This window comes from Liolophura sinensis, chromosome 12 (assembly GCF_032854445.1).
Source record: "Liolophura sinensis isolate JHLJ2023 chromosome 12, CUHK_Ljap_v2, whole genome shotgun sequence".
NCBI classification, from domain to species: domain Eukaryota; kingdom Metazoa; phylum Mollusca; class Polyplacophora; order Chitonida; family Chitonidae; genus Liolophura; species Liolophura sinensis.
In genome coordinates, this window is record NC_088306.1 from 219411 (window position 1) to 291499 (window position 72089).

Consider the following 72089-nt stretch of genomic DNA (forward strand, 5'->3'; position numbering starts at 1 on the left):
TATGCCGATCAGCTCCGGGTAGACTTTGTTTCGTACCTGTGAAAAAAAAACCAAAAAAAAACACACATCTCCGCTCAATGCCAGCTTTGTGCACTTGTAAAGCATGCAAATTTCAGTTTGCATCTTCACGAGGACTGCCAGCATCTGCAGGACATCTGGAAACCGGAATGGCTAAAAACTTCACAATGCATGATGTTTCCTAGAATGCTTACCGCTTTACACCTCGATACAGCAAGACTCTTCAACAACCAGACGAACTAAATTCATGACTTTCTGAACAACCTGTGAACTCAGCGCGTGTATGTGTGTACACACAAACCGATGACGTCACTGCGAGGCCCACTGGGAGGGCGGGGTCCACAAATAGGTTTATTAGATTATTGATTTGATTGGTGATTTACGCCTTTTGGGATACACGCCTGTATGTGTACAAATGTAAGATCCCCGTATACATGTGAAGGATGAAATATTTTCTAAACCAAAAACTAAATAAGTAAGTGCGGAGATGGCAGACATATAAGTCCTGCTTAGGCCTATGACAATAAATCATACAGGACTTTGGTTTTGGCTCTACTCGACCCCGTTTTCATCTATGGAGTATAGGTATAGTTTAGTTCAGACCACACTAGCAACTGCTAGTTAACCATGATCAGCTTATTAGACATTCTGACATTAACGTGTTTATTAAAGAGATTAGTAAATTAAGCTCATTTCCTAATATCGAATAATTAAGATGATTATCGTTGTTTCGTGGTCGTACATGTTCTAAACATGCAGGCCCATTTTCAAACCGGCTAGGGGCTTCTGCGCATGGTGGCACAATTGTAGGGCTGGCTCTATAACAGTCTAACCCAAGAAATCCAACGTTAAACAGTTAAAAAAACAAAACAAAAGAAAAAAAAAACAACTCCGCGGTTTAACGTTTTCCTCAAGGCACTGCCCTGTTTCGTGTTATGTTGCCCACAGGATTAAAATGCATGAATGATTCATATAAAAAAGAAAACACGGGAGCCTCATTTTTATTGGCACGATCATAACCTCTTCCGTAATACCAGTACATGTAAAGTTATCGTAAATCTCGAAGTTATACATTTATTTATTACCTCCCCAAATAATGTTTTATTTGCGGGGGTGGTGGTGATGGGGGCTTTGGGGCGTTTCTGGCTCCGGGGACGAGGCGGTTAGCCTGCCCAGCGCAACGCAATGACCCAGGATCGAGCCTCTCGCCAATGGGCTGCTGTGAGTCCAGGTCCAGCTCATACTTGCTTCCTCTCTGACGGTACGCGGGGAATTCTGGAAGCAAGCTATGGATGGTCGTGGGTTTCACCTGGTTCTATCCAGGTTCCTTCCACCCGACCGTGGTGTAAATGAAATATTTTTGAGTACGGCGTAAAACAACGATGGAATAAATAAATAAATTTGTCTGACTAAGAGCAAATCCTGTAAAGATTGGACAGAACTCGTTGGCTTAGTTGGTAGAACGTCCACTTCGGGGCCGATAGATCCAGTGTAAGTCCAGGGTCGGGTCACACATGAAACCATAAAGGAGGAAGTTGTAACTTTCTTGCTTGGCGTTCAGCATTAAGGGGCATTAAGGGGATAAAGCAACGACTGGGTGACCCTTTTCAGTATAATGGTTCGGGTGTGGACGGCTTACTTGCCTTCGGTAAGTCGTCTTAGAGAGGCAGCACTAGATCAGAGAGCAGTGGAAACCCATCCTGCAGGAAGGCGGTACATATTACATGCACTCTAAGGAGTCATTCGTCGTCATATGACTTAAAAATTGTTCAGTACGACCTTAAACCTTGAAGTAGATAGATATGTAAAGTATCAGTACCGTCCCTTTTTAAGTAGTGATCGAGGAATTTGTACATATTGGTGGTAGGAAAGTTTGCCCTTCGCGAAGTTGCTGTTTGTGTTGGTGGAATATTATCAAAGTCGGCGTTTAAAGCGTGGTGTATACTGGAGCTGAAGAGGTGACTCAACTCGACGGCAGCGTCGTGTTGTAAGGGCACTTTCATCAGAAATAACGACGTATGAAGTTTGGCATTGATCCTGGTAAACTGAACTTAACTGAGCTCAACTCAACTCAACATGTCGTACGGAGTTAGTCTTAGTCGCTGATGACAACACTACTTGGATTCTACCGGCACGCATGTTACCAATGAAATAACACTCAGCTGAGTACGGACGTTATTTCGCATTCATGATCGCTTAGGGCTCGACGCAACGTAGAGAGCCTAATTTATTCAGTGCACCTTAGACAGTGTAATTATCATACATTCCATATGCACGTGTATTTTAGACCTAAATACCATACTGCACGTGAGTCACAAAAGCACAAGTGGCGATCACGCGCGCGCGTGAGGGGGGCGTGGCTCTAGTGACCTTTAATAGTTTAGCCCTGACTTACCTGACAGCCACCCTTCTTACACGATATAAGCCTTCATATGCATATATTTTAAAGTTGACAAAGCAGTGGTACTTATAACCTCTACGCATCTTTAACATATCACCATGTTCGTCCACAGTATATTCTTACTGCTTGCTGTTGTCATTTATGGCTCTCTAGCGGACAAAAGTGACATTGCTAATTGTCGATACACCAGTTCTGCAGGTAAAACCATCGATCTGTCCCCTTTAATCGCCAGGTAAGTCGTCAGTTACTTAAAGTAGAGCTAGAAGAAGCTGCATGCATGGTGCGTATGAAAGCATATGTATAAGTATTCATGTTGGAGACGAAATACCCGGCCAGACACCCAGGCAACCCGCCGTTGTAGGGTTTAGATTATGGGGCCACACATCCAGGGAACCCGCCGCTGTAGGGTTTAGACTATGGGGCTAGACACCCAGGCAACCCGCTGGTGTAGGATTTAGCCTATGGCGCCAGACACCCAGGCAACCCGCCTGTGTATGGTTTAGACTATGAGGCCACACACCCAGGCAACACGCCGGTCTAGGATTTATCACAAAGCGAAACATTAAAGACATCTTTCTTTGAATTAATACTGGTACTTGAACCCACACACGCAGTGTTTTTACGGACGTTTTAGCGCTGTGAGTTCAAAACCGACATTTACAGCTGACATGATTGCAGATAACCCTATATACTGCCTGTAAACATGAAAATTACTCTTTTGTAAACACGTTATAGTCCCGAATAAAGAAATAAATAAAATCTCCGTTTAAAATGCACAGTCACGCGCAAAGAAATAAAAAATCTAATTTTGAACGAGTTCAGACATGATTAAATAAACTTAAATAAATAAATTCTCCCGGTAATCTTTAAATGCACGGTATAAATACAATGAAAAAAATTTCAATATATGTTCAAGGATAATGACATTTCTTTTTACATTGTATAAATGTATGGTCCAACATAAGAAAATTCTTTGTCACACTGAATAGGTGTATAGTCCAAAACAATGAAATTTCACTTAACAATGATTAGGTGTATAGTTAAAAAAAAATGAAATTCCTCTGAACAGTGTAAAGGTGTACAGTCCAAAATAATGAAATTTCACTTAACAATGATTAGGTGTATAGTTAAAAAAAAATGAAATTCCTCTGAACAGTGTAAAGGTGTACAGTCCAAAATAATGAAATTTCACTTAACAATGATTAGGTGTATAGTTCAAAAAACTGAAATTCCTCTGAATAGTGTAAAGGTGTACAGTCCAAAATAATGAAATTCCTCTGAACAGTGTAAAGGTGTACAGTCCAAAATAATGAAATTCCTCTGAATAGTGTAAAGGTGTACAGTCCAAAATAATGAAATTCCTCTGAACAGTGTAAAGGTGTACAGTCCAAAATAATGAAATTAATCTTTTAATGTACTTGGCCCAAAATAAATTCCCATCAAACAACATAGCGTACGTTACAAATGTATATAAATGGCTATAGAAACAGACACACTGTGACTTTATAACGTGAGTATATATTGTGACTAAATCACGAATGAATAAATTCTCATTTAAAAGCCACTCCAGGTTCAGAGAGTCTTAGACAAGCACTCGATATTGTCGATCAGGTCACGTGTCTTTTATCGTGTCAACACCTACTTCAGATGTTGTGACATTCAGATATCGCCAGATAAAAGCGATACTATATTTGACATCATTTATTCATACCAAGAGGCGGGTCTCGGTTGCTACGGCTGAGGTGAAAACGCTCCAACACATGGTCAACACATGCATTCTTGATAAATACTCTCCACAACATGGACATAGATGCTTGATAAACACTCTCCACCACATGGACATGGATGCTTGATAAACACTCTCCACCACATGGACATGGATGCTTGATAAACACTCTCCACCACATGGACATGGATGCTTGATAAACACTCTCCACCACATGGACATGGGTGCTTGATAAACACTCTCCACAACATGGACATAGATGCTTGATAAACACTCTCCACCACATGGACATGGATGCTTGATAAACACTCTCCACCACATGGACATGGATGCTTGATAAACACTCTCCAACACATGGACATGGGTGCTTGATAAACACTCTCCACCACATGGACATGGATGCTTGATAAACACTCTCCACCACATGGACATGGATGCTTGATAAACACTCTCCACCACATGGACATAGATGCTTGATAAACACTCTCCACCACATGGACATGGATGCTTGATAAACACTCTCCACCAAATGGACATGGATGCTTGATAAACACTCTACACCACATGGACATGGATGCTTGATGAACACTCTCCACCACATTGACATAGATGCTTGATAAACACTCTCCACCACATGGACATAGATGCTTGATAAACACTCTCCAGCACATGGACATAGATGCTTTATAAACAATCTCCACCACATGGACATAGATGCTTGATAAACAATCTCCACCACATGGACATGGATGCTTGATAAACACTCTCCACCAAATGGACATGGATGCTTGATAAACACTCTACACCACATGGACATGGATGCTTGATGAACACTCTCCACCACATTGACATAGATGCTTGATAAACACTCTCCACCACATGGACATAGATGCTTGATAAACACTCTCCAGCACATGGACATAGATGCTTTATAAACAATCTCCACCACATGGACATAGATGCTTGATAAACAATCTCCACCACATGGACATGGATGCTTTATAAACAATCTCCACCACATGGACATGGATACTTGATTAACAGTCTCCACCACATGGACATGGATGCTTGATAAACACTCTCCACCACATCGACATGGATGCTTGATAAACACTCTCCACCACATCGACATGGATGCTTGATGAACACTCTCCAGCACATTGACATAGATGCTTGATAAACACTCTCCACCACATGGACATAGATGCTTAATTAACACTCTCCACCAGATGGACATGGATGCTTGATGAACACTCTCCAGCACATTGACATAGATGCTTGATAAACACTCTCCACAACATGGACATAGAAGCTTGATAAACAGTCTCCACCACATGGACATGGATGCTTGATGAACACTGTCCAACACATGGACATAGATGCTTGATAAACACTCTCCACCACATGGACATGGATGCTTGATAAACACTCTCCACCACATGGACATGGATGCTTGATAAACACTCTCCACCACATTGACATAGATGCTTGATAAACACTCTCCAACACATGGACATGGATGCTTGATAAACACTCTCCACCTCATGGACATAGATGCTTGATGAACACTCTCCAACACATTGACATAGATGCTTGATAAACACTCTCCAACACATTGACATAGATGCTTGATAAACACTCTCCACCACATGGACATGGATGACCGATAAACAATCTCCACCAAAGGGGCATGGATTCTTTTTAAACACACACACATTCCTCGAAATTCCCCCGCTTGCACAATGTTTTTTTTATTTTAAATTATATACAATGGCGGTCAATTTTGAAGAGTTTGAGAAAGAAAAATTGTAAATATATCAGTAGACATGTAATTCGATCTTGCAGTTTATATATATATAAGAGAAAGGGCTGTAGAAAGTTGATTGTTCTGTTGTTGAGAGAATTTAGAAGAAAAAACAAAGCATAATTCCTCAAATTTCTGAATCGTTGTATTCCAAATGCAGCTTCGAAATTTCCTTTTTATCATCCCTGCTGATTGTTGCCCTTCCTTTTGAAAATCCATCATCTGAAAAAACATGCATTTCTCGGGACGATTGGACAGTAGAAAATACGGAAAATGACATTAAGACATTTAGAATTTCTCTTTTACTTTCTTTTACATTTTTCAGTAATGGTTCGTATGAATGGCAGGAGAAGGCATACACCATAAACGGCTATAGCCTGGATTCTTTAATCTCGGACGACCTGAACACGTACTTCTTTGCGTTGCAGGTCTGTAAGAACATACAGACCAAACCTCATCCCAGCTGTAACGAGACCGGATCCATATTTATGGTACGTGTATAGTCACAAGGAGTATGTATGTGAGTAGATTTGGTGTTTTACGTTCTACTTGACAATTTTCTCAGTCCCATGACGACGAGCAGTCAGATGTATATACATTCACGAGGAGTATGTATGTATGTGAATAGATTTGATTTATATATATATATATATATATATATATATATATATATATATATATATATATATATATATATATATATATATATATATATGTGTGTGTGTGTGTGTGTGTGTGTGTGTGTGTGTGTGTGTGTGTGTGTGTGTGTGATACCAGTACATAATACAAGTATATACTGTTTGTTTTAGAAGAAGAGACATAAGTATTGATGCCTCAAAACTTATGGCCCTTATGTCAGTCTGGAAACAGATATAAGTATTGATACGTCAGTACTTATCTGAGTTTGGAAACCATTTCGTCTCATGAAACGTCTATGAGCGTAGAAAGCGGGGTGATATGCTATCTTCCCGACCAAAACCGGAGTTGACCCACACCTCCTGTGTCCTACAGCGTTTGACGACAGGCAATTTACGATCCACAACCCTGGGACTGAGATGTTAACGTTAATGTAACTGCAATTTGTCACTTTCAGTGTCCCGAATGCTCTGTTTTTTGTGTGTGCGCATGTTGGTGTGGGTGTGGGTGATATTGTTGGTTGGTATTGCGTCAGTCAATCATCCAATGCCTGCAGAGCAATGAACATAACTACAACCAAGTTACCTTGCAAGACGAACGAGAATTGTCCTTGATATAACAGGCGTATAGCCAGCGAATTTAGATATACATCATGCTCCGTTGTCATGCACGGAGAGGGCGAAACGCTTGCCTCTTGTGACCTTGGAAAGCTCTGCATGCGAAAGGGATGTGTCTAAATGTATATCTATAAAGGTGATGCAATCATGTTCTGTTTTTAACGTAATACCTCTTTCTCTACGCTCGCTTTAGTATAATCACTGTTTAATACAAACAGTACGGAAAACGATTTAAAAAGAGAAAACCTCTGCGTCTCAACAGCCATTTTTTTATCTTTCGAAGTTCTCATTTGTCCTTGTAGGTACAATTTGACTGCAATGGACACCTGAACCATTTTTACTAAGGAATCATCAATATTGGCAAACAAGGATGGCGGGAATTCCTGGGTTATCTCGTCAGCGATATATTCTAGTTACTATATGGCTCACGACAAGCGTCAGTCCATGAAATCCATCGGTATGGCTCTGTCAGAATTCATGGTAAATAAACCTTGGAAATCTACCAATCCTTGGATTACCTGAGTACTTCGTTGCCACTTTGCCAACATCACACACGGGAATAATTTGAGGCGTGAAAGGGTTCCTATACATGCGTCTAGGCTGTATAGGATGGCAAACCCGTTGAGGGGTGCCTATGTTTTGAAGCTGCAGTGCTGTTACACAGTAAAACACATCTGAGAGCTCACTCTGTGCCTCTCCCGTTCACTGCACTGTAGGTATATATTGGTTGTTTTGTTCAGCAATTACGTTGCCTTAATACGTTTCCTTGATTCTAGGATTTGTCCGACGTTTGTTTCTTACAGATGACCAAGACATCCTGCACTTCCATGGGGAATGCGGAAGTAGCCATGTTCCAGTCTAACCCATTTGGGGACGGTAAGTTCCGGAAAAGAGCCTATGTGCGCTTGGTGAAGCTGTGCCTTGCGGAACACAGCCAGCCAAGCAATGATTACACGCCACTGAATGTCTGAGAACCTTGCGCGACACTATACATTGACACGCTACTATGTGGCATGGCGCGGTACTATGTGACAGTCGCAGGGTACTATGTGTCAGTCGCACGGTATTATGTGGCAGTGTTTATTTATTTATTTGATTGGCGTTTTACGCTGTGCTCAAGAATATTTCACTTATACGACGGTGCCCAGCATTATGGTGGGTGAATGTATCAAAGTTATATCAAAATTCAAAAGTTTTCATAGCGTCATAAAGGGCGAGCTTCGAAAGCTTTTAACACATTTTAATGGCTTCTAGAAACTTAATGTAACTAGTATTGCTGTACATGCAAAACTGAGAAAGATTTTTTCATTGGTTTTTGAGAATAAGAAGTTTTTGCTAAAAGTACTATCTGGCTGCCAAACGAAGTGACCTTGAAGAAGAATCTTCAAAGTATAAACGGAGAGAGAATTTGCTGTCAAATTTTTAAAAACTTGTGAGTAGCACAAAATTCACTCTCCAAAAAGAGTTTTTAAGTCTTAAGAGCCAAAAGGTGAAAGGCTCAATTTGGAAGCGTTATAATTTTATAATCTGTCCACCGAAAAACACTGAAGATATTTTGTGTACATCTGATGTTCATGTATGATATAGCAAGTGCTTCTAGATTATATCTCGCTAACAGTTTGATCTTGAATATTTTTTACAAACTGAATTTGGGGATGTAGCATTATAGCTCTGGACAAGTCATTTTGCGGTTATATTTCCTTTGTCTCCATGGCACGAAGGGGTCGTAAGTCTAAGTCAGTTGTTAAGATCACGATGATATCATTACCTTACAATCGACACCCTCTTGCATAAAGAGCTATGGTAGTCAAAACTTGCAATAGTAAATCACAGCCCGGTCGACCCCGTTTTAAATACAATCGTGCCAAAAGCAACATTATGTACAAATACTTGATTTAGGTAGACTCTTAGTTAGCAATTTGGGTAATTTTAGTGTGTTAAAAAGATATTACGAGAAATTCTTTACAAGTCGTTGTTGTTAGCTGCTGAATCCTTACGGTGTAGAATTCAGTACCTGAACCTTTGTCACTTTCCCTGTTCTGAAAACATATGCCCCAGTACTGATTACCCTGACTGCTCTACTTGCCCCTGTTTCACTGGCTCAGATATTCTGGAAATTTTAAACTGTTCAGGGGAGCTCAATCGCTTGAGAATTCTCCTGTTAGAAGCATTACTGTGCTATGGTACCACCTCTGATAGGAGAGTGCATGTGTCTCATTTTGCGGAGTGTGGGAATACCTTTTATATAGGTTTGACACATGTGACGGATATGTTTCATTTTCCTGTTTTCCAAATTGACTACCGAAATATCCACACCCCACGGAGGAAATGCGATGTTATGTATAAGTGGTTAACTCCCGCAGAAAAATTACAATTTGTTAAAAAATTTCACCAACAAAGCTTGACTAACCTCTCAGAAATAGTGGCTGTAAGTAACGCTATAGACTTATTGTTAAATCATATATATATAATGAATGTCTCCCCCTTATTAAAATAGCAATGAAAAAAGCTAAAATTACCAAGCCTTGGATAAGTTATGCTGTTCTCACATTTATACGAAAACAAAACTGACTAAAGAAATTACATATATCTAATAAAAACATCCATATAACTGCTCAGTTTAAAAAGTACAGAAACAAATTAAATCATAACCTACATGTAGCAAAGGAAAAATACAAATAAGAACAAATTATTAAGGCCAATAATAATATAAAAGATACTAGGAAAATAGTTAACGAACTCATGAACAAAACCAAATCAAGGAAGTTATCTAATACTTTTAAAAGTACCAATCGTATAACGTCAGATTCTCAAACAATAGCTGATGGCTTAAATGATTACTTCTCAAATACAGCTCTAACACTCGATCATAGTTTACCACAGCCCAGTGAAAGGTTCCAGGACTATCTCGCAGAACCATTCAGTTCATACTTTGTTTTAGAGCCATGCACGCGAACAGAAAAAATAAATATTGTTTCTAATCTGAAAAGTGGAGCAAGTGGTAAAGATGGCACAAAATCACCCTTTGTTAAGCTCGTCAAAGGTCATATCTCGGCGATTTTCTGCCAACTAGTGAACTTATAGTTTACTTCAGGCACATTTCCGACAGCATAAAAAGTGCCAATGTTTGCCAAATATATAATACTAAGCAAAATCACTCATTGAAAACTACTGCCTTATCTCTGTTCTGCCATATTTTAGCCAAATAATTGAAAAAGCTATAGTCACTCGCGTGACTGACCCTGTAGAAAGTAACACACTATTATACCGTAACCGGTCCGGATTTCGATCAAACCACTCGAGATCCTTAGCGATAATAAATCTTCTAGGGAAAAACATTAAAGACTAGGAATCAAAACAATACAGCATTGCAACATTTCTGGGTTTAACTAAAGTTTTTTATACTGTCAATCATGGAATTCTTTTAACAAAATTACATTACTACGGATTTCGCAACAATAGCGAAAACTGGATAAACGCCATCTTAAAATCTTAGGCCGCTTTAAATGCACCGAATATATTAATTGTTTGCCTGCTCCATCCACAATCACACACGGTGTGCCCCAAGGATCTATATTGAGTCCGCGGCTTTTTATTGTATATATAAACGATATCGAAAAATCCATAACTTAAATAAACATTCCGTCATTTGCTGACGATACTTCTGCACATATTCCCGGTAACAACTTAACACAACTATCCAATAGTATAGAAATGAGCTACAAAAGTTGAATGACTCTTTCGTCAGCAATAGACTAACACAAAATGTTAGTAAAACAAAATTTATGCTGACAAAGCCCTTTTACTGTCGAAAAGATTATTCAGATACAGCTCTTTATATTTCAGAACAATCGTTGGAAAGAGTTAGCGAATATAAATTTCTTAACGTATTTGTTAATGACAAATTAATTAGGACTACATACATTGAAGAAATATCAAAAATAATTTCGAGAAACTTTCAACTTATTAGATCATATTTGTGAATGTCTGAATGTGTAAAATCGCGCATGCCTTGTGTTATTCCTTGGTATATCCTTACCTGTCCTACTGTAATCTTGTCTGGGGAAATGCGTCTCCGTCTCATTTATGTTTCTGTATGTTTTCAGGCGTTTACTTAGCCCAGTACCATGGACAGTCTCTCAACCACATCGCACGATACTCCTCTCATCTCTATTTCGTGTGTAATCCAAACGTCACCATGGAAACCCCAATTTTCGAACACATTCATGACGATTTAAAACAAGCTCACTTTAAAATATTTACCAAATACGCTTGTTAATGGTATGAACTATTTAATACAGAACATAACTGTTTAAATCTGTTTTAAAATTATAATTAAGACCAAATAAAATAGAGAAACCGAAAAATGTAACAAAATTATTCATTTGTTCGACACGCTACCACCAGCCTTTTCTCTTTATTTCCCTGTACAATGTCTTGATTGTTACTTCATTTGTGTGTTGCTGACACCTTACTCAAAAATGGATTCATCCATTTGTGTGTTGCTGACACCTTACTCAAGGATGGATTCATTCATTTGTGTGTTGCTAACACCTTACTCAAAGATGGATTCATCTATTTGTGTGTTGCTGACACCTTACTCCAGAATGGATTCATTCATTTATGTGTTGCTGACACCTTACTGAAAAATGGATTCATTCATTTGTGTGTTGCTAATACCTTACTGAAAAATGGATTCATCCTTTTGTGTGCCGCTGGCACCTTTCTCAAGGATGGATTCATCCATTTGTCTGTTGCTAACAACTTACTCAAAAATGGATTCGTTCATTTGTGTGTTGCTAATACCTTACTCAAGGATGGATTCATTCATTTGTGTGTTGCTGACACCTTACTCAAAAATGCATTCATCCATTTCATTGTTGTTTTACGGTATGCTCAAGAATTTTTAACTGTGACAATGGCGGTCAGTTTTATGGTTGAATGGAATAGGGTTGTTTAGAGTAAACCTTGTCACGAGTGACGTACAGGTATGCCCACCATACTATTGAGTGGTAGTAAAGAAAAGGCTGGGTCTGGAAGACCTCGGGCTGGGAGACCCCCCCCGCCGTCCCCCCTGTTCACTATAAACGGACTGGAAAGCTCTCCGTCCCCTTGAATGCCCCCAGCCCACATAGCCCACATAGCTTCGAGCTACATAAGATTAGCCCAAAAACTTCTGTAGGCAAACAACGTCCCGCGTACATAAACATTGGTCATCCACGTTCATCCCCGCGCATCAAGAGGCGCCATCTATGATGTTACACATGACACACAAGATAGACGGTTACATTCGGAAACCAGCGTCATCTATGTTGTTAAATACCATGTACGTGATAGATATGTACATAGGGATAACAGCGCCGTCTATGTGCTTGATCACAATGCAGATCGTCAGAGATTCTGAACGCTCTGTCCATACCTGCCAACGAAAGTGTTATACTCATTGTAAAATTTGAGAACCTTAGAATAAAGGCGTTTGATGGAGTATTCTTGACAAACTAGTTTTTGAACTAGCAACTTGTGACGCACATTAAAGTCATCACAATTAACGCAAGATCTGACAAATGCTACAAGGCGAGATATGTATACGCCATATGCAGGACCCTTTGGTATATTGCTATCTAAATAAGGATAATTTACAATATCAAAATTGAAATTATCCCTTTTGTCGTAAAGGCGGCGTGAAAGGAGACCTTGTCCGTCTTTGTACAGATATAGATCCAAATAAGATGTACCATCAGGACTATCTGTTGTCTCCTTTAAATCCAATGAAGGCGGATAGATTTCCTTCACCGCTTCAGCAATATTGGGATTATTTAACGCCAGTAGATTTTCAATATACCGCTTGGTAAATGAAAAGGATCCAGCTTTAAAGATATTACTTTTAAGTAGTTTCTGCATATAGTCGTATTCAAATGAAAACAGGTATAGGTCTGCCAAAAGAGGCGCACAATTGGTACCCATTGGAATACCTATGCACTGTTGGTGAATGGTATCTCCGAATTTCACATAAATGTTATTAATGAGAAATTCAAGTAATTCAATAAATAATGTAACATCCCATTAGTGGTAACCTTTATAAAGAGTAGAACTAAAGAAAGCCTTATTGCTTCTGACGTTAATGTAACGGTGACTTGTTTTAGTAAATACCGAGACAATTAACGACGATATTCTTTCAATAAGATCTTTGTGAGGAATCGTAGTATAGAGAGTAGAGAAATCCCATGTGGATACGTCTTTGTACGGTATATGCATATGAGCATCGAGTTCTTCTGTAAGACGTTTGGAGTTGTTAAGAATCCACATGCAGTTGACACCTGAATTTTTGTTATGGCACAACAATACTTATTAAAAAATGACTTTACTTCTTGTAACGCTCTCGTAAGTAGGGTTGACAAGAGTTTGGTGGTACAACTTCTTGAACCTGCAATAAATCGAGCCTTGTATGGGGATTTATGCATTTTAGGAATCCAGTAAAGTTGTGGTATTTCTGTGTGACGGGTAGGTATATTTATGCCCCTTTTTTTAAGAAAGGTTTTGTGTTTGTTAAATAGATCCTCCAGAGTACATGTAGTAGCAGAATACGTGGATGTCGTTGTAGATGCATATAGCTCTTGAACAAGAATTTAATAATAATAATTCTTGCAAATAAAGATGACATTATTAGGAGCCTTATCTGCTACAGTGATGACAAATTTACTATGAAGGTCAGCAAGTGTTTCTTGCACAATGGGATCCTTCAGAGCCTGTTTAACTTGAGGTAGAGCATCAATGTCTAGACGGTGTATAGTTAAACTAACTTTCTTTTTGACAATCTCAAGCCAATCGTTAAGTACCGAAGAATCCACTTTCTCCCGTTTTTGACCATTTTTTTAACATACTCCTCAAGTGCCGAGATGATATTTTTTTGTTTAATCGAATGTTGACATTACTCTTTTCTCTATACTTAGGACCCCTCACAAAGAGATTCCTTAGATCATGATTCTTAATAATATTAAGGTCACCAGTCAGGACATGTTTACATTTGTCGTAGGTAAAAACTGAGGATTCACAATCACAGTTATAGCCGCCAGAAGTATACGTCGCCAAATCGAACTCCTTGATGGCCTGGGAATAATTGAAAATTTTGGAAGCGATAGGCTTTGTATACTCATATGATATGCAAGGTGGCTCTTGGATATTAAAATAATTAGGCACAGCACTATGAACATCAGGTTCATTAAAGATGCGTTCAAGGTTAATTAAATCAAGGCCACTGTCTAAATGCTTTATCTTCAGAAAGAATCGATCGTGTTGAGTTTCATTTGTAGTTACAGGGCGATACAATCGAAAATGCGATGTCTTGACACAGGCGTACAAGGTGAGGTGGAACATTAAAATTGTGTATGTTATTGGATACGTCTTGAACTACCTGTCTTAGCAAGTTCAATGGCAGTGCATGTAATACTGTGCGTAGAGCATAAATGCTATTGGTGTCATACGACAATCCTACTAGATAACTAACTGTAACATGTTTGTGAACCATGTTTCTGTTGAACTTCCTCCTACCATGACTGCGAGGTCTACGTTTATGGTATTTGAATAAATTTGTTACGATGGAGTCATATGGTTGGCTAGATGTTACACTGCCGATTCCCATAACGTTATCATTCAACCCATATAGGAAGACTGAACCAACCTCTAGCATCCAGAAAAGATCACGGTCACGGATTTTACGTTCAAATTCGACTTCTGTCTCATTTGTTGATGGATAAACCGATTCTATTATCTGAATGCTGAAATGGCCCCAGTCATGGTCGGAGGCAGAGAAATGCTTGCCTATTAGCAATTGTTTCTTGCGCACGGACTTACGGTGCCCGTACGTTTGAGCTGGATCAATACAGCGCACCTTTGAACCTGCCATCTTCGGTGAGGAACTGGGCGTTCATGATCACATACAGATAAACGTTCAATGCGCCCTCCGCCTCTGCCTCTTTTGTGACCTTTATGGTCATCCCTTCGCTGGCGTTCTCCACACGCCTTCCACTGCCGTGGAGCTGGTCCTCGTGTATGGTCCTTAAATATAAGCGTCATGTCGGACATTCGTATACTATTCGTAGTCCGTAAAGGGCGTTCTAAGTCGATAATCGCAAGATCCATTTCCAAAACAACGTTTAACACTAGCTCCCAAAGATAAAGGTATGTAAGAAATTATACAAATAGGAAATAAAGCCGGTAACACACAAGAGAGAAGCGGTCATCAGTTTTTCATTGATGCTGGGCAGACAGTAGATATTCCAGGCATGAATTCCATATCAAAATTCGTAGTCCATGAATGCGTTCCAGGTCAAATAACAATTAAACAAGGTATCTCAGTCGCGCTTTGATTCCACCTGTTCAACCATGCACACCATAATGAGCATGGCTACCTTTACGACCCCTAGCCCCAGGTTAAGCGGTATTAGATACAGTTTGAAAATGACGAGCGTTCCAGACCTTAACCGAACAGATTGTGATTCACGGACGATTACGTCTTTCCCGTTAATATGTAAGGATCTCATATTACAAGAGGCGCCATCTATAATGTTACACATGACATGCTGGTCTGTATAAAAGCTAGACGGTTACATTCGGCAACCAGCGCCATCTGTGTTGTTAAATACCATGTACGAGATAGATATGTGTGGATAGATATCAGGATAACAGCGCCGTCTATGTGCTTGATCACAATGCAGATCGTCAGAGATTCTGAACGATCTGTTCATACCTGCCATACCTGAGACAGTTAGAATGAAGGCGCTTGATGGATTATCCTTGACAACTACTTTGAGCTAACAATCACTGACGCAAATTATAGTCATCACAATTTACACAAGACACAAGACAAATGCTGCAAGGCGAGATATGTATACGCCAAATGCAGGACCCTTTGGTATATTGCTATCCAAATAAGGATAATTTCCAAAATCAAAATTGTAAGTGCAGGTACTTAAACCTGAGTAAGTCTTCCAACTGCACATCCGTTGGGCTCACCGCTGCCTGGGGTGGGATTACACAAAATTTGAAATGGCCCTCAATATCGTCAGCAGACGGACTGGTAAGCCTTTGGTACTATCCACACTAGCTAACCGGCGCGGTGGGCCTAACGCTATCAGGTATGATCTGGGCTTTGTCGACTGGACGCGGCTCCCTAAGGGAAAGTCAGCCTTGCCGAAGGCGGCCGCCACAGCTCTGCAGACGACCGCCAATGAACTGGGTGCCACGGCCGCCAGGGTAGACACCCTTGAGCTGAAGGATTTTGGCCAGACGGCGAAAGAAGCCTCTGATGCTATCCAGAAAATGGAAGCAAGTCTGACCGATAGCGACATCGAGCGGGACCTTGTAACGATGTACGACTCACCGATCAAATTTCAAGAGATACCGGGGTTGAACAAGGCGCTATCCGGGGTGAGCTCACGAATAACCTCGCCAAGCTGTCTAGACTCGAAGAAGATATAGCGTGGCAAAAACGGAAGATAGGGGAGGCTGAGGATGAGTTCGCCCGACGCCGCGTCGCGGAGCGGCTACGTGATCTGCAGGATGAGAGGGCGTCCCGCCTCGAGGCGGCCTCTTCGACGCGCGAAGCTCTGTGGTCCCAAATAAATCGCATTAGGGAGACCATCCAACGCATCCTACACGAAGATACCGCTCTGGCCGAACGCATCCGCACACTCTTGCGGGAGCAAGGGATCACCACCTTCTCAATCCTCACGGCGTTTGGCATGGCGATCTCGACACTGGTGTTAGCATTGACTGGTGGTGGGGGCTCTGCGCCTTCTCCGCTGCCTCTTCCTAAACCAACCGACAGAGGCGGTCTTAAACAGTGGGTTAAACGGCACTTACAGACCTGGGGCGAGCCCTTGGCAATTTGGCTGGGAAGGCGGCTGAAGCGTTGCCTGGGATTATTGGCAGCGTTGTGTCCTGGTTGTTGAGTCTCCACGGAAAAACAGCTGGATGGCTCGCCGAGAATCTCTGGGCTCTGATCATCGCAGTAGGCAGCCTGATGCTCGTGGCCTTGCGAAGCTGGCTAATGTAAGTACCACAACAGCAGTATGCCGGTACCGACCCCGGCGATCACGAGAGCGGCCGTGGTTCTTTTCTTTCGGAACCATTGGGACAGAGCCGCCCTGCGGCCCTTGCGCTGGCTCGCGCTTGGATGGCGGTTTCACAGCTCTTTTTTCTCCGCTCCCGTGGAGCTGCAGGGTTGGCGGCAACTTGCTGTTGACCCCATCGTTGGCGCCTAGCTTCTGGGCCTCTGTAGCCACGACGAACTTGTTGTTGTAGTTGGCTATCTACCCGATCTGCAGTAACATGTCGCTTGGCGCCAAGTACAGGCCTATGCCGAACACAAAGTCGACGGCGCTGCCAGCGTACTGCAGCACATTTTGGTAGCGTTTGATGGCCGAGGGCAAGTCGACTGGGGAGGAGATGGCGTCTTCGATCTTGGGAAAAAAACTGCCTCTGCGCGTCGAACGCCGTCTCTGTCCCCAGGATCCGTGTTCGTGTCTGCACTTGGGCGCCTAATACTGCCCAGACGTACGTCCGGATGGAGTCGTTTAGGCGCTCTACGCCCGGTTCTGTGAAGCCTTGGGATTTCTCCACAATGAACGATGCCCAGCCGTCCACATCGTCCTGTTCGCCATATTTTCTAGGGTAGGACATCCTGCTGGGATCATAGGATCCGTTGCCAACAGATCCGTAACCGATCCTTGTCATGTAGTAGTATGATTTTCCGAGACCGTGATTTACACCACTCTGCCTCCAGTCTGTATGTGGAGAGACGGAGAACTCACGGCAAATCCTTTCATAAGTCCTTTTGCCCTAGGGGTTGTCCAACGCCTCCGAAGCTCTGTCTTGGGGTAAGGGGGCTTTGAACTCTTCCAAAATCCGCCGGTAGTGGTAGGTGTGGAATGCGACTAAGGTATTCGAGGGTGGGGTGGGGGTGGGTTGGTTGTATGGGGGGGGGGTGGAGTAGGTGGTCTTTAACGGACACGCCGCAACCCGTAGTCGCGCACCAAAGCGCAAAGTTCAGTTGGTTCTGCCAGAACTGCATTGGGTCGGTATTCCAAGTTGGACTGTGGAGAATCTGGTTACTGATGGTAGGTGGTAGCCCGAGAACACATCTGTGCAAGGCCTTACCCTCGCTAACAGATGTTAGAACGTGCGAGATGATCTGCATGGGTTTGGACGATATATAATGGGCCGGCCTTGTAAGTGGCCTCTCTATTGAAGCTGAGGGCGGTTCTCTTCATGGTGATACATACACACTGAAGATGTTTATAGCCTTGAGCGAAGTTCAACAAGGTCGCAGTGCACTCCTCCAATCATGTAAATATTTGTAACCTTGAGCGATGTTCAACAAGGGCGCAGAGCCCTCCTCCCATCATGTCTAGACAATCAAGAAGGCCAGTACGAGGTCGCCCTACTCGAAATAACATTGTACCCACACTTGAGTGAATATCAACGCTGGATCATAAGCGTAAGAACGTGCTCCAATCTTGTGATTCCCGTTGTTTAGGTCAATAAGTGGGGTTTCAGAAGGAGACAAACTACCCCAACTGGCGCCTCAGAAAGAGATATTCGTCCACCTAGACGAAGTGATCGCGTCCAAAAACATCGCCGCAGTGTCTACTGGTAATGCAAGTGGCTCTACTTTTCTGAGGGCAATCCCGGTATCCCGTGGAGGCATGAACTGCGGAAAGACGGCGGCATTTGCCAACCCACAATACAAAACACTATTGGCTGACTTCTTGTCGCAGCTTACTATTAGGCTATTAGACAATGGCGGCCATCCTACAGATACATTATATTTAAGCGTGACCTTACACGTTAGTCGGCGCGAGGGACACGGTGGGCCCTAATTGCACTGCCATAGAAAGAAAGCGCCATTGGGGAGATCCGATGAAGAACCACTGAAGTTGAATGAGATTGCCGATAATAGATGTCCGGTCCCCGGATTTACACCAAAAACTGCCTGGTTTGATCTACTCACCATTTCCATCACCTCCCCAGTTACCCGCGCGGTCCTTAATCATTCTGGATATTGTATTGGGTCATAAAGCAGTTCCCGATACCTTCCATGTCCTTCCTGGCTTGAGGATTGGATGGTTGGAAGAGCATGTCACTAAGGACGTGACCATCATCGCAAAACTGCTTAAGGGAGGATCTATTCAAGTCGAGACGACGGTAGACAATGTCCAGGCCGCTGCGGCTCACCCGGTGCAGATGAGCCGAATAAATCTAGAGCATGGCATTCAGTTGAAACGGGTGAAAATAAGAACTAGCCTCAGGTCAGAACTTGAATTAAACACTGCACTTGCGTCCACACAGAGATACAGAGAAGCTGTATCCAACTCTACCCTCCTCTGCCCCCCCCCCCCCCCCACACACACACTGACGGTCCGCACGAGTATAGATTTCATCTATACTAGGTGGAGTGCAGTTGTGTTTGGTTTACTCAAACTGTAGTGCGCTATTGATGGCCAGTCAGATCATCTGTACTTTGCCTCGACAACTTCTTCCACTGGGCGATATTCGCAACCGTTTTCTCATATAAGCATACTATTTATGTATTTGATTGTGGTTTACGCCATACTCAAGTATTTCACTTATACAACGTCGTCCAACATTATCGTAGGATGAATCTGGACAGAGCCAGGAGTATACCAAAGACCATACCAACGACCGGAACTTCCCACTTACGTATACGTTTCTGATAACGACATTGGATAGTATTGGCAAATACCTGATGCGTTAATCATACCATAAATTCCGTTAAGTGCCATACGCATGCATCAATCTAGATGACAAACAAATCATTCACTCAATAAACAAATTAACCATACAGCCAACCAGCCAACCAAACAACCAGTAATCCAACCAACCACCCATACAACCAACCGAACAGCCAGTAATCCAACCAATCAACCACCCATACAGCCAACCAAACATCCTGTAATCGAACCCGCCAACCATCCATTCATTCAACCAAACAACCAGTAATGAAACCAACCAACCACCCATACAACCAACCAAACATCCTGTAATCGAACCCGCCAACCATCCATTCATTCAACCAAACAAACAGTAATGCAACCAGCCGACCACACATACAGCCAACCAAACACCCTGTAATCCCACCCGCCAACCACCTATACAGTCAACCAAACAACCAGTTATCCAACCAACCAACCACCCATACAGCCAACCAAACATCATGTAATCGAACCCGCCAACCATCCATTCATTCAACCAAACAACCAGTAATGCAATCAGCCAACCACCCATACAGCCAATCAAACAACCTGTCATCCCACCCGCCAACCACCCATACAGCCAACCAAACAACCAGTAATCCAACCAACCAACCACCCATACAGCCAACTAAACAACCTGTATTCGCACCCGCCAACCATCTATACATTCAACCAAACAATCAGTAATCACACCCTCCTACCACCCATACAGCTAACCAAACAACCTGTAATCCCACCCGCCAACCACCCATACAGCCAACAAACAACCAGTAATCCAACCAACCAACCACCCATACAGCCAACTAAACAACCTGTAATCGCACCCGCCAACCATCTATACATTCAACCAAACAACCAGTAATCACACCCACCTACCACCCATACAGCCAACCAAACAACCAGCAATCCAACCAGCCAAGCACCCATACAGCCAACTAAACAACCAATAATCCCACCCGCCAACCACCATACAGTCAACCAAACAACCAGTAACCCACCCGCAAACAACCCCTACAGCCAACCAAACAACCTGTGATCGAATCCGCCAATCATCCATATAGCCAACCAAATAACCAGTGATTCAACCAACCAACCACCCATACAACACACCAAACAACCTGTAATGCAACCCTGCAACAACCCATACAGCCAACAAACAAACCAGTAATCCAACAAGCCAAACACACATCCAGACAGCCAAGAAAACAAACCCACAGACAGCCAACAACTTCCTTGGCAGCCAACCATACAATCCTTCAGGCAACCAACAACTTCCTGGTCAGTCAACCATTCAATCTCTCAGACAACCAACAGTATTCCTGGCAGCCAACCATATAATCCCTCAGAAAACCATCAATTTTCCAGGCAGCCATCCATACAATCCCTCAGACAACCAACAATTTTCCAGGAAGCCAACTAGACAATCCCTCAGACAGCCAATAACTTCCTGAGCGGCCAACCATACAATCCTTCAGACAACAAACAACTTCCTGAGCGGCCAACCATACAATCCATAAAAAACCTAACAACTTCCCGAGCAGCCAACCATGCAATCCCTCAGACAACCAACAACTTCCTGAGCAGCCAACCATACAACCCATCAACAACTTTCTGAGCAGCCAATAATACGATCCCTCAGACGACCTACAACTTCCCGTGAAGCCAAACATACAATTCCTCAGAGAGCCAGCAACTTCCCGTGAAGCCAATCATACAATCCCGCAGGCAGCCAGCAACTTCCCGGACCGCCAACCATACAATGTCTCAGACAGCCAACAACTTCCCGTGAAGCCAACCACACAATCCCTCTGACAGCCAACAACTTCCCAGACAAGCAACCATCCATACAATCCCTCAGCCAGCAAACAACTTCCTGACCTGCCAACCATAAAATCCCTCAGCCAGTCAACAACCTCCCGTGAAGTCAACCATACAATCCCTCATCCAGCCAAGAACTTTCCAGACAAGCAGCCAGACAATCCCTCAGACAGCCAACAACTTCTCGGACAAGCAAACCAACCATACAATCCCTCAGATAGCCAGCAACTTCCCGTGAAGCCAACCATACAATGCTGCAGGCAGCCAGCAACTTCTCGGAGATCCAACCATACAATCCCTCAGACAACCAACAACTTCCCAGGCAAGCAGCCACCCATGCAATCCCTTAGACAGCCAGCAACTTCCCGTGAAGCCAACCACACAATCCTGCAGGCAGCCAACCATGCAATCCCTCAGACAACCAACAACTTCCCAGACAAGCAAACCAACCATACAATCCCTCAGACAGCCAGCAACTTCCCGTGAAGCAAAACCATACAATCCCGCAAGCAGCCAGCAACTTCCCGGACCGCCAAACATACAATCCTGCGGGCAGCCAGCAACTCCCCTGGCAGCCAACCATGCAATCCCTCAGACAACCAGCAACTTCCCAGACAAGCAACCAACCATACAATCCCTCAGACAGCCAACTACTTCCTGACCGGCCAACCCTACAATCCCTCAGCCAGCCAACAACTTCCCGGACAGCCAAACATAAAATCCCTCAGCCAGCCAACAACTTCCCGGACAGCGAACCGTACAATCCCTCAGCCAGCCAACAACTTCCCATGCAGCCAACCATACACACCCTCAGCCAGCCAACAACTTCCCGGACAGCCAATCGTACAGTCCCTCAGACAGCCAACAACTTCCCGTGCAGCCAACCATACACTCCCTCAGCCGGCCAACAACTTCCTGGACAGCCAACCGTACAATCCCTCAGCCAGCCAACAACTTCCCGGACAGCCAACCATACAATCCCTCAGCCAGCCAACAACTTCCAAGACAAGCAACCATAAAATCCGAACCAGTAATTCAACCAACCAACCAACCAATCAACTAACCACCCATACAGCCAACTAAACAACCAGTAAACCAACCAGCCAAACACCCGTCCAGACAACCATCAAAACAAACCCACGGGCAGCCAAAAACTTTGTTGGCAGCCAACCATACAAGCCACCAAGCAAACCTTCTTTCAAAATTCATGTAAAGAATCACTGTCACCTTTTTCATGCATTGCGTTCTCTGTGATGTTAAAATCGATGTAAATCTATGCGTCGAAACAGACATTTCGTATACCAGCCGTCAACCAAAAAGAATGTTCCGGGTCAATAGTGGCAAGTTCAATTCCCCAAAATAAAGTGCAACACAAACCACCAAAAAATTAGCAAAGTATATAAAGCACGAAAACAGGACGGAATCTTGCACAGAGAAGCAGTCAATAGTTTTCATTGATGTTGGAAAGACACAAGGTATGTTCCCGGCAACTGAGTGAAATCAGTATTCGAACTGTGTACTATGCTAGAATATCACTTGTCCATAACAAAATATATCTCTCAGGTACACTTAGATTGAAACTATTCGTGTATCCAACGTGGCGATCTAATTCAACACGATGAATATACCGCCCTAGCCCCGGGTTAAGCGGAATTAGATACAGTCATGAAGCATGGTGCTAGAGTTTCTCGTCGCTCTGTCCATATTTACTTACAAGAGCGATATATTCATTGTAAAATTGAAAAAACTTGAAGTGAAGGCATTTGATAACCTTGACACACTAGTTTTTGTAATAATAACTTGGGACGTTGAATGAAATCGTCACACAATACGTAGGATCTAACAAATGCAACAAAGCGAAATATGTACACGCCATACGCGGGACCCCTCGGTTTATTGCTAAGTAAGGATAATGTAGAGTGTCATAATTGAAACTATCCCTTTTGTCGTAAAGTCTCTGGGAGAGGAAATCATTTTGATCTTTGTACAAATATTGGTCCAGACAAGATGTACCATCTGGAGAGTCTGTGGTCTCCTTTAAATTCAGTGAAGGTGGCTAAATATTTTCACAGCCTTTACTATATATGGATTGTTTAAAGCCAGCAGATCATCAATATACCGTTCAGTGAAAGAGAAAGATCGGGCCTGGTGAGGATTACTCCTTAATAGTTTCTGCAGATATTCGTATTTATATGAGAACAGGTATAGGTCGGAAAAAAGGGGGCACAATTTGTACCCATCAGAATACCTATACACTGTTGTCATATGATTTCCCCGAGTTGCACACAGATGTTATTAATGAGTAATTCAAGCAACTCAATAAACATGCCAAAACATCCATTGAATGGTAACCCTTGTATGTAGAGGAACTGAGCAAGGCTTTATTGCCTCTGACGTTAATATAGCGCTGACCGATTTTACTTAATACCGTAACAATTATTGATGAAATTCTATCTATTAAATCCCTATGAGGAATAGTAGCATAGAATCCCAAGTAGATATGTTCATAAACGGTATGTGTACTAGAGCGTCTAGTTCTTCAAAGAGACGTTTAGAGTTTTTAAGTACCTACATACAGTCGACCCCTGAATTTTTTTTGCAATTGCACAACAGTTCTTGTTCCAAAATGACAGTACTTCTTGTAGTGCTTTCGTTAAGGGACGACCGACTAACTATAATCACGTCAACTAAGGATCTAAACAAAACTGCATCGGATGGATAGAGCTGTTATATTTAAATGACCTATTTTTAACAGGTATATGTGCATGACATGTCCTAACTTGCGTATTCGGGTGTTTTTCACAAATACATTGCGAGACAAATGAAAAACGCCTCGTCAACTCCGTAAGGTAGTCAAAACGTGTTGTGAGCTGGGATTTTTATGCGTGCAGTTTTGTTACTTTACATAGTGGCAATGTTGTTTTTGGAGCTTATTTGCAGGGTGAGTGTAGCACAGTTGGAAGTTCGACGTATTCTAACACACATGCGCCGCCAGGTTTCCTTATTCTCTCCAGGCCACGTGGGCCACGAAACTCTGAATCATACCATATATAGACGTATAGACAGGTGTTGATTTCATAAAACACTGTTTTCTGCATTTGTATTGGATTTTATGTTTACTTTTTGTTTAATAAGAATATGCCTTTATTTCTTAGTCATCGCAAGTTTTTTTGCAGTTTCATTAATGTTTTAAATGCTATTTATATTAACCCTGTTTCCTTGTTATATTAACAACTACTTACATTGATTTGGTATTTTTCATATCGTATAGTGTATAGAACTGGTTACTGAAATGTGAGATGTTTTTGTTTTGTAAGGCGTTAAAGCTAGTTGAGAGCATTGGTTAAGAGAACATTTAATACTTCATCATGACAAATTACATTAAAGTAACAACAACAGCCATTTCACATGCGTTCCTGTATGACTACAAGAATTTTTTCATTGTTTTCTATTTCTCACTGTCACTTAATTTAAATATGAGGAATAACGCTTTTTGACATTACTTTAAAATTGGCCATCAGATAAGATCTTTGTATTTTTAAAACAACTTAAAAAAACCCACCAAAATTAATATTATTCCTATGTTTTCTGTGTGAAGTGAGATCATTTTTTTGTTTTCAGGAAACCCGGGTCCATCTGCTCCAGCAGCTTATGTGGGAATATGATATGTGTTGCTTATTAAAAAAAACCTGGAGTAGGCCTATAGGCCTACAGAATTCCCGAGAGTCTTTAAAAGACTCTTTAAAGCTTTTTAAAATGAATAAAATGACAGTATCTCAAAATTTCCTCAAAATGGCTTGTCAAAAATTGAGCTCACAACCTCACCCCCGCTACCTAAACAGAACTGTCTTAGTGATTCCTTTTTCATTCCAACCTTATATGCTCATATGTGTTTTTGTTAATCTGACTGTGTACGACTCTGCAGGCCTACCTTATACCTGGGATTAAGGTAGACAGACAATGCAATTTCCATAGAATAGTACTTGGAATTAGAAATTTCAGTGTGTACTCATCTGTATCACATGGACGGTGGATAAATATCTGGCTGCATGGCATACACCTAAGGCTTAGCTTCCACACAGACCTGTATGTATGGCTGCATATGGCATAGACCTAAGGCTTAGCTTCTACATAGACCTGTGTGTATGGCTACAAGTGGCATAGACCTAAGGCTTAGCTTCCACACAGACCTGTATGTATGGCTGAATGGCATAGACCTAAGGCTTAGCTTCTACATAGACCTATATGTATGGCTACATATGGCATAGACCTAAGGCTTAGCTTCTACATAGACGTATGTATGGCTGCATATGGTATAGACCTAAGGCTTAGCTTCTACATAGACGTATGTATGGCTACATATGGTATAGACCTAAGGCTTAGCTTCTACACAGACCTGTATGTATGGCTGCATGGCATAGACCTAAGGCTTAGCTTCCACACAGACCTGTATGTATGGCTGCATGGCATAGACCTAAGGCTTAGCTTCTACATAGACCTATATGTATGGCTACATATGGCATAGACCTAAGGCTTAGCTTCTACATAGACGTATGTGTGGCTGCATATGGTATAGACCTAAGGCTTAGCTTCTACATAGACGTATGTATGGCTACATATGGTATAGACCTAAGGCTTAGCTTCTACACAGACCTGTATGTATGGCTGCACATCGTATAGACCTAAGGCTTAGCTTCTACATAGACCTGTATGTATGGCTGCATATGGCATAGACCTAAGGCTTAGCTTCTACATAGACCTGTATGTATGGCTGCATATGGCATAGACCTAAGGCTTAGCTTCTACACAGATCTGTATGTATGGCTGCATGGCATAGCCCTAAGGCTTACCTTCTACACAAATCTGTATGTATGGCATAGATCTAAGGCTTAGCTTCCACACAGACCTGTATGTATGGCTGCATATGGCATAGACCTAAGGCTTAGCTTCTACAGACCTGTATGTATGGCTACATATGGAATAGACGTAAGGCTTAGCTTCTACACAGACCTATATGTTTGGCTGCATGGCATAGACCTAAGGCTTAGCTTCTACACAGACCTGTATGTATGGCTACATATGGCATAGACCTAAGGCTTAGCTTCTATACAGACCTGTATGTATGGCTACATATGGCATAGACCTAAGGCTTACTTTCCACATAGACCTGTATGTATGGCTACATATGGCATAGACCTAAGGCTTAGCTTCTACACAGACCTATATGTATGGCTACATATGGCATAGACCTAAGGCTTAGCTTCTACACAGACCTGTATGTATGGCTGCATGGCATAGACCTAAGGCTTAGCTTCTACACAGACCTGTATGTATGGCTACATATGGCATAGACCTAAGGCCTAACTTCTACACAGACCTGTATGTATAGCTACATATGGCATAGACCTAAGGCTTAGCTTCTACACAGACCTGTATGTATGGCTACATATGGCATAGACCTAAGGCTTACCTTCCACACAGACCTGTATGTATGGCTACATATGGCATAGACCTAAGGCTTAGCTTCTACACAGACCTGTATGTATAGCTACATATGGCATAGACCTAAGGCTTACCTTCCACACAGACCTGTATGTATGGCTGCGTGTGGCATAGACCTAAGGCTTAGCTTCTATATACACCTGTATGTATGGCTGCATATGGCATAGATCTAAGGCTTAGCTTCTACACAGACCTGTATGTATGGCTACATATGGCATAGACCTAAGGCTTACCTTCCACACAGACCTGTATGTATGTATGGCTGCATGGGATAGACCTAAGGCTTAGCTTCTACACAGACCTGTATGTATGGCTGCATGGCATAGACCTAAGGCTTAGCTTCTACACAGACCTGTATGTATGGCTACATATGACATAGACCTAAGGCTTACCTTCCACACAGACCTGTATGTATGGCTGCATGGCATAGACCTAAGGCTTACCTTCTACACAGACCTGTATGTTTGGCTACATATGGCATAGACCTAAGGTTTATCTTCTACATAGACCTGTATGTATGGCTACATATGGCATAGACCTAAGGCTTACTTTCCACATAGACCTGTATGTATGGCTGCATGACATAGACCTAAGGCTTAGCTTCTACACAGACCTGTTTGTATGGCTGTATGGCATAGAGCTAAGGCTTTGTTGCATGCATGCACACACACACACACACACACACACACACACACATGCACGCACGCACACACACTCTTACCACGGCGGCCAGCATTATGGTGGGAGGAAATCGGGGAAGACCCCGGGGGAAACCCACGACCACACACGTGTGTGTGAGGTTGCTGGATTACCAGCCCACGTACGGCCGGAGAGGAAGCCAGCATGTGTTGGACTTGAACTCACAGCGACCGCATTGGTGAAAGGCTTCTGTGTCATTACGCTGCGCTAGCGCGCTAACCAACTGAGCCACGGAGGTTCCCTAATTGACATGATGAAGGGAGAGCTTAAATTATAATGGCGCAGAGGTAATGTCACCCAGGTGCCAACAAATCCATTCTTATTAGTTATATCTCGGCTGCAAATGGTATGATTTTTTCGCAGCTTCATGAATCCGCAATGCGCACTATAATTAAGGTTTTGCTTCTACATAGATCTGTATGTTTGGTTGTATGGTATAGACCTTAGACTTAGCTTCTACATAGATCTGTATGTGTGGCTGCATGGTATAGACCTTAGGCTTAGCTTCTACACAGCCCTGTATGTTTGGTTGTATGGTATAGACCTAAGGCTTAGCTTCTACAAAGACCTGTATGTTTGGCTGCATGGTAAAGACCTAAGGCTTAGCTTCTACATAGAAATGTATGTATGGCTGAATGGCATAGATCTAAGGCTTACTGGTACATAGACTTGTAGGCCTATGTACTCGGCCGAGGATAGATAAAGCCTGTGTTTGTGCTGATCAAGCCAGACGGCAATATTCGCCCATGTGCAAGGTGCTCGCTATAATCATTTCGAATCGCGCTACGATACTTGTCCATCGCTACATGGTCGCGTTCTAAAAATAGCTTATTGACACTCAGTTAGCTTGATCTGTTCCCCCTCAACCTTCTCGCCCGCATCCAAAAATGGCCCCAGCTTAGCCCGTCACTGAGGGGTTCAATAAAGCGGGTGGAATTGACAACGTTCCCAGTCATCGACCGAACACTGAATCGAAGCACACTGTATTTCTTTCATCAGTTTCTGTAGCTTCATCTCTACGAGCCGGCAGACCTAGCTAATCGACAAACGATAATTCCGCGATTTCTGAAAAACCACAGTTCTGCGTGGCATCTTATCACAGATAACAGGTAGATTACAGATTTACCTGTGTCTGTAATGTACACGCCTGTATGGAGGATTAAATGTTTGGGGACAAACTTAATCGTTTGTCGTCGGTACAACAGATCTATTCTGCACCAAAAATAAGTAGGCTACCGGTATATGCATGGTTCATGGGTTCGAATCAGCAAGTTACGGATCTGTCTTGTTAAGAAGCACTATTATAGTACCACCTGAGTGAATATATCATCCATGCAGGGACTGTTACGTGTTGGAATCGGACTAAAACTGGTTCGTTCAGAATTTTACGTAATAATGATATTTGTTTAGTACCTGGATGACAAATACCAATGTGCATTTTTCTCCGTGGAAGCAAATCTCTGATGTAGAATAAATAAAACATTTAAAAAAACCCTACTTGATAAACAACGTATCTTAAAAGAAAAGATCTCTAAAAATCGAGGTAGGAGTCACTAAATAGACAACTTAAAACTATACTTAAATATACTTTCATTTATTTTTTTATAGGCGTTCAAACATTTATATTCTGAGAAGGGCTTTATGGACCATACTATCAGAGCTGAGGAACTCATAGGGAGTTTTTTCAACTCTAATCAAGACACTGAATGTTGGAATAACTCTTTTACCCACGAGTTGGGTAGGCGATAGGTAGGGGATGTGTTCTAATAGATTTTATAGGCTAAATTTTTTCGAATGTTTAATCAGTCGTGATGCTTTTGCATATGCATCTACGCACGCATCACAATTAAGCAAGATGGCCGGAGAGATATGTGTAGGTCCCTATATTTTAAAAGGATTAATTAATTTGTTGCAAGCATTCATACACACACACACGTACATACACACGCGCGCGCACACACTCTTACGACGGCCGCCAGCATTATGGTGGGAAGGAAACCGGGAAGACCCACGACCATCCGCAGGTTGCTGGATTACCAGCCCACGTACGGCCGGAGAGGAAGCCATCATGAGTTGGACTTGAACTCACAGCGACCGCATTGGTGAGAGGCTCCTGTGTCATTACGCTGCGCTAGCGCGCTCACCAACTGAGCCACGGAGGCCCCCTAATTGACATGATTAAGGGAGAGCTTAAATTATAATGGCGCAGAGGTAATGTCATCCAGGTGCCAACAAATCCATTCTACAAGTTTGCCTCGCATACATTTCGCTTATTAATTATATCTCGGCTGCAAATGGTATGAATTTTTCACATCTTCATGAATCCGCAATGCGCACTATAATTAGCGGTGGAACAAATCCGCCAAAGGCAACTTGGCAGCCAGGGACGGAAATAATTTATGGATTAGTTTAGACTGGACAGTCGCGTGCTGTCTTCTGCAGAGAAGCATCCTTACGGAAGAGGACGACAAGACAGGAACACGGTGATCGTGCTGTCAGTTTGTGGTACTTTGCGCGGAATTCTCCCAGCGCATTTCTCCCAGAAACAGCTCTGAAAGACAGCGCAAGAATACCTCACGGAAAGGTGCGTATGAGAAGGGTTTTGAATCGTGGGGAGTTTCGAAGTGGTGTTGTGCCAAACCACGGTGCTTTGTGGCTGTCAAAAGCAGTAAATGGTCTCCAGAAATAATAATGGTGGAACGATTTTCTCTATCATTCTTTGTGCCGCGGCACAAAATTTCCCATCAATCGATACTCAGGCAAATTTGGCAAAGATCATCAAAATTGACGTGGAATGTAATGTTTGCTCTACGCAGCAATCATTGTTTATAAAGCATGTATCTTAATGAGAACTGTAAAACCGCACATGGTGTAGGACTTCAGTGGATGTAGGCAGTGTACGTGTAAATTTCCCCAACATTGATTTACATATATATGTTTTCACGTAGTGAAGTTAGAAGATTCATTGATATTACCGCGGTTCTGATTTTTTTTTACTTTATGTGTTATTGGCATTGTGAGCAGCATACCCAAATGATTTTTAAAATGAATAGAAACCACAACAAACTATATGTTTGGAAAACCCAACATATGTGTATTTGAAATACACATTCTTCATAATTCAGCAAGGAGACTAATTTGTGCACGACCAACTGGAATGTATGCACCTCATTAAAAACGTAATTTTCAGAAAATAGCCAAAAATTACCTCTCTTTTTGAGGCTCTAACCAAGTCCAAAAATAATTCATTGGTGTTTCTCTACGAAATATATAGACATTATTTTATAATACTAATATAATAATTATATCATTTAAGAATTAATGGCCAATTTCGGCGGTATAAGTTGCAAAATTAAATGTAAAAAATGCAAAAGTTCAGCTATTTGGGTACCTCATTTTGATTTTCCAGAAACCGGTTCCACAAAAATATTTCTGCTTTGATTAATATGTAACAAAGAAAAAGTGTTTGGAAGTTTTCATTTGTAACTCAGAATTACGTCAGATATTCTTTGCTGAAGTCCACCCTGTAAATATTTGCCCTAGAAGAAATTAATGTTTGTGTCATATTTATCAATTATTTTACCTAAATATTAACAATTTTTTATTTTCTACTGTCGCATTACATTGCCCAAGCAAGTGCTGTAATCTCTTCACAAATAATCAGCTGTGAACTATTTCTTGAATTGCTTCTTGAGGCATATAAATTCCATCTTTTCCATTCAAAGTTATTTTGTTGGTTTAATCACAGGCATTTACTTATATCCCATAAGTTTGTTTTGAAATAAGCTGATGGTATGATCTGCTCATACACAGTTAGTATGGCCTTTGTTAATTTAGAACCAGAGTACTTTAGAAACTAAGCACTATAGGGGCACTGAGCAATGCTCTGTGTGCTTCAGCGTAAACAAATGTCAGCACACGTGCACTAGGCATTTTCTTACTTCCTACTGTCAAACCCCAACTATCAGAAACTATCCTTGTTTAAAATCCGTGAAAAGTGGGTCATTATTGGCCAGTAAGTTTGTTTTTTGTTTTAAACTATTGTCAGCTGTGTAATACACATAAAATCAACATTTGTATTTATCGGAAGTCTTTACTGCTGTCTGGTGGCTATAACGTGATGACTGGACTACCTTAAAGACACATGTTGACGAGCACACCAATTTGAGTCGAGCCTTTATTACTCAATGCTTCCGTAAAGCAACATGTCCGATGTCGTAATTGACATGCAGTGTATCATTACATGTTACAGTGGCTTCGTCTTCACTGTTTCCAGCCGAAAAAATGACTTGAACACAACCCCTAACACCTTGTTCTTCGAGCCCCCCTACATGTATATATCGGGTGCTATTGGGGTGTAATAATACAGAAAAACGCAGTGCAAGCAGGGGTCCTATCTTGGGGTCAACTTATAGGCTGCCATTTACTTGAATTTTATTCAGGTGTTTTTGAGACCTTGAAAAAATTCAAATTTAAAATTATGGTTGAAATGGACTGATAAATGAATTACCCAAATAGCATCCATTGATCTCTACATAAAGGTTTGTACTTAAATGAATGATCCTTGAATGTGGAGGAAAATCAGGTACATTAGATCCTTGAGTCCTTGATAAACATTGTCTGTATTATGGATGGGAACTCTGATTCTTGTTGACTGCACCCTACCCTAGTCTGAAGTGTTTAATTGTGATTTTGATAGATTTATTTGTCTTATCTGATTGTTATTAAACTGCACAGTGAAGAATTTTTCACTTGGGCCTTCATAATGACGGTCAGCTTATGTTTAACTCTCATAAGAGCTCATAAGTATACTGAAGTGAATGGTAACCTGGAATTTCCTTTAAATGTTAACGGTAGTGTTTTTTGTTTGGTCGGTTTCTTTAGGCCTGCACTTACACTGTGTAATAAGTTTTGTGAAGAGGAGGTAAAGCCATACATGTATGTGCATGTTGCTGGAGTAAGGTGGAAATATCACAGATGTCAGTAATTTGTCAAGTTGTCAGTCGCTGATTGGGGGCTTATGTAATCATTTCTTGTGTGTAATTAGGCTTAACTGATAACAAAGGAATCCCCACCACTACCACCACCCCCTGCTTCTCTCCACCCCAACCCCCACCCCTAAAAGCACAAAAAAGTCTCCTCCAAGCCCTCAATTTCTTTTCATACCTAACCATGATTCCAGCTGAATAATCAATGCTGTATCAATAGGTGTGCTTGTTACCATGGCAATGGCATGAACTGATGAATTTATATTAGAATTTTCATATGATGAATAACAAAGAGCTGTGAATAAGTGTAATGGTAGTACTGAGAACTACAGAGCATGATGCATGCAGCAGGGATGGCACTGGATCCATATGCATGGTAAGGGTGTGTTATGTGATCTCTGCTTTAATATTAAGGTATAACATGCACCTTGATCAGTGATTGCTTCAGAGTATGGTTTTGAAAGATGATAATTTCTGACATGTATACTTTTGTGTATACTCTGTGCAGGTATGTGTATAGATTCATACAATGCACCAGATGTGAGGAGCACCCACATCTTAATCTACCAGGAATCATGCCATAATGGTTATAATTAAACTTCATTGCTCATTTGTCATTGAGCTCTCTTGTGTTGATACCTGAGGGACCTCTGGCAGCTGTTCGAGATTTTAATCGGAAGCCATTGTCACAGAAAAGTTCGGAAATAACTAAGAAATCCATGTACATTGTACAGAAGTAGACCAATGTATAGAGCACTGGCTGTCCTGGTATTATGTGTAACTCTATAAAGATTCTTTTGATTTAAACATAATGTTAATAATAGTGTTCTTCTTTGAGTCTGTGGGTTGGTGGTGTGTGTCACTGTAGGGTGGGGTGTTGGTGGTGGGGTTGGGGAGGGGGGAGGATTGTTAGCGGCACAGAGACAGCTAAGATCCAGCTCCCAATATATAGCAGAGCCAAGATACATGCATAAAGCGAGTCGATTTTATTTTTTTGTCTTTGCTTCATGATACATATGTCGTTTTCATACATATCAAGTTTTGATATGTATGTCATTGTTATCACACAAAGTGTAGCACATTCTGATCAAGTTTTGATCTGATCATATATGTAGCCCAGACACATTCTCATAAATTTAGGCCAGCATATGATATGATATGTATTTACTTATTTGATCAGTGTTTTATGCCATATTCAAAAATATTTCACTTCTGTGGTGGGATCAACATTATGGAGGGAGGTACGACCATCTGCAGTTTGCTGGCGTACCTTCCTTCATACCAGAAAGGAAGCCAGCGTGAGGTGGACTTGAACTCACAGTGACTGCATTGGTGAGAGTTTATGAATTGTGCCATTGAGAAAAGCATTTTTTGTCAATAATGCGAGGATTGTATTTTTCCAATATTGCCTGTAGCCACCATTTTGATAGGTGGGAAAAGCACTGAGTTAAATCCATGTATTATTATATAGGTATACACCAGAAAGAAAAATGTCATTTGGGATATAATCGCCAGCGGCAGGGAAATGCATATATAGTACTAAATCCACACCATAGTACATCACTATGAAGATTTCCCTAGGGGGCTGCCACACATGACATTCCATTTCCTGGCAGTGCATGGCTCATGATAGCCAACATCCACTGTGAGCCTTACTCCAAGTACTTCCCCAAGACCTGGATGGTCAGCAGAACTAAAACTTTGTGCTAGTCGCAAGTACATGTAGGAGACAAGGTGAACAAATATTTCAGCAGAATACCATGGAAATGGCATGGGTGTATTCAACCAAAGAAACTACTGTTAAGTGGAGTGGTCAAAAAGACCTGTGGATCGATTGCTCAGGCTATACATTATAGAATACTTTGGACATAGTCCACTTTATGTACATATATTTATTAACATTGTACTAGAATTTTCAATAATTGTGGAGTATTCCAATATAAATACACTGTACATGCATGACATGCTGCTTCCATGGGGTACATGTAAATCTAATCAGTTATAAACTTGCTGCGAAGCGTTACATTGTAGCTAGATGGCTTGGAACTATATACATATCTACATACATGTTACACTGTAGCTAGATGGCCGGGAACAGTATACAGATCTACATACATGTTACACTGTAGCTAGATGGCGGGGAACAGTATACAGATGTACATACATGTTGCACTGTAGCTAGATGGCTTGGAACGATATACATATCTACATACATGTTACACTGTAGCTAGATGGCCGGGAACAGTATACAGATGTACATACATGTTACACTGTAGCTAGATGGCCGGGAACCGTATACAGATGTACATACATGTTACACTGTAGCTAGATGGCGGGGAACAGTATACAGATGTACATGCATGTTACACTGTAGCTGGATGGCAGGGAACAGTATACAGATCTACAGACATGTTACACTGTAGCTAGATGGCCGGGAACAGTATACAGATCTACATGCATGTTACACTGTAGCTAGATGGTGGGGAACAGTATACAGATGTACATACATGTTACACTGTAGCTAGATGGCCGGGAACAGTATACAGATGTACATACATGTTACACTGTAGCTAGATGGCGGGGAACAGTATACAGATGTACATGCATGTTACACTGTAGCTAGATGGCGGGGAACAATATACAGATGTACATACATGTTACACTGTAGCTAGATGGCCGGGAACAGTATACAGATCTACATACATGTTACACTGTAGCTAGATGGCCGGGAACAGTATACAGATCTATATACATGTTACACTGTAGCTAGATGGCAGGGAGCAGTATACAGATGTACATGCATGTTACACTGTAGCTAGATGGCGGGGAACAGTATACAGATCTACATACATGTTACACTGTAGCTAGATGGCAGGGAGCAGTATACAGATGTACATGCATGTTACACTGTAGCTAGATGGCGGGGAACAGTATACAGATCTACATACATGTTACACTGTAGCTAGATGGCCGGGAACAGTATACAGATGTACATACATGTTACACTGTAGCTAGATGGCCGGGAACAGTATACAGATGTACATACATGTTACACTGTAGCTAGATGGCCGGGAACAGTATACAGATGTACATACATGTTACACTGTAGCTAGATGGCCGGGAACAGTATACAGATGTACATACATGTTACACTGTAGCTAGATGGCGGGGAACAATATACAGATGTACATACATGTTACACTGTAGCTAGATGGCCGGGAACAGTATACAGATCTACATACATGTTACACTGTAGCTAGATGGCCGGGAACAGTATACAGATCTATATACATGTTACACTGTAGCTAGATGGCAGGGAGCAGTATACAGATGTACATGCATGTTACACTGTAGCTAGATGGCGGGGAACAGTATACAGATCTACATACATGTTACACTGTAGCTAGATGGCAGGGAGCAGTATACAGATGTACATGCATGTTACACTGTAGCTAGATGGCGGGGAACAGTATACAGATCTACATACATGTTACACTGTAGCTAGATGGCCGGGAACAGTATACAGATGTACATACATGTTACACTGTAGCTAGATGGCCGGGAACAGTATACAGATGTACATACATGTTACACTGTAGCTAGATGGCCGGGAACAGTATACAGATGTACATACATGTTACACTGTAGCTAGATGGCCGGGAACAGTATACAGATGTACATACATGTTACACTGTAGCTACATGGCGGGGAACAATATACAGATGTACATACATGTTACACTGTAGCTAGATGGCTGGGAACAGTATACAGATCTACATACATGTTACACTGTAGCTAGATGGCCGGGAACAGTATACAGATGTACATACATGTTACACTGTAGATAGATGGCGGGGAACAGTATACAGATGTACATGCATGTTACACTGTAGCTACATGGCGGGGAACAATATACAGATGTACATACATGTTACACTGTAGCTAGATGGCTGGGAACAGTATACATATCTACATACATGTTACACTGTAGCTAGATGGCCGGGAACAGTATACAGATGTACATACATGTTACACTGTAGCTAGATGGCGGGGAACATTATACAGATGTACATGCATGTTACACTGTAGCTAGATGGCGGGGAACAGTATACAGATCTACATACATGTTACACTGTAGCTAGATGGCAGGGAGCAGTATACAGATGTACATACATGTTACACTGTAGCTAGATGGCGGGGAACAGTATACAGATGTACATGCATGTTACACTGTAGCTACATGGCGGGGAACAATATACAGATGTACATACATGTTACACTGTAGCTAGATGGCAGGGAACAGTATAGAAATGTCCATACATGTTACACTGGAGCTAGATGGCGGGGAACAGTATACAGATGTACATGCATGTTACAGTGTAGCTAGATGGCGGGGAACAGTATACAGATGTATATACATGTTACACTGTAGCTAGATGGCAGGGAACAGTATACAGATGTACATACATGTTACACTGTAGCTAGATGGCGGGGAACAGTATACAGATGTACATACATGTTACACTGTAGCTAGATGGCCGGGAACAGTATACAGATGTATATACATGTTACACTGTAGCTAGATGGCCGGGAACAGTATACAGATGTACATACATGTTACACTGTAGCTAGATGGCCGGGAACAGTATACAGATGTACATGCATGTTACACTGGAGCTAGATGGCGGGGAACAGTATACAGATGTACATGCATGTTACACTGTAGCTAGATGGCAGGGAGCAGTATACAGATGTACATACATGTTACACTGTAGCTAGATGGCCGGGAACAGTATACAGATGTACATACATGTTACACTGTAGCTAGATGGCTTGGAACGATATACATATCTACATACATGTTACACTGTAGCTAGATGGCGGGGAACAGTATACAGATGTATATACATGTTACACTGTAGCTAGATGGCAGGGAACAGTATACATATCTACATACATGTTACACTGTAGCTAGATGGCCGGGAACAGTATACAGATGTACATACATGTTACAGTGTAGCTAGATGGCCGGGAACAGTATACAGATCTACATACACGTTACACTGTAGCTAGATGGCTTGGAACGATATACATATCTACATACATGTTACACTGTAGCTAGATGGCCGGGAACAGTATACAGATGTACATACATGTTACACTGTAGCTAGATGGCTTGGAACGATATACATATCTACATACATGTTACACTGTAGCTAGATGGCGGGGAACAGTATACAGATCTACATACATGTTACATTGTAGCTAGATGGCCAGGAACAGTATACAGATGTACATACATGTTACACTGTAGCTAGATGGCGGGGAACAGTATACAGATGTACATACATGTTACACTGTAGCTAGATGGCGGGGAACAGTATACAGATTTACATACATGTTACACTTTAGCTAGATGGCGGGGAACAGTATACAGATGTACATACATGTTACACTGTAGCTAGATGGCGGGGAACAGTATACAGATGTACATGCATGTTACACTGTAGCTAGATGGCCGGGAACAGTATACAGATCTACATACATGTTACACTGTAGCTAGATGGCCGGGAACAGTATACAGATCTACATACATGTTACACTGTAGCTAGATGGCCGGGAACAGTATACAGATCTACATACATGTTACACTGTAGCTAGATGGCTTGGAACGATATACATATCTACATACATGTTACACTGTAGCTAGATGGCGGGGAACAGTATACAGATGTACATGCATGTTACACTGTAGCTAGATGGCCGGGAACAGTATACAGATCTACATACATGTTACACTGTAGCTAGATGGCCGGGAACAGTATACAGATCTACATACATGTTACACTGTAGCTAGATGGCAGGGAGCAGTATACAGATGTACATGCATGTTACACTGTAGCTAGATGGTGGGGAACAGTATACAGATCTACATACATGTTACACTGTAGCTAGATGGCCGGGAACAGTATACAGATCTACATACATGTTACACTGTAGCTAGATGGCTTGGGACGATATACAGATCTACATACATGTTACACTGTAGCTAGATGGTGGGGAACAGTATACAGATGTACATACATGTTACACTGTATCTAGATGGCGGGGATCAGTATACAGATCTACATACATGTTACACTGTAGCTAGATGGCAGGGAGCAGTATACAGATGTACATGCATGTTACACTGTAGCTAGATGGCAGGGAGCAGTATACAGATGTACATACATGTTACACTGTAGCTAGATGGCCGGGAACAGTATACAGATCTACATACATGTTACACTGTAGCTAGATGGCAGGGAGCAGTATACAGATATACATGCATGTTACACTGTAGCTACATGGCGGGGAACAGTATACAGATCTACATACATGTTACACTGTAGCTAGATGGCCGGGAACAGTATACAGATCTACATACATGTTTCACTGTAGCTAGATGGCAGGGAGCAGTATACAGATGTACATGCATGTGACACTGTAGCTAGATGGTGGGGAACAGTATACAGATCTACATACATGTTACACTGTAGCTGGATGGCCGGGAACAGTATACAGATCTACATACATGTTACACTGTAGCTAGATGGCTTGGGACGATATACAGATCTACATACATGTTACACTGGAGCTAGATGGTGGGGAACAGTATACAGATGTACATTCATGTTACACTGTAGCTAGATGGCGGGGAACAGTATACAGATGTACATGCATGTTACACTGTAGCTAGATGGCGGGGAACAGTATACAGATCTACATGCATGTTAGACTGGGGCTAGATGGCGGGGAACAGCATACAGATCTACATGCATGTTACACTGGAGCTAGATGGCCGGGAACAGTATACAGATGTAGATGCATGTTACACTGTAGCTAGATGGCGGGGAACAGTATACAGATCTACATGCATGTTACAGTGTAGCTAGATGATGTACATGCATGTTACAGTGTAGCTAGATGATGTACATGCATGTTACAGTGTAGCTAGATGATGTACATGCATGTTACAGTGTAGCTAGATGATGTACATGCATGTTACAGTGTAGATAGATGATGTACATGCATGTTACAGTGTAGCTAGATGATGTACATGCATGTTACAGTGTAGCTAGATGATCTACATGCATGTTACACTGTAGCTAGATGATGTACATGCATGTTACACTGTAGCTAGTTGATCTACATGCAAGTTACAGTGTAGCTATATGATGTACATGCATGTTACAGTGTAGCTAGATGATGTACATGCATGTTACAGTGTAGCTAGATGATCTACATGCATATTACACTATAGCTAGATGATGTAAATGCATGTTACACTGTAGCTAGATGATGTACATGCATGTTACACATTTGTCTGCATTAAAGAAATACGAATGTATTGAATACCACACCTTTCCATCTTTTGCATTCCGGCTCCTCATGTACAGAGCGATTTAAAACCAAAAGTGCGAGTTTTGATGAAGTCATGCCCATTTGACCCTTTTGCTTTTCGCATTGTCATTCATATGTACTATATGAATAAAAAGTCGAAAGAACAAAACGACGAAAAGAAGTAAAAAAGTGTGAGATGAAAAAACAAGGCGTGGTGGCGCGGCAAAACCTTGTTGTTTTTCTTTGCACTTTCATAATTTTCGTTCTTCGCAGTTTTGTTGCGATCATTCATGCTTTTGCCACATCCTATAGTTGTTTCATCCTTTCTCTTTTTTTTTCTGAATAAATAATCAGTGGAAAGAACGAAAGCACACATGGTTGCTATTGGCTTTCATAGTTGAAGGTTTTAATGTTGGACTTTCTCAAGTACTGTATCTGGGCTGTTGTGGCAAATATCCGTTGACAGCATTTATTTGGCTCTTTGGGTGGTCTCCCATGATCACATTGCCTTTAACCAATCTGCCATACACACTGTGTCCTCTGTGGTGAAAATAAGTCTGCTGTATCTGACTGTATCTGTATTTGCTGTAAGTTACATGTAGTGCAACAGTTGCTTGTCAAGTGCAAGTAGGTTCCCTTCGCTAATAAAAGTGACGGCCATTGTATAAGCGATAAATACCACTACTACATTAATATGAATGTAGTTGTTCTGTTAATTGGTAGATGTCAAGTCTGTTTGAACTCTCTCTCTCTTTATTTTTCCAAGGTATGCTTTGTACAGATCAGCGTAAATGGAGTGCTGGGCTCTGGTTTCTGTTGAAATCCTGTCTTGTCACCTTGCTGCGCGATGATTGGCCAAAAACAGACCAATCAGAGAATAACATCTCCAGTTCTTTGGGTCCTGTGGTGAAAAAAAAGCAGAGAATTTCAACACTGCCAGATGAGCTTCCTTCATTGGTTGAAATTAGACGCTCACTGCCCAAACACTGTTTTGAACCGTCAGTTGCCAGATCCTTGTACTATGTTGTCCTGAATGTCTTTGGCGTGGGGCTGCTCTACGGTGGTTTGATTTACTTGGAAAGGCTGATGCCGAGCTACATCGTTTATGCCATAACCCCACTCTACTGGTTCTTCCAGGGAACTTTGTTGGCTGGAATCTTTGTCCTGGGCCATGACTGTGGACACGGCTCGTTTTCGAAGTACACATTGCTTAATGACATTGCGGGTAATATCCTTCATGCATTTCTCATGGTACCATACTACTGCTGGAAACTGTCTCATAAAAATCACCATAAGAACACGGGAAACATCGACAAGGACGAAGTGTTCTACCCAGTTCGTAAGAAGAATGATTCCGGCGGCAGAATGCTGCCAGGATTCGGTCTTGGGTTCGGTTGGTACGCTTACATCATCCGTGGTTACAGCCCTCGTCAGGTTTGCCATCTCAACATATTCCACAAGATGTATGCTAATCATTCCCTGGACTGTGCCATATCTATTGCTCTGGTTACTGTATGGGGCATGGCTCTCGCTTTTTACGCTCAGACAATGGGCTTGTGGGCATTGGTCAGCCATTATGTCATACCCGCGCTTATGTTTGGAACTTGGGTTGTCATCTTCACCTTCCTGCACCACACAGAGGAGGATGTGCCGTGGTACTCCGATACCAAGTGGGACTTTGTTCGCGGGCAGTTATCTTCGGTGGACCGGGACTACGGCTGGGCACATTATTTCATCCACACTATAGGCACGCACCAAATCCACCACCTGTTCTCGAAAATCCCGCACTACCACCTGGATGAAGCCACCGCCCACTTCCGCAAGGCCTTCCCCCACCTGGTGCGCTATGATGACTCACCCATCCTCCCATCTTTCATCAGGATGTTTAAGAAGTACCTGAGACAGTCTGTTATTTCAGATGAGGCTGATATTCACATTTATCAATAATGCAAGGCTGTGTTAGTGTCACCTATATATTTACATTTACCTATAAGTACACAGAGTATTAGGAGCTATCGCTGTCCCAAGCTCTCTCGCTCTTTCTTTGAAAAACCTTTTTGTTTTGGTTAAAGCTTGTATGCACGGTCCCCATCCGTGAATGTAAAACATTCAGGGACAGTAATGTAAATTTTCAGGTGTTATTAATTGAAGACACACTGTAGGGCAGTGATTTTTATTGTCCCATGTTATCACAGTATTTCTACAAAATGGAGCACAGCATGAAGGTTTTCAAGTTCATATCAACTACTTGTATATGCACATCCCTACAGGGTGGAATTAATTGTTAACCTGTGTGAATCAGCTATAAAGGCACTCAGGTTATGGCAGTATTATGTGTATGGCATATATACATGTAGTAAAGGTAGCACAGTAGTGCACACCTTTGAAGGCAGTATAATGAATTCCTGATCAAAACACAAAGTTTATGCAGGTTTTTTCATCGTTAATAACTTATGCAGCATTTTTTTTTCGCCGATTTTTTTTCATTTATGTTCTTCTATAAAACATCCTCTTTTGATAACCTTTTTAATGTGTGAGACACATCTGTTGAACTTAATTTAATTTGTCACTATTAAATTAATGTTGCACATACGGATATATATGTATTTATCTGAGATGCACCAATGTCATTATCTATAATATTTAGTATCTGTTCATTGTACAGTACTTTACATGTAAATTCAAGCATAGTGTGTTGTGATATTATGAAGGTAAATATTACTATACATGTACATGCAGTTATACAGCGAAAACAGGGCCAAAAATAGGGGTAAATGTAAGCGTATATGTATATACGATCTAATACATATGTGTACATTGTATGTTTTGTAACGACCTGAGGCCAGGTATGCAGAATACCTGCATATAATGTTCATTTTACTGTTACAACGGTAATATGAATTATGAGAGAAAAATAGGACAAGGAAACTTGTTTTTTTTTTTTAATTTTTTTTGTGGTCAATAGCAAAAATGAAAACACAACAGATGGATTTTGAAGAAAATAACATTGAGAATTATATCAAAGCCCAATGAAAACTTTCGAGCAGGACTCTTTGCAGAATGTAGGGCGGGTAAAGCGGGATGAACAGATTATTGTGATCACAACCAGAGCCACTGTACTCAGTCCATGTCATACATCATGTCAGTTATATGCACTATGCATGTCCAGTATAGGTCTTAACTCAGTTAAAGGATAACACAGACAAAAAGTCAGAAATGTGGAGATTATGATTACGTTAAGTTGAAAATACGTGATATTATACATGTCTAAGTGACCAATTTCTTGTTTATTTAGTAGTTCAGAGCAAATTTACAGTATCTTACCCTATTATCTAATTGTTGGAATTACATCAGTATTTAATAGTTTCCCTGTTTTAGTCTCTGTTATGGGAACCAAAAAGATATCCAAAATAACAAGCAGTATTAGGTGCATGCATGTTTAGCAAAATCTGAAAGTAGACAAAGACATCGAGACAGCTTGGCTGAATGTGGCCAACACCTGTTTGCTGGAGAGGTACGTGAATTACCTCCCTTTAAACACAAGAATTCCAGCCCATTCAATATTTCCAGTGTCTAGGTTAGAAATGTTGCTCAGTGTGTCTTGTATAAAATTTATTGACCATTGAGTATCCCCTGACCGTGATATGACAGTATTTTTGTGATTAAATTCTCCAAACAGTGTTGTTGTGTAAACCTGTGAGTAAAATAGGAGATACATGTAGGTAGAATTCTGCATGTGCACATAGTTACACCTGCCTACCGAATACATTTTCTACATTTTCATTACATCATTGTCAGAATGATGTCTGAGCAGATTTCTTAATAGGACTGCAACAGGAAATTTGCAAATCTGTTTGTTAGGATTTTGCCAAACTTAAAAATACTTACCATGACCCCCATAGTCTAGTACGTGTTTGACCTTGTGCCTACCTATAGCTATGTGCATGGATCCGCCCTCTTCTTGTTCAAATAATATTAATATTTGACAGGTTTGGTACAGTTTTGTTTGTTTTATATTTGTGGTTACATCGGTGGTCTACATTCTTGTACATGCTACCTGTACCTATACCTGTACACAATTAAACTTGCATGTACTGTGCAGATATGACACATTTGTAGCGTGCAAGTATAGTCCCAAATTAAAAGGGCTTTCGGGCTTCCCCTTCCCCGTACACTCACACTCACACACTCTCACACAGAGTTGTTGTGACACACTGATTGCTACTTAATGTCCAGACTGATTGCTTGGGCAGTCAGAATTTTGTTTTACAGGCGTTAAGACACATCAGCCTAAACTCCATGTTAAGAATAAAAAAAAAACAAGTGTATTGTGTATACTTTAAGATTAAAATAGATGCCAAATGCAGAAACGCGCATATCAGTTGTGAGCTATTTTACTATTTTACCTGACAAGTAAGGAAAAAAGCTAGTTCATGCTAAATCAGACGTGTACATGTATATGATGAAACGAGATGTCAGTGTTTGTGATGATAGTTTTCAAGGATCTGAATAGCACGAAACTGAATAGCACGAAACTGAATAGCACGAAGCTATGATCATGTTTGTATTCCTCCCTGTATTATGTCCGAAGCCTTTTTTTTTCCTCATATTTCCTACACCACAGAGGGTTGTAAATTATAGAAGTTTTGCTTTATTCACAATCAAGAATTTAATGTCAGTCACAGTTGTCTCCCTTCCCTAGTAAATTGTGAGATTTTCCACAGTGAGTGTTTGTTTTGCATGTGTGAGTTAATTATGATCACAGTTGCAGAAGTTCAGCTCTTGTCCAAAGGCTGTAGCGTGTACAATAGACAGAAAACATACACTGTACAATATACATGAATTGACTTGTGTACATGATTACATGTACGTGTACATGGGTTTTTGTGTACATGATTGCACATATATGTACGTGAATTTGCTTGTGTACATGATTACACACGTGTACATGAATTTACTTGTGTACATGATCACGTATGTGTACATGAATTTACTTGTGTGTACATGAATTTACTTGTGTACATGATTGCATGTACATGTACGTGAATTTACTTGGGTATATGATTACACGTACGTGTACGTGAATTTTCTTGTGTGTAAATGAATTAACTTGTGTACAAGGTTACACATACATGTACTTGAATTTACTTGTGTGTACATGAATTTACTTGTGTACGTGATTACACATATGTGTACATGAATTTACTTGTGTACATGATTACACGTACGTGTACGTGAATTTTCTTGTGTACATGATGACATATGTGTACATGAATTTACTTGTGTACATGATTACATATACGTGTACATGAATTTACTTGTGTACGGGATTACATGTATGTGTACATGAATTTACTTGTGTACATGATTACAGGTACATGTACATGAATTTATGTGTGTACATGATTACATGTAAACGTATATGAATATATGTGTGTACATAATTACATGAATTTACTTGTGTACATGATTACACGTACATGTACGTGAATTTTCTTGTGTACATGATGACACGTATGCGTACATGAATTTACTTGTGTACACGATTACATGTATGTGTACAAAAATTTACTTGTGTACGTGATTACATGTATGTGTACATAAATTTACTTGTGTACGTGATTACATGTATGTGTACATGAATTTTCTTGTGTACATGATTACACGTATGATCTTCCTAGTGAATGTTTTGCTCTTCCCTTGATATTTGAAAGCTTCCAGGTACAGCACAGATAATTAATATAGTAAACACTTCCACAGCATAATTTCTGAGCTTTCACCACGTTTTTATATCATGCAAAGGCTTTTTAAAAACATTTCGCTTTGTCTTTCTAAGGAATGTTGTGTGATTAATTATTGTTTGTGCTGGTTATTTCGTATATGTCAAAATGTTTTTGAAATTGCACTTTACTTGGATGTAAATTTGAATTGTGACTGTAGTTTCTGGTTTTAAGATCTGTTAGTTAATACTTCCACATAGCAATAAAACTGTATTGTATTTGTGTGGATGGTTTAGATATACATGTACCTTCCAAGTACATATGGAAGAATGAATATTGACTTACACACGGTCTGTTTCCTTGACTTTAGTTCTCACCACGTATTATATGGTCTATTTGTCGTTTTGTAATTTGGGAGTTGGTTAGCACGCTAACGCAGTGTTATGACCCTGGAGTCTCTCACCGTTGCAGTCGCTGTGAGTTCAAGTCCAGCTCATGCTGGCTTCCTCTCTGGCCTTCTCTGGGAAGGTCTGCCAGCAACCTGTGAATGGTCGTGGGTTTCCCCCGGGCTCTGTCCGGTTTCCACCTACCATAATGCTGGCCGCCGTCGTATAAGTGAAATATTCTTGAGTACGGCATACAACACCAATCAAATAAATAGATAAATTTTTGTGATTTGGGGGTAATTTTGTTTCATGTCCGTGTAACATGTACGGTTTATCCAAGGCAAATTGTTTAAATTATCCATCTTTAGCCGACAATTTGAATGAAGCCTTTGATCTTCTTTAGATGATAGTGATTTAAACATCTTTAGTTATGTAAGGCAAGGAATAAAATACTGGTTCTGAGATTTGTTAGGGTCACAAACGTCACACAGCTTAACATTTGTCAATGTGAAATTGTATTATTCGCCTGGACTTACCTGTGTCAGGTGAAAACTGTGATGATGTGGTAGTCTGGTGCACAGTGACAGGGCTTGATCCCCATACGTGTTCGTGTACTGAATGGGTCAGCCATAGACCACAGGAGCTACTCTCATCAGATTTTGTATTACTGTTTTGTTTGTGTTTTTCTTTTTTTTTACCTGATTTATTTTATTTTTTACATTATAATATGTAGGTTGTAACACCCTGAGGTGATTTTGAAACAAGATTATCCAAAAGTTGTGTCTCTGAAATATAGATGTCTCCAGTATGGGCAAGTCTGCCCTGGATCGACAGTGGTGCTGGAAATATTTTAAGCTGCGCTTTTTATTCTGACGGACAGTGGAAAATTTTTAAGAAACAATGATGGGTTGTCTGATTATCAGTGATTTCTACACCGATTGAAGGTTAGGGCACCAACACAAGGCTGACTACCGGTTGAATGCCACAGCATGGCTGTACCACCCTAAAAAAGTATTCAAGCTGCGCTTGTTGTCGCAGTTTGCATGCGAAAGCGGAGATTGTGACTGTCGTTTGAGGTAATTGAATTTGTATTTTAAGTACTTGAAAGTACTCGAAAGTATTGAAAAGTCCTTGAATTTTTTGGGCCGTCAGGCTTGCGAACCCTGATGTAAGAGTTGGGCCTGTGTTTATAGTGGCTAGTGGATCATAATACTTCAGACTGAACCATGATCGGCCTGTGTTAGTGGCCAGGGGATCATAATACTTCAGACTGAACCATGATTGGCCTGTGTTAGCGGCCAGGGGATCATAATACTTCAGACTGAACCATGATTGGCCTGTGTTAGCGGCCAGGGGATCATAATACTTCAGACTGAACCATGATCGGCCTGTGTTAGCGGCCAGGGGATCATAATACTTCAGACTGAACCATGATTGGCCTGTGTTAGCGGCCAGGGGTTCATAATACTTCAGACTGAACCATGATCGGCCTGTGTTAGCGGCCAGGGGATCATAATACTTCAGACTGAACCATGATCGGCCTGTGTTAGCGGCCAGGGGATCATAATACTTCAGACTGAACCATGATCGGCCTGTGTTAGCGGCCAGGGGATCATAATACTTCAGGCTGAACCATGATCGGCCTATGTTAGTTGCTAGTTGATCTGATCTAAATCAGAGCAGTTTAGTCCCTAAAAAGCCATGTATTTATGGTTTTGATCTAATTATTTTTGTGCACACAGGGTATTGACTTATTTAAATTCATTTTAATTTCATGTATTTGAACAAAATTACTATATTAACAATCAAGATTATTATCTGTATTAACTTGTGGAAGCATTCCAGTTACCCTGAGAGCATTCCTGAACTGACCAATCATACCACATATACCTGAACCTATTTTTGATGGAAGTAGAGAAGAAACTAAGTCTGGCTTCAATTTTAAGTCTGGCTAAATTTGTTGCTTTACCATTCATATGCCATTATATATTATGAACACTGCGGACCCTGCTATTCCATCAATACAAACTTTCCTGCATACAGTTTAATAGGTGGCTGTACTCCACTTCCGCATTCTAAGCTTTTCCTGCTACTGGCCAATTTCTGGCTTACTCATTTAAAGGTTGGTCTATGTTTACCAGTATGTTTTAACATTTTGTATAAATCTACAAGAAGCTTTGTGTATGTTCATTGTTTCGAACTGCTCATAAGTTTTGTTCTCTGTTAAAGTGATAATGATCTCATTTGGGTTTTATTCACGTTTCAGTCAGTGTGTTGTGTGTGTATAGTTATATAGACTAACCTTATTGTATATGACTTATAGTCTTATGTGATGTTTAGGGATCTTCATAGTGACCTCAATTGTTAAAGTTTACATCAGGTGTTTTTCTTACGTTTACATTTCTTTTATTCTTTTACAACAAGTTTTAAGACATTTTGGGTTATAGGTGAAACCGATGTACGTATGTAAAACTAATCCACGTCCATTTTAAAATATGTCTAATTAGAGTGTAACTTTACATTCCATTTTTGTTTCACAAGTGTATTGTAAATATGAATATCTAATGAATGAACAAAGCGTGTATGTAGTTGTTACAAAAAGTCAGTTTTGCCATGCACTGACTGTACTGACTGATCTGTGGCCAAAATTTATTCAAAGTTTATTCAAAGCATACAGGAATTCGACACTATCAAAGTAAGAATATATTTCATAAACATAATAGGCGGTTTAAATTTACTTTGTGTTAAGCAGGATCTGGCTAATACACTTTATCAGTTTGTTCCTGGGCCTTCGTTGTTTATGGGCCTTCGTTGTCCCTGGGATTCCTGGGACTTCTTTGTTCATTAGCCTTAGTTGTTCCTGGGCTTTCCTTGTTCCTGGGCCATCACTGTTCATTAGCCTTCGTTGTTCCTGTGCCTTTGTTGTTCCTGGACCATCATTGTTCTTGAGACTCCTTTTGTTCCTGGGCCTTCATTGTTCCTGGGCCTTCGTTGTTCCTGGGCCTTCATGTATGTCGTCCTGCGTTAAGCGCTTCATACAGTTCAGTGCTGGTGGTTTCTTGATGTGTAAGTCCCATCCCAGGTTATTTCTTGTGTACAAAATTAGAATACAATTCCATTCTGCCAAAATTTTATATTTTCATTGAAGATGAAGATCTTTTTGTGTGAAGCCATCTTAATGTTACATATATAAGCATGTATAAATTGCCATGGCGACATAATGCCTAAACAGTCGTGATTGGCGCGGTAGATTTAACATACGTCCACATACCAGATGCGAGTTGCAAGTTGTTAACATCTTCCTGTTGGTATAGACTCTGGATTGTAGCGATACGTGTATAAGGAAGGGTTGTATTCTCATGTAGAAAGCAACATACTCCTTTGTGGAAAGCAGTTTGCATCCATTATACATGGAAGAGCAGTAAAACATATTGGCTACTTGGCTAAGTAGCATATTGGCAAGTGCTACAAGTAATATAGGTATATACTTGTACGTTTTCATCGTATCTTGGGTGTGTATATGTGTTTTCACGATAGGCGCATCACATCCTTGGCGTGAAGACATCTGTTTATATAGCGTGTAGTCCCGAATGAAGGAATATTGTTGATGAATCGGACACAGGGTTATTGTGTGGTCATTTGTAAGTCACGCTGGCGTGTTGTGTAACCAGTGTTAACACTGGACAACGTAAACAAGCGACTATAATTAAACACTGTATGTAATGATAGGAATTGTTTGTCTGTTGACGCAATGAAAGGTTGAAGCGTATACCATGCCACATTACCCGAGCTGGTATCGTTCATGGCTGGACAATAATACCTGTGACAGGAGCAAATTCACATGTAGCATCAGTGTTCTGTAAGAGGGCACCTGTCCGTCAAGAGTCTGAAAGGACTTCCAAGCGCCAAATGCACACAAATCAAGTGGAATCAAATTAGTGAAGTCATTAGGTTTCATTATTTAGCATATTTTCAAATGGTTTACTTCGTCATACACTTTTTTACATATATTTCTCCCTGATCGAATTGATTGCAATGCCATACATTTTTGTTTATTGTATGTCGATTTTTTTCCTCAAGAATGATCCAGCAAACTATATTGATATAGGATATTAAGAACATAGATATTGTATAGGTAAGTTACATTGGGGTTCTGTTCTTTGTTCATAAACTTAGCTTATATAAAGTTATAATGGTCGAATCAGTATTTGATATTTGCGCAATTTTGTTCGCTACAACGAGTACAGTTGCACACACATATATATATATATATATATATATATATATATATATATATATATATATTTACCACTTGGAGCACTATCTTGCAAACTAATCGGCGTTCACACGATGTGATCTGTTGTATAGACTGCTATGGAATGCAGTTAGACGCGGCATTAAACTAGAGCAACCTAGCGAACTCTACCGTTCACATGTTTTGATTTTCGTTGAGTCCATTAAGTCGTACGACAAATCGCATTGTGTGAAGGGTACTACACATATATTTGTTAGATTATAAAATCCTTCCATATTCAATTTTGAATCTTAATTATATATAAGGCAATACACAGAGTTCTGATTTATCTTTGTTAAGAACAACCGTCAACTAATTGGATTCTAATAAATGGATTAATGATTGCACCGATTTCACAGTTGTGTGTGTTTTGTTTTTGGTTTCAGTGTTACGTTGCGTGGAATTGGTATGTTTATTTGATTGTCCAACAAACAAAACATTCGTTAAACATTTGTTTGAGAAACATCACTTGTTATTAAGAGCCCATCGTTTGGGATTATAATGTTTATTATGTGACGTCAGTGATCATGTGATATGATATTAATTGCCCATTGGTTGTTGAAGGTAAAAAGAAGAGAAAGACTTGTTTTGTTTGCACAGCCATGCAAAGACGTCAAAACTGGTAATTGGTGCTCAGCGCTGAGATTTTCGAGCAAGGAAACATAATTGGTTGGTACAATGTCAGTCTTGTAACTGGGAGAGGTGTAATTTGTCTGGTGTTTTCGGGGTTATACTTGAGTGCCGGCAGCACCATGGTGGCAGCACCATGGTGGCATAGACTGGCCCTCCCACGAGAAGACACAGTACATGTACACACACCTTTTTACTTCTCGTCGTCATAGTACTGAAAAATTGTTAGGTCGGACGTAAAACCCCAAAGCATAGATACATTCTTGGTGTTGTCACCGTACATATTTAGGGCAGTATTTGTGTATTTACTCTAATTCAAATCTGTACTTTCAGCAGTACCTAAAGGCCTTGAAATGGTACATTTGATGCCAACTCCTTAACCGACTGACTTTTTATGTATTGCGACAGTTGTGTTATATAATTCGAAAAATAAATGAGACTTGACTGTAAGATGAAGTTTAACTGGAGTGCTGCCCAATCATCACAACATTGAGTGATTGGTGAAATAGTGCAGAACATCCACAGCGAATGTGAAGGCAGGGCACTCATCCCTCAGTGATGGCTGGGCAGAACTCTGGGAAGAACTCTGGGCAAACATCAACATAAGGTAAGTCATGTTTAGTTTTTGAATTCTGCCCATTCGTCGCTCTGAATGATCAGTGAGATTTTAAAGCACACTGAAGCAAGGTAGGCCATACAAAAACAATCCAAAACAAAATTTCCCCATCTCAAGGACATGATTACTCCATAAACTTTGATTTAATTAATGCATCTGGATCGGTGTTAATCTTTGGTGATTACACGGTTTATAAATTCTCAATTAACCGCCATGAAAGAGAATGAAACATGGCGAAAACAATATAAGTTCGACTCTATCAAATTTCTTACACAATGTGCATAGTATACATTTATTAGCTTGAGAGAATCGAGGAGCCGAATGTCCTCTGAGTGTTATTTATTACCGACAAGCACAATGTTTCCGGAAATTATGATCGCAAGACCATCCTGCCGTCTTCAGAAAAAGTCACCGCGATGGAAATGAAGGCTTCCTCGGCTGCAGATGTTGACGTTGTCCGAGTATTGCGTGCCTTAAATATGTCCGTGTTGATTCCTGATTAAGCCAAGCACAGTTTTGATCCATCGACTCAACGTTTGACAAGCCACAGCTCTGTGGGGTTTAAAGGGATAGAGAATCGATTCTGGTTGGCTGGTGTGAGAGACAGGTAAGTCCAGGTAATACGTATAGCCTAAGCCGAACTTTGGGTATGGCAGATTTAATCAAGCGTGACCAAGCCTGCATGGATTAACCCAGGAAACCCTATATGTCCGCTGTCAGCCAATCAGCTTCGATTCTGTATCCCTTTACACTCAAACTTGATTTCATTACCACGCAAGTCCTTTGCTGTTGACAAGTAATTATTAAGAGTGTCAACAACACAAAGAGCCTTTCCTCCGGAAAACATCTTAATTCAAGAAATTAAGCTTTACTTTGCGTCATAAGCTTAAATACGATGCCTTCCTCCGAATGAGATAAAGTCATAAATAAATGACCATTTGACAACTTCGATGGTTAGGGATTTCGGCTCGAAGTCAGACCTCAGGGTCAAACCCGGCTCAAACTCGGGTCTCGGGTCCAAAGGCTTTAAAATGGTACTTGCTTCTGCCTGGCTTGGTTCTCAGCCATGAAAGGTTAGAGTAAGGAAAGATGAAAGATTGACCCGGCGTTAGTATAATGTGACTGGGTGTGGTGTCATGGCTGATGTCTTCGTTATGATGCTTCAGTGGCAATAGCACTTTGGTGGCATGCACTCGCCCTGCAACAAGAAGACAAAATATATGTACACCCATTTAATGACTCCTTGTCGTCATATGTCTTAAAAATTATTGGAACATAATTACAGACGTACAGAGCAAAGAGTAAGACCTGTCCAACGGCGACAGTTTCATAGCTGGCAAATGGTCAAATGTAACCGGTAAAATACGGCCTATTGTCAATTTACCTCAGTCAGGGTTTTATTCTAACTTTATGTAAACGCATAAGTAGTAGAAATTTACTCGCCCCCTAGCACTATGGCTTAAGCAGAATTGGGTAAACTCTGCAACTTATCGGACGTCACTGGTCTAGAATTACTCAAAATGCTGTGTTGTCATCATATCACATCGTTAAACATCAATCATACATACTCGTAAGTCAATGTTGGAGCCATGTCTTTGTTTCCGAGTCGTTAAACTGTGTCCGTACGAGAATGTCTTGACCGCTCACCATCAGACATGGACAGTGGCTGGACATCACTAAGACGTTGGCTGAAGGATATTAGCCTGTGACGTATGTGCACAAAGTAGTATGGCCGCCTTGATAATCTTTATGTCCAGGTACTTTGTCCAGACGAGAACGTTTTGACCGATCACCTTCAGACATGGACAGGGGCTGAACATCAGAGATGATGGCTGAAGGATATTAGCCGGTGACGTATGTGCACAAAGTAGTATGGCCGCCTTGACAATCCTTATGCCCAGGTACTTTATCCAGACCTTAACGTGTGGATGTTGTAAAAGATTGCATTGACACTTTAACAGTGTGCTGTCTATCATACACATGTCTGAACATGTGCGTATGTCAGGCATCTGTTTATCTCTATCATGTTGATCAGGCACCTTTCTATCTCTGTCATGCTAATCAGGCACCTTGTATCTCCGTCAAGTTAATCAGGCTCCTGTCTTTCTTTGTCATGTTAATCAGGCACCTGTCTATGCCTGTCTATCTCGGCCATGTTAATCAGGCACCTGGCTATCAGGCCCCTATCTATCTCTGCCAATTTAATCAGGCACCGTTGTCGTGTTAATCATGCACTTGTCTGTCTCTGCCATGTTAATCAGGCACCTGTCTATTTCTGTCATGTTGATCAGGCACCTGTCTATCTCCGTCATATCAATCAGGCGCGTGTCTACCTCCGTCATGTTAATCAGGCACCTGTCTATCTCCGTCATCTCCATCAGGCGCCTGTCTATCTCTGCCACGTTAATCAGGCACCTATTTATCCCTGTCATCTCCACCAGGCACCTGTCTATCTCCGTCATCTCCATCAGGCGCCTGTCTATCTCTGCCACGTTAATCAGGCACCTTTTTATCCCTGTCATCTTTATCAGGTACCTATCTATCTCTGTCATATTAATTAGGCACGTGTCTACCTCCATCATGTTAATCAGGCACCTGTCTATCCCGGTCATGTTCATCAGGCACCTGTCTTATCTTTGTCATGTTAATCATGCACGTGTCTATCTCTGTCACGTTAATCAGGCACCTGTCTATCCCTGTCATCTTCATCATGCACCTGTTAACTGATGATTGTTTAGTGTTGAATATGTGTATACAGATTTGTACATGTACAAGACAAAGCTGGAGTCATGCACCCCATGCAGCTGTTTATCTTTTGACTGGTGTCTATTAATCGCGGAACTGGAACGTTTCTCTCTTATACACTACAACGGTCGGGGTCATGGAGGGCAAGGAGATGGCTGACAAACCTCACATTGTACTGCCACAGCCGAGCCAGAGTGAAGTGGATTCGACCCTGCGACCTCATTCATCAGGCCGATCGGCGGCCGAGAGACGAACGCTTACATCATGTATATGGCAGCTTGGGCGAGCGAGCGAGGGGTCAAAGTTTTGTTGTTGTCACATCAAATCCGTCAATTTCACATGAGATTTTACCTTTTTCACTATGAAAAATATAAAGAACATGAGAGTTTTTTTTTTCCAACAGATGTTCTTTTGTTTGTACAAAATGTTTTATTGCTTGTACAGATGCTCTGTTGCTTATACAAATGTTCTATTGCAGGTACAAATGTTCTGTTGCTTGTACAAATGTTCTGTTGCTTGTACAAATGATTCACAACCGAGATCACATCCAGGCATGTTAATATATTTAAGATAAAGGCCATCGTTATTAGAAATTATACTTTTAAAGTTCTGAATAAAGCACGTGCAGGTCCGATGTAGAGCTGAAAATTCGCTGAGACCACTCGAAAACCAGCTTATATTTGACGTGCATACATCGTGAGTGTATACTTTCCCAACTTGCCCAAGGTCATTGGTTTTGGCCGGGAACTACGGCTTGCTCCCGATATAAAACTAACTGCTATCACATATCTGCACAAATCCATGAATAACGCGTCAAACCACAATCAAGTAAATAGATTTACATGTTGGGAAGTAGGCCCCTAGCACCATGAGGTTTATCTGGGAACTTGACGAGGTGCGGTTAATATTCGGGAAACATATGTATATTTATCTGCATGCAGAAAAATACCTGTGAGCCAAAACGACGTTTGGAAACCATTGATGCCAGGTTGTGATTAAGTCGCTTGCTTCACGTACATGAATATGGCTGTCGTATTTCTCCATGCAGGCAAATGCCAGGTTGTGATTTGGTCTCTTGCTTCACGTACATGTATATCGCCGTCGTGTTTCTCCATCCAGGAACGTTCCAGGTTGTGATTTGGTCGCTTGCTTCACGTACATGGATATCGCAGTCGTATTTCTCCATGCTGGGGCATGCCAGGTTGTGATTTGGTCGTTTGCTTTTCGTACATGTATATCGCTGTCGTAGTTCTCCATCCAGGGGCGTGCCAGGTTGTGATTTGGTCGTTTGCTTTCCGTACATGGATATTGCTGTCGTATTTCTCCATCCAAGGGCGTGCCAGGTTGTGATTAAGCCGCTTGCTTCACGTACATGTATATCGCTGTCGTAATTCTCCATGCAGAGGCATGCCAGGTTGTGATTTGGTCTCTTGCTTCACGTACATGTATATCGCCGTCGTGTTTCTCCATCCAGGAACGTTCCAGGTTGTGATTTGGTCGCTTGCTTCACGTACATGGATATCGCAGTCGTATTTCTCCATGCTGGGGCATGCCAGGTTGTGATTTGGTCGTTTGCTTCACGTACATGTATATCGCTGTCGTAATTCTCCATCCAGGGGCGTGTCAGGCTGTGATTTGGTCGTTTGCTTTCCGCACATGTATATCGCTGTCGTAATTCTCCATCCAGGGGCGTGTCAGGCTGTGATTTGGTCGCTTGCTTTCCGTACATGGATATCGCTGTCGTATTTCTCCATCCAAGGGCGTGCCAGGTTATGATTAAGCCGCTTGCTTCACGTACATGTATATCGCTGTCGTAATTCTCCATCCAGGGGCGTGCCAGGGTGTGATTTGATCGCTTGCTTCACGTACATGTATATCGCTGTCGTAATTCTCCATCCAGGGGCGTGCCAGGTTGTGATTTGGTCGCTTGCTTCACGTACATGGATATCGCAGTCGTATTTCTCCATGCTGGGGCATGCCAGGTTGTGATTTGGTTGCTTGCTTCACGTACATGTATATCGCTGTCGTAATTCTCCATCCAGGGGCGTGTCAGGCTGTGATTTGATCGCTTGCTTTCCGCACATGTATATCGCTGTCGTAATTCTCCATCCAGGGTCGTGTCAGGCTGTGATTTGGTTGCTTGCTTCACGTACATGTATATCGCTGTCGTATTTCTCCATCCAGGGGCATGCCAGGTTGTGCTTTGGTCGTTTGCTTCACGTACATGTATATTGCTGTCGTGTTTCTCCATTCAGGGGCATGCCAGACTGAGATTTGGCCGCTTGCTTTCCGTACATGTATTTGGTGCAACAACTCCCATTGTTTCACTGAAGAGAGGATTACTGCATGGCTGCTACTAATGAATAGAGTGCAGTGTGTATCGTGTATAGGCATATGGTTGACGCTGATGAATAGAATGAGGTGTGTATCGTATATATGCACATGGTTGATGCTGATGGATAGAGTGCGGTGTGTATGGTGTATAGGCGCATGGTTGATGCTGATAAATAGAGTGCGGTATGTATCGTGTATAGGCATATGGTTGATGCTGACAAAAAGAGTGCGGCGTGTATCGTGTATAGACACATGGTTGCTGCTGATGAATGGAGTGCGGTGTGTATCGTGTATAGGTGCATGTTTGATGCTGATGAATGAAGTGCGGTATTTATCGTATATAAGCACATGGTTGCTGCTGATGAATAGTCTATGGTGTATATCGCGTATAGGCTCAAGGTTGATGAATGGAGTGCGATTTGTATCGTGTATAGGCACATGGTTGATGCTGATGAACAGAATGCGGTGTGTATCGTTTATAGGCACATAGTTGATGCTGATGAATAGAGTGCGGTGTGCATCGTGTATAGGCACATGGTTGATACTGATGAATGGAGTGCGGTGTGTATCGTGTATAGGCACATGGTTGATGCTGATGAATAGAGTGGGGTGTGCATTGTATATAGGCACATGTTTGATACTGATGAATGGAGTGCGGTGTGTATCGTGTTTAGGCACATAGTTGATGCTGATGAATGGAGTGCGGCGTGTATCGTGTATAGGCACATGGTTGATGCTGATGAACAAAGTGCGGTGTGCATCGTGCATAGGCACATGGTTGATACCGATGAATGGAGCGCGGTGTGTATCTTTTTAGGCACATGGTTGATGCTGATGAATAGGGTGCGGTGTACATTGTTTATAGGCACATGGCTGCTGCTGATGAATGGAGTGTGGTGTGCATCATGTGTAGGCACATTGTAAATGCTGATGAATAGAGTGCAGTGTGCATCGTGTATAGCCACATGGTTGATACTGATGAATGGAGTGCGTTGTATATCGTGTTTAGGCACATGGTTGATGCTGATGAATAGAGTGGGGTGTGCATTGTATATAGGCACATGTTTGATACTGATGAATGGAGTGCTGTGTGCACCGTGTATAGGCACATGGTTGATACTGATGAATGGAGTGCGGTGTGTATCGTGTTTAGGCACATGATTGATGCTGATGAATGGAGTGCGGTGTGTATCGTGTATAGGCACATGGTTGATGCTGATGAATGGAGTGCGGTATGTATCGTGTATAGGCACAAGGCTGCTGCTGATGAATGGAGTGCAGTGTGTGTATAGGCACATGGTTGATACTGATGAATGGAGTGTGGTGTGCATCATGTGTAGGCACATGGTTGATACTGATGAATGGAGTGCGTTGTGTATCGTGTTTAGGCACATGGTTGATGCTGATGAATGGTGTGCGGTGTGTATCGTGTATAGGCACATGGTTGATGCTGATGAATGGAGTGCGGTGTGTATCGTGTATAGGCACATGGTTGATGCTGATGAATAGAGTGCGTTGTGTATCGTGTATAGGCACATGGCTGCTGCTGATGGATAGAGTGCGGTGTGTATGGTGTATAGGCCCATGGTTGATGCTGATGAATTGAGTGTGGTTTGTATCGTGTATAGGCACATCGGTGATGTTGATAAATAGAGTGCGTGGTGTATCGTGTATAGGCACATGGTTGATGCTGATAAATAGAGTGAGGGGTTTATCGTGTACAGACACATGATTTCTGCTGATGAATGGAGTGCGGTGTATATCATGTATAGACACATGATTGATGCTGATAAATGGAGTGTGGTGTGTATCGTATATATGCACATGGTTGATGCTGATGGATAGAGTGCGGTGTGTATTGTGTATAGGCACATGGTTGAAGCTGATGAATAGAGCGCGGTGTGTATCGTGTATAGGCACATGATTTCTGCTGATGAATGTAGTGCGGTGTGTATCGTGTTTAGGCACATGGATTCTGCTGATTAATGGAGTGCGGTGTGTATCGTGTATAGGCGCATGGTTGATGCTGATGAATAGAGTACGGGGTGTATCGTGTATAGGCACATGATTTCTGTTGATGAATGGAGTGCGGTGTGTATCGTGTGTATGCACATGGCTTCTGCTGATTAATGGAGTGCGGTGTGTATCGTGTATAAGCGCATGGTCGATGTTGATGAATAGAGTACGGGTGTATCGTGTATAGGTACATGTGTAAGACAACATGAGCAGCATGTGAAACGGGCGTCTGGCATCTATGCCAGTTCCTCTGACTCCTGGCAGTTTCTCCCACTCTGCACATCAATTCTCTCTGAACTCTCAAATTTTTCGTTTTACCTCATTTTCTCTTGTTTATCTATATCTCTTTTCCTTGAGGTGTCTCTGACCCCACCACATCCCTCACCTCCCATCCCTACCTTTCGTAATGAAGTAACATGCAATCAAATCAACATTGCGAAACACCATGTATATAGTGAAGCGTGTTTGCGTAAAACACAAATAAAAAGAAAGAAAATCAATAAAAAAAAAATCGAGCGGGTATAACTCCTACGCGTATAGATGTATATAAGCTGCGCGTATAGAAGTATATTAGTTACGCGTGTACATGTATATTAGTTACGCGTGTACATGTATATCAGTTGTGCGTACACATCTATTAGTTGTATATATAGTAGCTTTGTGTGACAACGTTGTCTAATGTGTACACTGCATTCCTTCATATGAGAACGTTGGCGAATTTGTACTTCATTCCTTCACATGACGTTTTCTAATGTATACACTTAATTCCTTATTGTGACAATCATCATATCACATGTCTTCGTGTGACAACGTTGGCCAATGTGTACACTTCATTCCTCTGTGTGACAACGTTGTCTAATGTGTACACTTCATTCCTTCATATGAGAACGTTGGCGAATTTGTACTTCATTCCTTCACATGACAACGTTTTTTAATGTATACACTTAATTCCTTATTGTGACAATCACCATATCACATGTCTTCGTGTGACAACGTTGGCCAATGTGTACACTTCATTCCTCTGTGTGACAACGTTGTCTAATGTGTACACTTCATTCCTTCATATGAGAACGTTGGCGAATTTGTACTTTATTCCTTCACATGACAACGTTTTCTAATGTATACACTTAATTTCTTATTGTGACAATCATCATATCACATGCCTTCGTGTGACAATGTTGGCCAATGTGTACACTTCATTCCTCTGTGTGACAACGTTGTCTAACGTGTACACTTCATTCTGTCATATGGCAACGTTGGCTAATGTGTACACTTTATTCTTACTCGTATGGCAAACGTTTACCTTTGTGCACACTTTTTTCCGTCTTATGGCAACGTGAGCTAATGTATACACTTCATTCCGTCACGTGACGTTGGCTAATGTGTACACTTCATTCCGTCACTTGACAAGGTTGACTAATGTGTACACTTTATTCCGTCATTTGACAAAGTTGGCTAATGTGTACACTTTTTCCGTCATATGACAAAGTTGGCTAATACATTTCATTTCTTCCTGACACAACGTTGACTAATGTGTACACTTTATTGCGTCATATGACAACTTTGGCTAACCTGTATACTTCATTCCGTCTTATGACCATGTTGGCTAGTGTGTACACTTTGTCCCGTGATATGACAACTTTGGCCACTGTGTACACTTCATTCCTTTATATGACAACGTTGGCTAATGTGTACTTCATTTCTTGATATGACAACGTTGGCTAATGTGTATACTTTATTCCGTGATATGACAACGTTGGCTCATGTGTACTTGATTCCTTTATATGACAACGTTGACGAATGTGTACTTGATTCCAATGTGTACTTGATTCCTTGATATGACAACGTTGGCTAATGTGTTCACTTCATCCTAAGACAACGTTATACCATATGCCAATGAACGAAATACATTTTCAACTTAACATTTTAAACACAATAAAACTTAAAAGACGCCGTGGAGTATGCCTATGTTTTTAAAAACGCATTTATTTCCTGTATTTTTATTCCAATTCGGAGAAGAAATGTAATCCTATATTTAATGCTGTATAAAATAGCATTTCATTATTTCATGCGCAGCATTACATGTTACTAACAACTAAACAACTGGAAAAGGTTTATATGTACATTTCTATGATAGGTTTATATACATGTAGTTACGTGGTAATATATTACATCCTGTTGTACAGCAGGAAGAAATGTGCCTGTATAGCATGTCCTGGTTTGTCTCTGCATACAGATATAGCCAGCAGCAATGTGAAGTTACATGCAACTCGCCTCCACGTGTCTTAGCCGGGGATATTTTTCCATGACGTGATCGGGGAACCAGCGCACGGATCCCGCCATCCCCCGATTGTTGGTTGAGCCTCGATCGCCTGATCCACGCCGGCAAATCGCGTGACCTCGTCTGCCCACCCGTACACGCGGTCTGCGCTGAGGCAAGCTACATCTGCCCCGGCGCTTCGGTGTATCGTGTACCTTCGTAGATAAGGCGGCCAGCAAGCACGCCAGGGCTTCGTAAGCACAACCTGGCAGTGAAAAAGGATGTTAATTTAGTAGACTTAAGTATCAGTGCGCTGCTTCTGCATAACTCTTACAAGGTAGAAGCGTTGATGTGAACCACTAACGGAAAACAATAAACCTATCCTCAGGCTGGTGTTGTGCAGAATATACAATATTTTACTATGGTTTATTTGATGCCGAGCACAACATCTGCATGCCATGACATGTTGGCAATTGTCTTTTCGCAGTTAAGTGAATTTGTGTGAAATCTCCACTCACTATTTAGGAAATACTTATCTTTTATTTTAGTCATTAAATAATTGTAGTATTGCTAATACCTAATTATAAGGTTATCATTTTTATACATTTACAAAGCAGTATGTAATCAACATTGAATTTAATGGTCAATACTGAAATAACTACCTTGAGACCAGTGAAAAGTCTGACTCCAGTGAGAGTTGAACGCCCAACCGGGTTTCTGTCCAAAGCGCTACCTGTGCTATACCAGTGTAGATGAGAACGGCTCATTTATGCTGCTTTTGTCCACCTACAGGTAGTAAATAGCTGCAACTACACGGTAAGTAACTAGTAGTCATAGTGTTTTCAGAGTGAGGAATTAAATATATGTTGATGTGTAGGCCTGGTCGGCGAGTGTTTAGCGAGCTAGCGCAGCACAGTGACTCAGCAGCTTCCCAACAATGCCGTATCCGAGGGTTTGAGTTCATGTTGGCTTCCTAGCGCGTGGTAAGGTAAAATGTCTGATAGTAACCTGGAAATGGTCGTGGGTTTCCCCGAGCTCTGCTCGGTTTTCTCTCCTCATCACCATAGTTCTGGCCGACGTCGTATATAAGTGAAATATTTTTCAGCAGGGCATGAAACACCAATCAAACATATAGATCAAATACATAATGAAATGCATTCCCTGTTGATGTTACAAACACAGTGTACAATCTTCTACATGACGCAAGAGGGGAATAGGAGAAGAAATAGGTCGACTGATAAATGAGGTTATGTTCCGGAAGCGTGCAAGAAAACGCTAAGTAAAAGTAAATAAATCACAAGTATCAACGGTTATTTTAAATGTGGCTGCTCCTGGAAAACAGGAAAAAGTAACTACAGTTGACAAAAGTTACAATTTTTAAAATATATTTTTGCTTTCATCAGATGTCATCCATGAACAATTTCTATGCTATTATGCAAAGTGGTTTTTTGACGTCATACAGTTTAAAGCAACTAAATGAATTCAGATTTATCTGAAATGGTTTGTTTGTTAGATCTTAATTATAGAACAGGCATGTATACCAGATAAGTATTATATGCATTTACAAGGTATTTACCTAACAAGGTTGTTAATTAGCTGAGACACGTGTTGAAGGCAGTATTAGATATGATCGCTTGACGCTGCCGTGTGTCTCCCCAACTCTTGGCACATTCCCATAGTGGTTACAAATAGTAACAGAAACGTACCAGCCAGATGAAGTCATTCTATCCGCAACAATATAATAGTCTGCCAGAATAGCTTAATGCAGGAGGCAATTTTATGTGTTTTATAAAACAGAAACCTCTAAAATGTGAAAGAAAATGTTTTGTAGAGTGTTAAAAGCCATATTCACAAACAAAAACACACACCACACACACACTCAACTTCATTCACCCATCACCACAAATCACCCGTTAAATTTTATTGTAAAGTTTAAAACTCTCTTTCTGTTAATATTAAGGGGACTCCGTGGCTCAGTTGGTGAGTGCGTTAGCGCAGCGTAATGACCCAGGAGCCTCTCATCAATGCGGTCGCTGTGAGTTCAAGTCCAGCTCACGCTAGTTTCCTCTCTAGTGGGAAGGTCCACCAGCAACCTGCGGATGGTCGTGAGTTTCCCCCGGGCTCTACCGGGTTTCATCTCACCATGATGCTGGCTGCAGTCGTATAAGTGAAATATTCTTGAGAACGGCGTAAAACAAATAATAAATAAATATTAATATGTGCACGTCACTTATACGTTATTGTACAATGAGAGTTATCCCCCCTTAACTGTTCACTCGGGCCTCACTGTGACATGGAAATGATTAAATCCCACACACAGCATTTACTTGTCTTTTTCGAAGTCACTATAAAACAGTTTTAATTGGATATAACGTTTGCCAACGTTTAGTTAAAACCATCCTCCTTCACAATCTACTTGTAAATATGACCCGTATTTTTATTAAAATAACTCCCCTCTCGATTCTTTATGGCATGAATAACCCTATAGCTGGGACTAATATAAAAAAGTCCCAGCTATAGTGTTACACATATCTTGTCTCAATCCGCAATGCATCGTGGGATTTCACCTAGGGAATATATGTCGAGACATCTACACTGATACATATATTTCAAACGTGACAAATACAAACACTGGCGTTCCATTATTCCTAGAAAATTATGTACACCAACATACTCGTAAATTTCTTCCAATCTTTTTTTTTTCTATACAACTAGACCAAAAGACAAAACGTTGAAGTGAAAAATAAAAAACACTATATTCAAATAAATAAACCGCACAAACGAGCGTGTGTATCCTCATCCGTAAGGAAGTTACTTTCAGTTATATAGCATAGTTCCAGTCACTCTGGTAACATGGTATAAGCTACCTAAGTCCTGACAGACTCGTTTATCCAAAAGTATGACACAAAATTTCTCTGTCTGCCCGTGTGTCTGTCTGCCCGTCAGCATGTCAGCAACATTAGGGACGAAGTCATGTACATTTCGTGTGCATGTAGTTGGCCTATTTTGGTGATGCATATCAATAAACTTATTTAAACGATTCCTGTCCATCGCCATCTAGGACCAAAGTGCATATTGTTTTACCTTGTAATAGTGCCTGGCATAGTATTGTCCCTCTATTGGCCGAACTTTTCCTCGCCTCTGATATACGCGTACTTGTTTGCACACAATCTTAATTAAGATTAAGATTGTGTGCGGTGTTTACTGAAAATTAGACTGCACCATGTAGAGGAGCGTTATACATGTACTCGCTATATAAGGCCCCCTGACCAGTGGGAATGGGGGAGCTGACAAATTCCGTGTAAAAGGCTGGGGTTTTGGAATTTACGTGGAGTGTGTGAGGGACATGATGTGAGGGGTATTGGGTGGGGTGGACTGATATCAAGTACTTAATAATAAGTATGATAAGTACTTAACAATACATACCATTGTATGTAGTTATTAATATATTTGATTAGTGTTTTCAGCCGTACTTATGAGTATTTCACATATACAACGGTGGCCAGCATTATGGTGGGAGGAAACCTGGAAGAGCCCGGGGGAAACCCACGACCATTAGCAGGTTGCTGGAAGACCTTCCCACGTAGGCCTACGGTCGGAGAGGAAGCCAGTATGAGTTGAACTTGAACTCACAGCGACCGCACTGGAGAGGTCGCATTCTGCTGCGACACTATATGTAGTTACCACGTCAATCAAACTGTGAGTAAACAAACTTGACTGTTGTTTTACTGATTTTGGCCCTGTTGTTGTTGTTGCTAGGAATCTCTCCGCCATGGATCGTCAGAGGCAGATTTGGCAATGGCTGCTTCTCAAGTTGTGTTTGGTCAGTTTGTTGAAAGAGGACAACAACCAGACCAAGGGCGAAAGAGGCACGCATCAACATCAACCAATCGATGACAAGCTCGAAAGAGAGGCTGACAATCTACCCACCATGGTTGACATCAAGAAAGTGATTCCCAGACACTGTTTCGAACCCAAAGTCTCCACCTCTATGTCTTACGTGGCCTTGGACGCCACAGCTATCGTGGTGCTGTACGTAGTTTTTGAGTGGGTCAGGAGTTCTTTCCCTTGGTACACCGTCTGCCTGATCGCCCCATTATTCTGGCTCCTCCAAGGCACCCTTTTCACGGCCATCTTCGTCCTCGGACATGATTGCGGTCATGGGTCCTTTTCCAAGAGTGACGTGTTAAATGACGTCATGGGGACAATTCTTCACACCTTCTTAATGGTCCCGTACTACTGTTGGAAGATATCTCACCGTAATCACCACAAACACACCGGCAACATTGACAAGGACGAAGTATTTTATCCAACGAGAAAAAAGGATAGCCCGGTGACGAGAACTTTGCTGCCTGGCTTCGGCTTGGGTATCGGATGGTATGCCTATTTAGCGATGGGATACGGCTCAAGGCCCGTGTACCATTACAACTTTCTCCACCGTGCCTTTTCGCGTCACGTCTTGGCCTGCGCGGTATCTGTGTCGTCTTTGGCGGTGTGGGTGGCCATCTTGTATCACTACACGGTGTACTTCGGCTGGGGTTCCCTAATGATCCACTACGTGATCCCGGCCTTCGTCTTCGCTAGCTGGGGGGTCGTCTTCACTTTTCTCCACCACACGGACGAAAATGTCCCTTGGTTCTCCGACCAGAAATGGAACTTTGTCCTTGGTCAGCTGTCTTCCATCGACAGGGAATACGGATGGGCTCATCGACTAACCCATGATATAGGCACCCATCAAATCCACCATCTGTTTACCAAAGTGCCTCACTATCATCTACACGAAGCTACAAGAGCATTTCGACGACATTTTCCGCATCTGGTCCGATACAGTCGAGCCCCAATAATACCAACGTTCATAAAAATGTTCCGGAAGTACGTTCAACAGCACGTAATAGCGGACGACGCTGACTTTCACACTTACAAATAATGCCTCAGAAGTGTAATTATTTGAAGCCTGAGTAAAACATATGAACAATATTCCTTTATATGTGATTCTGTTCAACCTTTACTGTTCGTATTTGTTACAGAAGAACACAATTGTTTGATTTAGTAATCGATTACGATGTGCATGAAAGCATCATTGTACATGCTATTGTCCTTCTTGTGCGGCTCAGATATGCTGAACAAAAACATAAACGCACGAAGCAATTTTATATTGTGTTCTATCTTTATTAAATAACGCGTTAATTCAACAATTAGGGTAAGTATTTATTATCATTTGTGGCTTCATTTTCCCCCAGCTTTTCACATTTTAGGGCAATAATCCCGGACTTATGTTAGCATGAAAACAGAGTGGTCCGTAATCACAATTCACGCTCTTCGTGGTGCTAACGGTAGACACACTCGATACTGATTGCTGTGAAGTGTGATTACCGACCACTGTGTTTACACGCTACCAGGTCCTGGATTATTGCCTTAAAATAAGAAAAGCTTGGGGGCGGGGGTGGGGGGTGGGGATGGGGGTGCGGGTAAGTATAATGAATACTTTCCCTAATTGTTAAGTCAACAGGTTATTTAATATTTCGTGCGTTTATATGTTTGTTGAGTGTACGGCGGACATCCATTTTAGCATATACTTTAATTTCCCTGACAGCCAAAGGAGTTATAAAGCCAAATAATTGACAGTATATTTTGCAGTGTCATAACCGTGTTGTGACGTTCTGAACGGCAATGTCCAATCAAAGGAACGTAATCCATTTGATTTAAGGAAGGTAGCTGGCTTAAGTTAACTTAAAACACTCAGGTTTTGTTTAAAAACAATGTAATGATAGCATTTGTTGTGGGAACAAGTGGTATGGAATTAAAAATGAAGGCTACTGAAGAACTGTTTTTTCTAAGGAGCATTTAAGATGTCTTCATTCACGTCACTCATGTTCGCATTACTTCTGACAATCAGAATTATGTTAGAATTTGAAAATTTATAAAACTGGAAACAAACTAGGACATATCTCCTCATTTTAGTGACGTTTCAATGAGCAAACTGTAGCGAGTCACGATAAATGTCAGCTTTTATTCTGTAAATTATCTCAGCAACACCAGAGATTACTGGACATCTAATGTATAGATATTAACAGTACCGGCAAAAAATGAAATTGAAATATTTAACCTACTCCCCACCCCCCACCCCAAAAGAAGAAATGAAACGCGTTGGTGACACAGGGTTTTGACAACAGATGCTGGGATTTACTTGCACGTGCGACCTGCTCAGATAAAGGTACACTAATTGTCGTAGAAAATGAAATATTTAATATGAAGTATTCAATTAACTTTCCCGTTTTGAAATTATAATGCAGGCTTATCATGCGAAAAAAGTAACTTGTTGTGGCCAATTTGTAAGCCGTGCATAAAGGAGCTAATTTTACTTGCAGATGGTATTAAGATTGCTCATAAAGGCAAATCATACACAAATTTGAAGTCACCGTATAGAAAACTCAATCTACCTTGATGACAGAAATGTTAGCATGCGCCCAACCGAAGATTTCATTACGTTCAGGGTATTCTGTTTCCCTCTGATTCGCCCATCGATTTATAAGAGTTTATAAGAGAGTAAAGTTTTTTGATGTACACATACCAATATTTGCTTTAATGTTTTCTGTACCTGCTTAAACACCATTACCTGTCTTGTAATGTGTGTTGCTCAAACTAACTGTGCATATATATGATTACTGCAATTATACAGATCATGCATATGTGAGGTTGCTATCCTGTTGAGATACGTGTATCGATCACGTGAGGTGTTTGTGGAAATATAGGATATCCTATATTGTATGTACGTGTACGTGCAGATTCATGTGGCACATATCCACAGGACTGAATTCTAAAATCTGTAGCTCTGTGTGTGAGCTCGTGCTGATAAGGTAATCAATTCGCAGTTTTTCATATCGCACCGAGACTTGGCTCAATATCTATAGGAACACTGGTCAATATCGCACCCCAAGCTCCCCACACCCAGCTCCAAATATGTCTGCAGGTCTTTCTGAACGGGCTTCGTAAGCACAACCTGGCAGTGAAAAAGGATGTTAATTTAGTAGACTTAAGTATCAGTGCGCTGCTTCTGCATAACTCTTACAAGGTAGAAGCGTTGATGTAAACCACTAACGGAAAACAATAAACCTATCCTCAGGCTGGTGTTGTGCAGAATATACAATATTTTACTATGGTTTATTTGATGCCGAGCACAACATCTGCATGCCATGACATGTTGGCAATTGTCTTTTCGCAGTTAAGTGAATTTGTGTGAAATCTCCACTCACTATTTAGGAAATACTTATCTTTTATTTTAGTCATTAAATAATTGTAGTATTGCTAATACCTAATTATAAGGTTATCATTTTTATACATTTACAAAACAGTATGTAATCAACATTGAATTTAATGGTCAATACTGAAATAACTACCTTGAGACCAGTGAAAAGTCTGACTCCAGTGAGAGTTAAACGCCCAACCGGGTTTCTGTCCAAAGCGCTACCTGTGCTATACCAGTGTAGATGAGAACGGCTCATTAATGCTGCTTTTGTCCACCTACAGGTAGTAAATAGCTGCAACTACACGGTAAGTAACTAGTAGTCATAGTGTTTTCAGAGTGAGGAATTAAATATATGTTGATGTGTAGGCCTGGTCGGCGAGTGTTTAGCGTGCTAGCGCAGCACAGTGACTCAGCAGCTTCCCAACAATGCCGTATCCGAGGGTTTGAGTTCATGTTGGCTTCCTAGCGCGTGGTAAGGTAAAATGTCTGATAGTAACCTGGAAATGGTCGTGGGTTTCCCTCGTTTTCTCTCCTCATCACCATAGTTCTGGCCGACGTCGTATATAAGTGAAATATTTTTCAGCAGGGCATAAAACACCAATCAAACATATAGATCAAATACATAATGAAATGTATTCCCTGTTGATGTTACAAACACAGTGTACAATCTTCTACATGATGCAAGAGGGGATAGGAGAAGAAATAGGTCGACTGATAAATGAGGTTATGTTCAGGAAGCGTGCAAGAAAACGCTAAGTAAAAGTAAATAAATCACAAGTATCAACGGTTATTTTAAATGTGGCTGCTCCTGGAAAACAGGAAAAAGTAACTACAGTTGACAAAAGTTACAATTTTTAAAATATATTTTTGCTTTCATCAGATGTCATCCATGAACAATTTCTACGCTATTATGCAAAGTGGTTTTTTGACGTCATACAGTTTAAAGCAACTAAATGAATTCAGATTTATCTGAAATGGTTTGTTTATTAGATCTTAATTATAGAACAGGCATGTATACCAGATAAGTATTATATGCATTTACAAGGTATTTACCTAACAAGGTTGTTAATTAGCTGAGACACGCGTTGAAGGCAGTATTAATTATGATCGCTTGACGCTGCCGTGTGTCTCCGCAACTCTTGGCACATTCCCATAGTGGTTACAAATAGTAACAGAAACGTACCAGCCAGATAAAGTCATTCTATCCACAACAATATAATAGTCTGCCAGAATAGCTTAATGCAGGAGGCAATTTTATGTGTTTTATAAAACAGAAACCTCTAAAATGTGAAAGAAAATGTTTTGTAGAGTGTTAAAAGCCATATTCACAAACAAAAACACACACCACACACACACTCAACTTCATTCACCCATCACCACAAATCACCCGTTAAATTTTATTGTAAAGTTTAAAACTCTCTTTCTGTTAATATTAAGGGGACTCCGTGGCTCAGTTGGTGAGTGCGCTAGCGCAGCGTAATGACCCAGGAGCCTCTCATCAATGCGGTCGCTGTGAGTTCAAGTCCAGCTCACGCTAGTTTCCTCTCTAGTGGGAAGGTCCACCAGCAACCTGCGGATGGTCGTGAGTTTCCCCCGGGCTCTACCGGGTTTCATCTCACCATGATGCTGGCTGCAGTCGTATAAGTGAAATATTCTTGAGAACGGCGTAAAAGAAATTATAAATAAATATTATTATGTGCACGTCACTTATACGTTATTGTACAATGAGAGTTATCCCCCCTTAACTGTTCACTCGGGCCTCACTGTGACATAGAAATGATTAAATCCCACACACAGCATTTACTCGTCTTTTTCGAAGTCACTATAAAACAGTTTTAATTGGATATAACGTTTGCCAACGTTTAGTTAAAACCATCCTCCTTCACAATCTACTTGTAAATATGACCCGTATTTTTATTAATAACTCCCCTCTCGATTTTTATGGCATGAATAACCCTATAGTCTGGGACTAATATAAAAAAGTCCCAGCTATAGTGTTACACATATCTTGTCTCAATCCGCAATGCATCGTGGGATTTCACCTAGGGAATATATGTCGAGACATCTACACTGATACATATATTTCAAACGTGACAAATACAAACACTGGCGTTCCATTATTCCTAGAAAATTATGTACACCAACATACTCGTAAATTTCTTCCAATCTTTTTTTTCTATACAACTAGACCAAAAGACAAAACGTTGAAGTGAAAAATAAAAACACTATATTCAAATAAATAAACCGCACAAACGAGCGTGTGTATCATCATCCGTAAGGAAGTTACTTTCAGTTATATAGCATAGTTCCAGTCACTCTGGTAACATGGTATAAACTACCTAAGTCCTGACAGACTCGTTTATCCAAAAGTATGACACAAAATTTCTCTGTCTGCCCGTGTGTCTGTCTGTCTGCCCGTCAGCATGTCAGCAACATTAGGGACGAAGTCATGCACATTTCGTGTGCATGTAGTTGGCCTATTTTGGTGATGCATATCAATAAACTTATTTAAACGATTCCTGTCCATCGCCATCTAGGACCAAAGTGCATATTGTTTTACCTTGTAATAGTGCCTGGCATAGTACTGTCCCTCTGCTGAAACCCCTTCAGTCGAAGCCGAACTTTTCCTCGCCTCTGATATACGCGTACTTGTTTGCACACAATCTTAATTAAAATTAAGATTGTGTGCGGTGTTTACTGAAAATTAGACTGCACAATGAGGAACGTTATACATGTACTCGCTATATAAGGCCCCCTGACCAGTGGGAATGGGGGAGCTGACAAATTCCGTGTAAAAGGCTGGGGTATTGGAATTTACGTGGAGTGTGTGAGGGACATGATGTGAGGTGTATTGGGTGGGGTGGACTGATAACAAGTACTTAATAATAAGTATGATAAGTACTTAACAATACATACCATTGTATGTAGTTATTAATATATTTGATTAGTGTTTTCAGCCGTACTTATGAGTATTTCACATATACAACAGTGGCCAGCATTATGGTGGGAGGAAACCTGGAAGAGCCCGGGGGAAACCCACGACCATTAGCAGGTTGCTGGAAGACCTTCCCACGTAGGCCTACGGTCGGAGAGGAAGCCAGTATGAGTTGAACTTGAACTTACAGCGACCGCACTGGAGAGGTCGCATTCTGCTGCGACACTATATGTAGTTACCACGTCAATCAAACTGTGAGTAAACAAACTTGACTGTTGTTTTACTGATTTTGGCCCTGTTGTTGTTGTTGCTAGGAATCTCTCCGCCATGGATCGTCAGAGGCAGATTTGGCAATGGCTGCTTCTCAAGTTGTGTTTGGTCAGTTTGTTGAAAGAGGACAACAACCAGACCAAGGGCGAAAGAGGCACGCATCAACATCAACCAATCGATGACAAGCTCGAAAGAGAGGCTGACAATCTACCCACCATAGTTGACATCAAGAAAGTGATTCCCAGACACTGTTTCGAACCCAAAGTCTCGAC

The 72089-nt window shown here is 41.2% G+C and overlaps 4 protein-coding genes across 4 annotated transcripts in view; all 4 read left to right on the plus strand.

Moving 5' to 3' along the window:
• The first annotated feature begins 2517 nt into the window (after positions 1–2517).
• Positions 2518–11540, plus strand: LOC135478977 (uncharacterized). The gene is made up of 4 exons (XM_064758664.1): positions 2518–2651; positions 6275–6440; positions 8006–8078; positions 11309–11540. Exons 1-4 carry the CDS (start codon positions 2518–2520, stop codon positions 11479–11481), a joined length of 546 nt encoding a protein of 181 aa, XP_064614734.1. The 3' UTR covers positions 11482–11540.
• An 18916-nt stretch (positions 11541–30456) lies between these two features.
• Positions 30457–43130, plus strand: LOC135479498 (sn-1 acyl-lipid omega-3 desaturase (ferredoxin)-like). The gene is made up of 2 exons (XM_064759360.1): positions 30457–30578; positions 41132–43130. Exon 2 carries the CDS (start codon positions 41134–41136, stop codon positions 42310–42312), a length of 1179 nt encoding a protein of 392 aa, XP_064615430.1. The 5' UTR covers positions 30457–30578; positions 41132–41133; the 3' UTR covers positions 42313–43130.
• Positions 43131–65129: 21999 nt separating this feature from the next.
• Positions 65130–66645, plus strand: LOC135479509 (sn-1 acyl-lipid omega-3 desaturase (ferredoxin)-like). Its single transcript, XM_064759374.1, has one exon. The coding sequence runs from the start codon at positions 65139–65141 to the stop codon at positions 66291–66293; it is 1155 nt and encodes a 384-aa protein (XP_064615444.1). The 5' UTR covers positions 65130–65138; the 3' UTR covers positions 66294–66645.
• A 5220-nt stretch (positions 66646–71865) lies between these two features.
• Positions 71866–72089, plus strand: part of LOC135479298 (sn-1 acyl-lipid omega-3 desaturase (ferredoxin)-like) — a 1156-nt gene continuing 932 nt past the window's right edge. The window contains 1 exon segment of the mRNA XM_064759119.1: positions 71866–72089. This exon segment is cut by the window's right edge and continues 357 nt beyond it. Coding sequence (XP_064615189.1) covers positions 71875–72089 — 215 coding nt within the window. The 5' untranslated portion in view covers positions 71866–71874.

What these genes read in the sequence shown, in the direction of transcription:
- LOC135478977 (XM_064758664.1), top strand. Translation starts at nt 2,518, where the DNA reads ATGTTCGTCCACAGTATATTCTTACTGCTTGCTGTTGTCATTTATGGC. An exon ending in AGACCGGATCCATATTTATG is followed by an intron (nt 6,441 to 8,005) that starts GTACGTGTATAG and finishes TGTTTCTTACAG; the next exon opens with ATGACCAAGACATCCTGCAC. An exon ending in GTCTAACCCATTTGGGGACG is followed by an intron (nt 8,079 to 11,308) that starts GTAAGTTCCGGA and finishes GTATGTTTTCAG; the next exon opens with GCGTTTACTTAGCCCAGTAC.
- LOC135479498 (XM_064759360.1), top strand. Translation starts at nt 41,134, where the DNA reads ATGCTTTGTACAGATCAGCGTAAATGGAGTGCTGGGCTCTGGTTTCTG.
- LOC135479509 (XM_064759374.1), top strand. Translation starts at nt 65,139, where the DNA reads ATGGATCGTCAGAGGCAGATTTGGCAATGGCTGCTTCTCAAGTTGTGT.